At 33.0% G+C, this 72,089-nt stretch overlaps 3 protein-coding genes, 1 long non-coding RNA gene and 3 pseudogenes across 5 annotated transcripts; 3 read left to right on the top strand and 4 right to left on the bottom strand.

The window, feature by feature from the left end:
- The first annotated feature begins 11,688 nt into the window (after positions 1–11,688).
- LOC120139936 lies at positions 11,689–22,491 on the top strand. The gene is made up of 4 exons (XR_005517685.1): positions 11,689–11,699; positions 12,091–12,100; positions 12,985–12,989; positions 22,389–22,491. It is a non-coding gene; the product is annotated as an uncharacterized LOC120139936 (long non-coding RNA).
- Positions 22,492–27,740: 5,249 nt separating this feature from the next.
- LOC120139933 (uncharacterized protein At5g39865-like) lies at positions 27,741–28,945 on the bottom strand. Of its 2 annotated transcripts, none has more exons than XM_039155028.1 (2): positions 28,599–28,945; positions 27,741–28,568 (listed from the first exon to the last, which is right to left on the bottom strand). In XM_039155028.1, the coding sequence occupies exons 1-2, from the start codon at positions 28,904–28,906 to the stop codon at positions 27,860–27,862; spliced, it is 1,017 nt and encodes a 338-aa protein (XP_039010959.1). In that variant the 5' UTR covers positions 28,907–28,945; the 3' UTR covers positions 27,741–27,859. The 2 variants fall into 2 exon arrangements, with proteins under 2 accessions (XP_039010959.1, XP_039010960.1); XM_039155029.1 differs by having other exon boundaries at positions 27,741–28,565; positions 28,596–28,945.
- Positions 28,946–29,666: 721 nt separating this feature from the next.
- Positions 29,667–30,281, bottom strand: LOC120140000. The gene has a single exon (XM_039155076.1). The coding sequence runs from the start codon at positions 30,279–30,281 to the stop codon at positions 29,667–29,669; it is 615 nt and encodes a 204-aa protein (XP_039011007.1).
- A 4,451-nt stretch (positions 30,282–34,732) lies between these two features.
- On the bottom strand, positions 34,733–38,273 carry LOC120139935 (annotated as a pseudogene).
- Positions 38,274–39,894: 1,621 nt separating this feature from the next.
- On the top strand, positions 39,895–41,822 carry LOC120139934 (guanine nucleotide-binding protein subunit beta-like protein). The gene is made up of 2 exons (XM_039155030.1): positions 39,895–40,847; positions 41,475–41,822. The coding sequence occupies exons 1-2, from the start codon at positions 39,969–39,971 to the stop codon at positions 41,574–41,576; spliced, it is 981 nt and encodes a 326-aa protein (XP_039010961.1). The 5' UTR covers positions 39,895–39,968; the 3' UTR covers positions 41,577–41,822.
- Positions 41,823–42,757: 935 nt separating this feature from the next.
- Positions 42,758–45,014, bottom strand: LOC120139926 (annotated as a pseudogene).
- Positions 45,015–65,717: 20,703 nt separating this feature from the next.
- The window catches only part of LOC120140001, an 8,858-nt pseudogene continuing 2,486 nt past the window's right edge, over positions 65,718–72,089 (top strand).

A 72,089-nucleotide genomic window follows, 5' to 3' on the forward strand; every position in this document is an offset into this window, starting at 1 on the left:
CCATTATATATATATTGTTAGGATCTACTAACATAATATAAAACTGTTTAGTTTTATACAAATTTAAGATTGTTGGATGAGTAAAAGTAGATGATTGAGATTGACTCTTTATTTTTTTCAGTGAATATCTCATCATTTCCCACTGTTAATCTCATCCATATATTTTCATTAATCCAACAGTCTTAAATATATATATAAAATTAAAATTTACATTGTGTAACAAGATCATGTCCCGTATATATATATATATATATAAAGCAGCTTTTCATTTTCTCCTTTAGGTCGCTAGTTGATTGATTGGTTTGTTGAGAACTTGTGGTCACCTGAAGATTATATATTGAAACTTTGAAACCGCTTTCTCAAATCAAGCATTTTAACATATATTATATAGTTTAAATGATATTTTTATTTTAAAATATATTTTATGATCATCTTAATATTTATTAAAAAACTTTAGTTCGATTAGTTAATGAAGCAAAAGCCTGACATGAAATGACATCTAAATTCTTCCAATGCAATATAATTTTCTATGCAGGGAATTCGTTCTCAAACAACGCATTTGTGTTTATTAAATGCTAGAAATTACATTACCAGAAAAAGAAAAAGAAGATGATGAATAAAAATAGTTTGGAAATCATACTAGAGTGACATATTTGGCATTTAGCATAAAAGTATTGGTAGTGTCGTGCAATTTGCAGCTTATTAAAATATTATTTAGAATATGTACATATATTAACATAATTTATTAAAGATAAGAAAAATGAGATTTTAAGGTGGACAAGTATATATACATTCACCACTAATGGAGAATGTTGGACGACAGTCCATGATTCATTTTTTTAGAATCGAACAGGGTGTAATTCGTGATCAACCTGGAGAGAAAGATGTTGAATGGAGAACTAGGGAAGATAGACAAACCCCTCCAAAAAGAGAGGATCGTTTATGTATCCAATGTCTTATGTGTCACAAGATGGATAAGATAAGAGAAAATCAATCTATCCTAGATGGTATTATCCGAGTCTTAATGGATCCATTTTATTAGTGTAGTAGCTGCGTAAGGGTGAACTTACTACTTCTGAACTTGTTGGTTTTAAGGTCATTAAATGATTGTAGATGAAAGATGTTGGATGATAGTTTAGGATTTTTTTTAATCAGGTGAAGAGCCACTAATGATTAATATTGAGAAATATGTAGAATGAAAAATCAAGGAAGAAAGAGACCCTTCCGGGGGGAAATCATTTATATCTCATGTTTGTATGTTACATGGTGTATTATAATAAAAGAGAACCAATCATTTCATTATTCGACTTGTGATGAACCAGAAACATGCATGTGCATATAGAAAAAGCTCAAATTGGTTCCATGGTTTCAACACGTTTCAAACACAATCTAGCTAGCTATGTGGTGGAGCCTTTCCTGATTGCATGCCAATTTGAATAAGAATATGATTTAATGTGATTAGGGAGGGACTTTGAGGGGTTGTATTTCTTTAAGGTGACAACTGGTGTAGGATCAATCTTTTTCTTTATTTCATTAAAGTATGATTTTGATCTGTTCAAGCTTCATGTTGATGCCTTGTGAAAATTAATGAAATATAAATGTTTGGTTCGTGCATGACTCAACCAAATTAATTCAAGCAGGTACAACTCGTTTGATGAGATTATTGGCGGGACTTGATGACAATTATTGCAAAAGCATTTACGAAAAAAAGATATAAGGCTTAATTAGTTTATTCATATATTCACCCTTACATTATCACATCCAATAATTCAAAGATCAATTAATCGAGTTTCGGTTTGATTGACATATCTATTATTACGGTATTTAAGAGTGAACAAAATTTGATTTGACTTGAAAAAAATTGAATTTTCAACTAAACTTGACATTACAAAAATTGACTCTATTTGACATGACCCGTAATTTTATAAATTCAACTCAGGAAAAAATTCAAATAAAGTTTGAGTTATAAAGTAGGGTTTGAATAGCTCAAAATTTTAAATAATTAATGGATTTGTTTTCAAGTTTGAGTAGAGTCTTTCAACTTTGCATGATATATGTATATCACGTATGATATATATATATATATATATGGTCAGTGATGGATCGAGGGAGAGCGGTTGAGGGTGCCCCTGAAAATTTCAAATTCTCGTATTTTAGATTTTTTTATTTGTATTTTGTTTTGATAATTTATTTTTGTCTCTCAAAATTTATAAGTTTACCCCTCCTAACTTAGAATCATGCTTTTGTCCCTCTATATGGTTATAGAAAGTCATTTAAATTAGAATCAATTTGTGTATAACATTATAAGTATTTACAATTAAATTTAAACAGAAACTCTAACAAATCAACTTGACTTGATTAAGAAAAATTTCAAATAAAATTTGAGTTACCCATCAACTCAAGTAACTCAAAAGATTTTAATTTGACTCGATTGAATACTCACCCCTAGCATCATCTATAATAATATGAGTTTAAACCTATTTAAATAAACATGTATTATTTTCTGATTTATGATTGAAATAAAATCAGGATATTCTTGTTATATATATAAAAAAATCTTTCACTAATCTCACAATGACTCAAATGCATTGTCTGTCATAGTTTGTATAGCCAAAAATGGAAATTATAATAAAGATTAAAACTTTCCTAGTAAAAATATCTCAAAGACTATTAGGTTAAGTCCTAAGTGACATGAGTTTTTCATTACAAAATTGGGAATTTCAAATGCTAATTGTGTAGACATTAATTAGTATTATTGTGAACACTTCAACTTCATCAAGTGGCAACAATGCTTGGCTGTAACACTTAATTTGGAAAGTGATTTTCTTTATGCCATTTCATTTTCAGTAGTTTCATTAGTAATCAATAGTATATTTAATGAACTAAATATATGCATTACTACACGTTCCATTTGATCTTTCATTACGACGCGCCTAATATTATTAAATTTATTATTAAATTAATTTATACGAAAAGAAAAAAAAAATCAAAATAAGGGTGATGTTCATTTAGATCTAAATCAGAATTAAATGGATACCAAAAAGAATGTACCAATACAATTACTTTGATTGATATGTCATTGCATAACGTTTCTAAGAGAAAAAAATGAGCCATGGTTTCGGACGAGCCACATAATGACGGGCGAAGCAATATTGGAAGAGTAGATGGGCTCACGATAATTTATAACACTCGAACTTTTATTGATACGAAACAAAAAACGTTACAACGACGTTACCCCAATATTACAATACTGTAATACTACAACAGTAGCTGCGACTTGTTTACAAACACAACATCGCTATTCTAAGCTTAGTTGCTAAGCTATTATTCATTCTGACTTTTCTAAGCCTTCATTTTTCTCACTTGTGTTAATATAAACTAAAGCTATCAACACATATATTTATAGGAGTAATAAACCGCCTATTTTTATGCTCTACATTCTTCTAGCCGCCATTGCTTATTTCTTGCCGTCTTGAATTTGTTTTCCGTCGTAGACATCTTTGTTGCTAAGGGTGTAAACGAGCCAAGTCAAGCCTAAAATAATTCGAGAGCTCGACTCGAACTCGAAAGACAATATTGAAGCTCGACTCAAACTCAAAAGGCTCGAACTCAAAAAAAATCGAGAGCACAACTGAAGCTCAAGACTCGAGCTCGATTAAAACTAGATTTTGAGCTCAATTCAAGCTCGAATCAAGCTCAAGTGCTCACCGCGCGACTCCGTAAATTAAACCAATCAGTTTGGGCTTTAATTTATAGGATCACTTGTGGAGCACTTGCTTCTATCTTAAAGATGTGGGATATCAAGACTTCCCTTCAAATTACTATCGCTTTCTGTAATCCAAACGCCACTTTTCTCTCATCAAATTATCATACCGATGGCTCGTACCAAGCAAACTGCCAGGAAATCAACCGCGGCAAAGCTCCACGCAAGCAGCTAGCCACGAAGGCCGCTAGGAAGTCGGTCGACCAGGACTGTAATACCCAAAAATTTAGACGATGACCAAAATGCAAATTTTGAAAGTTTGATGATCAAAGTAGAAAATTTGGAAAAAGTTTAAGGAATTAAGTGGTGATTTTCTCCAAAAGAATTTTATTTCATAAATGGATTTATTTAATGACCAATTATAAATTTGGTAAAGTTTGGTGATCAAAGTATAAACTTTGGAAAGTTTAGGGACCAAAATGTAATTTTGGAAAAATTACAAATGGGTCACGAAAATAAGAAATAAAAAATATTATTTTCACATTTTAAAATGTTGGAAAATAATATTTAATGGTTTAATTTCATGTTTAGTTTGAATTGTTTGATTAAGTGACTGAATTGCTATTTTTGGAAATTGCAAGGGCAAAACGGTAAAGTGGAAAATTAATTTGTTCATCTTTGACTATTAAAAGATGACAAGATTGATATTTAATTGATTTTGAAGATGATAAGGATATGTATCTTGGTTTTATGGTAATTATGAGGTTATATTAAAGGTATATTAGTATTTTCTCAAGTTAATGATTAAATATTATATTAAAAATGATAATCATGATATGAATCTAAAATATCATGCTAAATGTTCATCTTCTCTAGCAACTTCACGTGAGAAAGCTTGAAGGTAAGAAAATATTTTTATTTTCAATTTTGAGCTAATTCCTTTGGAATTGGAGTTATGTCGTGAGATAGGAAAGCGATCTAAGCGAAAAACGCTATCTTTTGGTACCAATATTGCATTCTAATTTTGCTGGATTTCAAAGATACTAAATCTAAGGGTTTGTGTTCATATAAGGGATCATGAAATTGATGATGAATCTTGATGTTTTAGAGGTTGTAGATTCATTTTCAAGTTTGATTGATGGTTATAACATGTTCAATCTTCCTAGAATTAATTCTTCAAAATTCAGCCAAATTATAAGTTGGAGAAATTTGTTTTTTGATGAGAGTTGATGTAACATCCTTAATATCGGGTTAGTGATCAAATTGTAAAGTTTCAGAATTTGGTGACTAGAGTAGAACAATGGATTAGTTCAATTATTTATTTGAAAATAAATCATAAAAGTTGTTAGTAATTATTAGATTAAGTAAAGGGCAAAATGGTCATTTGATAAGGAAGATTTTTATTTTTCCCTTATAAGATTATGAAACCACGTGGGAAGAGGGAAAAGAAGTTCCAGAGTTCTCTTCATCTTTTTTCTTCCTTCATGCGTGAAAACCAAGAGTCAAAGGTGAGTTTTCTAATTATTGGGTTTTTGGTTAAATTTAAGATTGGTTTTTGATTATTATATGATAACTAAGCTTAAGGAAAGCTTAAATTATCTTAAAATCAAAGTATGATGAAGTTATGAGGGATTAAAGATTTGAGGTTCTTAGAAGAAATCTTGGAATAGAGTTCATAACTTCAATTGGAAGTTAAATTTGACTTGTCACCAATCTAATTAAGAGATATGAAGTAATAAAATGGAATTTGGAACATGTTAGAAATTGAGTATGATTCTTGAATTTCATAAGGAAGATAGGATTTTGAGGTTAAAGATGATTTACATGGATATAAGTTGGTTCAAGTAATGGTAGTTGAGTTTAATGACATAATAGGGGATTAAAATAGAAGAATTAAGGAAGAGTTGATGATTTTCGTGCTAAAATGACAGTTCTGGGCTATGTGCATCGATGCACATTCAATGTGTATCGATGCATCAAGGGTAAAGTTCCAGAAATTGTTCAGTGTGTATCGATGCACCCTTAAAAATGGAAACATCGAATGCAATTAATGCATCGATGCATAAGGAGTGCATCGATGCACATGTTAAGGGATGCATCGATACACTGTAGAATGCATCGATGCACTTCAAAGGGAAATTGAAATAGACATTTCTTTTGATCTAAGAAATGATAGATTAGAGTATATCCATGGAATACTGATATGTATCAATGTATAAACATGTAGATATCGAGCACGAACAAGTTACGGGATGACCATCAAGTTAAGATTCGATCGGAAGAAAGTAAATCATAAAAGGGGATTGGAACTTAGTGAGGCCAAGGTGAGTGTATACAAGTTAGTTTATGATATTTAATGGAAATAAGACTTGCGAAGAGTCTATTTCCTATATTAGAATGCATGAATTTATGATCATATGCATATGTTTGATTTGGGTATATGTGATATATATTACAGTATGTGTTAAATGATTTGTGTGAATATATATATTGTGATAAATTATAGGAATTAATATGAATGATCTATATGATTATATGGGAATGTGAAATAGGTTATGTGATAGGTGACCATATATGTTACATTGTATATGTGATCAATTATAGGAATCAATATAATAGATTTATATGACTACATGAGAAAGGTGATGAGTTAAATAAGATTAGACTATAGAGTAATATGAGAATAATATATTAGTGAAGGGAATTGAGTATAAATGATGATACCAAACCATAAGATAAGTATTTACTTATAGGATAATATGATATTATATGAATATATAGTATAACTTTATGAGGAATAATTGGATGTTATATGATTTAGGTATGATAATGATCCACGTGTAAGTAAATTAAGTAATATATATATATATATATATATATATATATATATAATATATATATATATATATGTTTATAAGTATAATAGGTTATGTAATGTAAGTGCATACTAAGAAATAAAGAATAAGATAGATGATACAATATAAATTATATTATGAATTAGTGATGTAGGAATGCGATATAAATATGCAATAAATCTTATGTGTTATGATAAATATGAACATATGAGAATAAGAGATAAAAACTTGGTGATAGAAGTTATATGACCATGAATTATGTAATATGAATAATTTAAGTGATAGGTAACTATGAGTACTGGAGTATGTATCTATGTGATGTGATATATGAGGTTATATGAAATATTTATTATGAGTATATGAGTATATGAAAAAGAATATAGATTCATGTAAGTTAATAGAAATGAGTTGTGTAAACATGCCTGATATGTATGACATGTTATAGGAACACATGAGAAATGTTATATGCTATAGATATATGAATACAAAATGATATGAGAATTTACATGAACTACGTGATTACATGTATATGTAATGAAGGTACGAGTTTATATGAATATGTGATATGTTTACATTAATATGGAAAAAAAAGAGAAGATAAAAGATAATGCCCATGATATGTCATGAGAGCTAGGGGTATAGTTGACATGCCAAGAGTCGAGGGTCTACACGGTCCTTCGGGACATATATGTATTCTCGGAGCATGTATGAGTCTTTTGAGACACATATTTGGTCCTTTGGCATATGTATATGATTCTTAAGGAATTTTCTATGTGGTCCTTAGGGACATCTTATATGGCACTACGGTGCATTTCTACGCGGCACTTCGGTGCAATTCTACGTGGCACTCCGGTGCATTTATACGAGCTGTGGTGACATCATTAGTGCACAACCTCTATAGACTCATATATCTATAGTTCTCACATGTGTACATGGGCTAATAAAGAAGATGATAAAAAGAACCTTGTATGATTATGTGCCTGTTTGTAATCTTTATGGTGAAACGATATAGGTGATATGATGGTGATGTGTATATAGCTTAGTTAAGAAGAATAGGTACAAGAACATACTCTTATATGTTTTGGGTTAGGAAATATATACTTGAATTATATGATATGGGTATTTCTTTGTGAAGCAATATGTATGTACTTGATATCTATATATTATATATTTATGCTTTGATGCATTTATGGGTTATCATGATTACATGAAATGTGCATAGTAGGAATTAGTTATGATATGTTATAGTCAGTTTGTTATGCCTCACTAAGTCATAGACTTAGCGTGTGATTGTTTCACACGTAGGTTACAGAAGCTAGAAGAGAAGCGAAGAAGAGCAAGACAGGTCAACATCTCCCTTACAAAATTTCAGATAAGAAAATAGATGATTTAAATGTGTTTGGTTATTTTGAATACAGTTGGCATGTACTAATTGATTGAGTTAACTATGCTCTGATCGATTGTGGTTATTGTGGTCAATTTATGTAATTAAACCGCTTTGATTTTGAAAGCTTTAAATTTTCTTTGAATTTTGTCAAGAGTCAAAGTTTGAAAAGTCAATGTGACATCTCATACTCGTATTCGGTACGGGTTGAGGGTGTTACAGTTAATTAAGGATTTGATTGTAGAGATGTTAAATGGTTGATTTCTTGTGTTTTATGGGTTTTGAAGAGTTAAGTGATTTTAAAGAATTGGTTGTAAGAATTGATGAAGAACCTAAGAATGAAGTTAAAGAAAACATTTTGGATTTTGAATCTGGCAGTAGGTTTGGAATTCACCAGGAATTATATAAATAATTTGGAGGTTATTTTTAAATATTATGTTCATATATTGATCTAGTTATGTTTAAAATAATCGGGGATCAATTTCAAGGTGTATACAAAGAGATGTGAATTTTTAACCGAGGAAAGGTCAGAAAATTCGGACAGCAGATTCTGCAAAACAGATTCTGTTGATCAACTTTGAAAATTCACCATAAATTGTACAGAACGAATTAGAAGGAGATCTTTATATGGATAGATTTGTATTCGAGTCTAGTGTTCAAAAATAAACGTAATTAAATTCCAGTGTGTATATCAGTAAAGAATACTGATTCTTTAAAGGTAGTGCAAGTTGTCAGAATATGAAAATTTTAGAAAGTTTGGTGATTGTAATTCAAATTTCGAATTTTGGGAGTGTTATTGTAATTATGCCTTTGTGTACTTGGTGATAATAATTTCAATACTGGAATTTTTGTATTGAAATTCTAAGTGATGAAATGGTGAAGGACCATTTTGTGTAAATTGGAAAAGTTGATTCCAATGTTAAAGGAATTATTAAGAGATACGTATTTTGATAGATAATGAGTTTCAAATATATTATGAAGTTATTATGGGATATATTTGTTAGTACAATACTAACATATGTATCATTATGAATTGATGATTTATACAGATTGGGATTGATTTGTAATCGAAGCAAATCATATATAAAAGGGCTTATGGTGGACAATAGTGAGGCTCATATATTTGAAAGACATAAAGTCAAGGTGGGTGCAATACATGCATGAAATTATACATGGATGTTTTATACATCATCAGGAAGACTTGCGATAAGTCGACATTGTTTATATCAGCATGTTATATGTCATTTTTTTAACTTTGACATGACATTGAAATGTCACGGTATGAGATCAAAATGCATTGATTATGAAAAATGATATTTACCATGAAGGTTTTCGGGTATGAACTGTCCAATGTTAATATTGATAATATACTTTGCCATGGATGGATTGAATAAAATAGACTATATGCCCAAGTAAGTCATTGAGGGCAGGGTATAGTTGGCATGCCATAGAGTATAGCAGCTGCATGTTTATAATACACTTCGGTGTATATGGTGGACACGACCTTATGTGTAATACACTTCAGTATATATGGTGGGCACGACTTTATGTATAGCACTACGGTGCAAATAGTACTCGAATACCCAGGATCCTCAGGGTTGTATATTGGGCTATAGGCTGTAACATCCTCAATACCGGGTTAGTGATCAAATTGTAAAGTTTCAGAATTTGATGACTAAAGTAGAAGAATGAAATAATTCAATGATTATTTGTATATATATTGAAGGTTATTTAGTAATTATTAAAGGAAATTAAGGGTTAAATGGTCATTTGATCATTCAAGGAATGATATACACGTGAAAAGGGAGAGAACTCTCCAGAGTGCTCTTCTCCTTTCTTCTTCTTCATACGTGGGAGAGCAAGCCAAAGGTAAGTTTCTTTGTTTGTAAATGAATTGTTGATTTTAAGGTTATGTTTTGATTATTAGATGATAACTAAGCTTAAGGAAAGCTTAAATCATCTTAAAAACAAATGATGGAGGGGTTAAGAGAGATTAAAGATTTGGAGATTTTATATGAAACTTTGGAAAAGAATTGATAAGTAGAATTTGAAGTTAAATTTGACTTGTCAATGGTTAGATTAAGAGATTTGGAGTGATAGAATTTGATTTTGAACATATAGAAAATTTGATATGATTTTTGAATTACATATGGAAGATAGGATTTTGAGGTTTAAGATGAAATAAATGAATATAGATTGGTTTAAGTATGTGTACTAGAGTTAAGAATGGAAAGGAGATGATATATGAAGTGTTTGAGGGAAAATGAAGTAATTTTCGGGTTGAAAATATGATTTCTGGGCAAGGGGAATCGGTACCCATTCAAGGGGAACCGATACCCCTTCAAACGACAGAATTCCAGAATGTCTGGAGGGAATCGATACCCCATAGGGGGGGAACCGATTCCCCCTAAAGGAAAATTGTGAATATGGGTTTAATAAGTTCGTTTAAGTTGCTAGTATCCAATTACAAGGTGTAGGTATCTAATGATTGCCTCAAAATGTACATTTATGTAGATTCAGAGCCTAAACGAGTTCCGGAATCATTGACAAGTAAGATCGATAAAAAGGGAAGATAAGAGATTGGAATGGACTAGTGAGGCCAGGTGAGTGCATATTAATTAGTTTATGGTGCTAAATGGAAACAAGACTTGCGACAAGTCTATTTCCTCTGTTAGAATGCATGAATATATGATTATACGTATATGAATGACATGAATTATATGTATGCATGATTATATGTGTTAACATGCTTTTGAATGTAATGTTATGAGAAGTATGTACTATGTAATGTATATATATGAACATATGTGAAACTGAACTGTGTGACTGCATGAGAAAGATATGAGCCATATGACATGATATATGTGAACATGAGAAAACAAAGTATAAGATATGAACTATGTGATCCTATGAGAATATGAAAAGCTATGTGACTACATGTATATGTGAAAGAAGCTATGAGCTTATATGGCATGTGATATGAAATATATATGTGAAAACAAATATATGTTATGAGATAAGATCTACGTGATTACATGCAACATATGATATTAGATATATGTTTACACATACTTGTGGTATGTGACAGAAAAGAAAAGATATGTGGTTATAAGAGAAAGAATATGAATAAGTAATGTGAACTGTTATAAAGGATAATGCCCATGTTATGTGATATGAGAGCTAGGGGTATAGTTGGCATGCCAAGGGTCGAGGGTTTACCTATGTTCTTCGGGACATATGGACTGTTTACCTATGTTCTTCGGAACATACGGACTGTTTACCTATGTTCTTCGGAACATACGGACTGTTTACCTATGTCCTTCGGGACATATGGACTGATTACCTAGGTTCTTCGGAATCTATGGACTGGTCCTTTGGGACATTGATCGAGCTGTAGTGACAGCATATGTGTGCACAACCTCAATGTACTCACATACCTTAAGTTCTCACTAGTGTACATGGGCTAATAAAGTAATTAAACAAGCATACTGAATGTGATATGTATACGATGGGTTTATAAGTGGTTTGAAATGTGTTACGTGAACCATATGATGAATTATGTGTCTGTATGTATTTACTGTAATTAATCTGATATGATTTTATGATACGAAGAATGCATGGAATTGCTATAACATGATAGAAAAGAACATGCATGTATCGATATATGTTTGAAAGTGTATTATAAGTCGTTATGCCTCACTAAGTCTTCGACTTAGCGTGTGATTGTTTCACGCGTAGGTTTCGAGAAGAGTAAAGAGTGATGCGGAGCAAGACAGGTCAGTTTCCTTACCAAAAGATCAGATCAGAAATGTTTGACAAAGTATGTATTTGTTTATGTATAAAGTGTTGGCATGTAATAAGTCATTAAGTACGAGCACTCTGATAAAGTCTGTATTTGTTTTAAATAAAGTTTTAAATTTCCCGGGATTTTTCTTAAGAGTCAAGGTTTGAAAAGTCAATGTGACACTTCGGACTCGTACCCGGGTCGGATACGGGTTGGGGGTGTTACATTTAATGGTATCAGAGCTAAGGTTTAGCCGATTCTCGGCATAAACCGAAGTCCAAAGTGTCATAAAAGGTGTACATGCCAACATAGATTGAAAAATTTCTGATCTGATAGTGTAAGGAATATGTTGTCTTGCTAATAGAATAAGAATAGTTTAATACAGTAGAAATCCGATCGTGATAATTTCAAAGTAAGTGAAAGGTGATATTCCTGATTGTGATAGCTATTCACTTGCCCTGGCCAGGGATGAAGAGCGGACACCTCAGGAAATGCCTAGTAAGATCAAAAGTTGATTTCAGAAAGCTGAAATCATATCTGAATAATGATAGAAAGTTTTCATCGTTTGAAATCGGAAAACGATATAGAGTTATTATGTGGATAAGATAGAATATGGTGAACGGGTGTCACCATAAGAATGTTAAAAGATCTAAGGACGTGATGAGTACGTATAGAAGAACTTAAGGATAAGTGCATCAGTGACAAGTGTATAGATGTATAAAGTCAGAGTTTATGAATTTGAAACGAAGTGATAGTATTGCGCATAAACAAGAGTATGTTTATGATAAGGGTTTGCAGTTAAGATGAAAAGAGTTAGTATGGGCTAACTAGAGTATGTGATAAAATGTACTGGAATTATAAGATTATAAGATATTGTCAGGATATGAGAACCAAATCCGTAATGGATCTGGATACAGTTGCATATTTGGATCATAGTAATGTGTATAGTAAAGGAAAAGGAAGTAAGAATTTGTATATTTAAGTAAAGCTGAGGATTGATAAGAAGAGTTTGAGAATATGTATATCGATGATCAGATTATAGGCCACAGGAAGTCAGAATGTTGAGTTTGAGTAAAAGAAATTTCAGGATGTATGAGAATAGAGGTGAAATTGATAAGTTGAGTAAGCGAATGTTAAGATAATTTAGATTGGAAAGAATGTATATGATTGGTATAAGAGGGCTTGTGCCCTAGACTGAACCAAAGTTATTATCTAGCTGTCAGAGTAAAGGTGCTAGAGTTATAAGATTGGAGGAAAGATATAGTGGAGTTAATTGATTATGATAATTTGAATATAATTTATATTCTGAGCAGATAGCTATGATGTAGAAACAGAGATAAGTATTTGCATGGAACTTTCAGAAGGAAAATACAAGTATAAGAAATGATAAAGAATGAAGTTATGTATAAGAAATGGGTTATTAGAGTAATGAGGATGCAATGAAGATTGGTACATAAAGATGAGTATAAGTGATAAGACAAGAGTGTGATATGAAAGGAATATATGATTATGTATAAGGAGAAGGAATAAAGAAATGAAAGGGATTGATTTAAAGGATCAGATACGATAAATATGGAAGTACAGAGGACAGTTTTGATATAGAGTAATGAGATGAATGTTACTGTCAACGTGATGATGACATTATATGAAATTTTAGAAAGGTCAAAGGAAAAATGCATAATAGAATGAGAGAAAAGACACAATGGATTGGTATTATTGGTTATTGTTTATATGATACGACAGAAGATGAAGGTATAAACGAAAAATAGTCGAAAAACTAAAGGATTAAAAGTAAATTTCTGATGATGACAAGAAGAATAAGTCAGGGAAGCAACATAAGAACATTAGAAGATATGTCCTATTAAGATGTGCAGTAAAATTCGAGGACGAATTTTCTTATAAGGAGGGGAGATTTGTAACATCCTCAATACCGGGTTAGTGATCAAATTGTAAAGTTTCAGAATTTGATGACTAAAGTAGAAGAATGAAATAATTCAATGATTATTTGTATATATTGAAGGTTATTTAGTAATTATTAAAGGAAATTAAGGGTTAAATGGTCATTTGATCATTCAAGGAATGATATACACGTGAAAAGGGAGAGAACTCTCCAGAGTGCTCTTCTCCTTTCTTCTTCTTCATACGTGGGAGAGCAAGCCAAAGGTAAGTTTCTTTGTTTGTAAATGAATTGTTGATTTTAAGGTTATGTTTTGATTATTAGATGATAACTAAGCTTAAGGAAAGCTTAAATCATCTTAAAACAAATGATGAGGGGTTAAGAGAGATTAAAGATTTGGAGATTTTATATGAAACTTTGGAAAGAATTGATAAGTAGAATTTGAAGTTAAATTTGACTTGTCAATGGTTAGATTAAGAGATTTGGAGTGATAGAATTTGATTTTGAACATATAGAAATTTGATATGATTTTTGAATTACATATGGAAGATAGGATTTTGAGGTTTAAGATGAAATAAATGAATATGATTGGTTTAAGTATGTGTACTAGAGTTAAGAATGGAAAGGAGATGATATATGAAGTGTTTGAGGGAAAATGAAGTAATTTTCGGGTTGAAAATATGATTTCTGGGCAAGGGGAATCGGTACCCATTCAAGGGGAACCGATACCCCTTCAAACGACAGAATTCCAGAATGTCTGGAGGGAATCGATACCCCATAGGGGGGGAACCGATTCCCCCTAAAGGAAAATTGTGAATATGGGTTTAATAAGTTCGTTTAAGTTGCTAGTATCCAATTACAAGGTGTAGGTATCTAATGATTGCCTCAAAATGTACATTTATGTAGATTCAGAGCCTAAACGAGTTCCGGAATCATTGACAAGTAAGATCGATAAAAAGGGAAGATAAGAGATTGGAATGGACTAGTGAGGCCAGGTGAGTGCATATTAATTAGTTTATGGTGCTAAATGGAAACAGACTTGCGACAAGTCTATTTCCTCTGTTAGAATGCATGAATATATGATTATACGTATATGAATGACATGATTATATGTATGCATGATTATATGTGTTAACATGCTTTTGAATGTAATGTTATGAGAAGTATGTACTATGTAATGTATATATGAACATATGTGAAACTGAACTGTGTGACTGCATGAGAAAGATATGAGCCATATGACATGATATGTGAACATGAGAAAACAAAGTATAAGATATGAACTATGTGATCCTATGAGAATATGAAAGAAGCTATGTGACTACATGTATATGTGAAAGAAGCTATGAGCTTATATGGCATGTGATATGAAATATATATGTGAAAACAAATATATGTTATGAGATAAGATCTACGTGATTACATGCAACATATGATATTAGATATATGTTTACACATACTTGTGGTATGTGACAGAAAAGAAAAGATATGTGGTTATAAGAGAAAGAATATGAATAAGTAATGTGAACTGTTATAAAGGATAATGCCCATGTTATGTGATATGAGAGCTAGGGGTATAGTTGGCATGCCAAGGGTCGAGGGTTTACCTATGTTCTTCGGGACATATGGACTGTTTACCTATGTTCTTCGGAACATACGGACTGTTTACCTATGTTCTTCGGAACATACGGACTGTTTACCTATGTCCTTCGGGACATATGGACTGATTACCTAGGTTCTTCGGAATCTATGGACTGGTCCTTTGGGACATTGATCGAGCTGTAGTGACAGCATATGTGTGCACAACCTCAATGTACTCACATACCTTAAGTTCTCACTAGTGTACATGGCTAATAAAGTAATTAAACAAGCATACTGAATGTGATATGTATACGATGGGTTTATAAGTGGTTTGAAATGTGTTACGTGAACCATATGATGAATTATGTGTCTGTATGTATTTACTGTAATTAATCTGATATGATTTATATGATACGAAGAATGCATGGAATTGCTATAACATGATAGAAAAGAACATGCATGTATCGATATATGTTTGAAAGTGTATTATAAGTCGTTATGCCTCACTAAGTCTTCGACTTAGCGTGTGATTGTTTCACGCGTAGGTTTCGAGAAGAGTAAAGAGTGATGCGGAGCAAGACAGGTCAGTTTCCTTACCAAAAGATCAGATCAGAAATGTTTGACAAAGTATGTATTTGTTTATGTATAAAGTGTTGGCATGTAATAAGTCATTAAGTACGAGCACTCTGATAAAGTCTGTATTTTGTTTTAAATAAAGTTTTAAATTTCCCGGGATTTTTCTTAAGAGTCAAGGTTTGAAAAGTCAATGTGACACTTCGGACTCGTACCCGGTCGGATACGGGTTGGGGTGTTACATTTAATGGTATCAGAGCTAAGGTTTAGCCGATTCTCGGCATAAACCGAAGTCCAAAGTGTCATAAAAGGTGTACATGCCAACATAGATTGAAAATTTCTGATCTGATAGTGTAAGGAATATTGTCTTGCTAATAGAATAAGAATAGTTTAATACAGTAGAAATCCGATCGTGATAATTTCAAAGTAAGTGAAAGGTGATATTCCTGATTGTGATAGCTATTCACTTGCCCTGGCCAGGCAGGATGAAGAGCGGACACCTCAGGAAATGCCTAGTAAGATCAAAGTTGATTTCAGAAAGCTGAAATCATATCTGAATAATGATAGAAAGTTTTCATCGTTTGAAATCGGAAAAACGATATAGAGTTATTATGTGGATAAGATAGAATAGGTGAACGGGTGTCACCATAAGAATGTTAAAAAGATCTAAGGACGTGATGAGTACGTATAGAAGAACTTAAGGATAAGTGCATCAGTGACAAGTGTATAAGATGTATAAAGTCAGAGTTTATGAATTTGAAACGAAGTGATAGTATTGCGCATAACAAGAGTATGTTTATGATAAGGGTTTGCAGTTAAGATGAAAAGAGTTAGTATGGGCTAACTAGAGTATGTGATAAAAATGTACTGGAATTATAAGATTATAAGATATTGTCAGGATATGAGAACCAAATCCGTAATGGATCTGGATACAGTTGCATATTTGGATCATAGTAATGTGGTATAGTAAAGGAAAAGGAAGTAAGAATTTGTATATTTAAGTAAAGCTGAGGATTGATAAGAGAGTTTGAGAATATGTATATCGATGATCAGATTATAGGCCACAGGAAGTCAGAATGTTGAGTTTGAGTAAAAGAAATTTCAGGATGTATGAGAATAGAGGTGAAATTGATAAGTTGAGTAAGCGAATGTTAAGATAATTTAGATTGGAAAGAATGTATATGATTGGTATAAGAGGGCTTGTGCCCTAGACTGAACCAAAGTTATTATCTAGCTGTCAGAGTAAAGGTGCTAGAGTTATAAGATTGGAGGAAAGATATAGTGGAGTTAATTGATTATGATATGAATTTGAATATAATTTATATTCTGAGCAGATAGCTATGATGTAGAAACAGAGATAAGTATTTGCATGGAACTTTCAGGAAGGAAAATACAAGTATAAGAAATGATAAAGAATGAAGTTATGTATAAGAAATTGGTTATTAGAGTAATGAGGATGCAATGAAGATTGGTACATAAAGATGAGTATAAGTGATAAGACAAGAGTGTGAATATGAAAGGAAATATATGATTTATGTATAAGGAAGAAGGAATAAAGAAATGAAAGGGATTGATTTAAAGGATCAGATACGATAAATATGGAAGTACAGAGGACAGTTTTGATATAGAGTAATGAGATGAATGTTACTGTCAACGTGATGAGTGACATTATATGAAATTTTAGAAAGGTCAAAGGAAAAATGCATAATAGAATGAGAGAAAAGACAACAATGGATTGGTATTATTGGTTATTGTTTATATGATATACGACAGAAGATGAAGGTATAAACGAAAAATATAGTCGAAAAACTAAAGGATTAAAAAGTAAATTTCTGATGATGACAAGAAAGAATAAGTCAGGGGAAGCAACATAAGAACATTAGAAGATATGTTCCTATTAAGATGTGCAGTGAAAATTCGAGGACGAATTTTCTTATAAGGAGGGGAGATTTGTAACATCCTCAATACCGGGTTAGTGATCAAATTGTAAAGTTTCAGAATTTGATGACTAAAGTAGAAGAATGAAATAATTCAATGATTATTTGTATATATATTGAAGGTTATTTAGTAATTATTAAAGGAAATTAAGGGTTAAATGGTCATTTGATCATTCAAGGAATGATATACACGTGAAAAGGGAGAGAACTCTCCAGAGTGCTCTTCTCCTTTCTTCTTCTTCATACGTGGGGAGAGCAAGCCAAAGGTAAGTTTCTTTGTTTGTAAATGAATTGTTGATTTTAAGGTTATGTTTTGATTATTAGATGATAACTAAGCTTAAGGAAAGCTTAAATCATCTTAAAAACAAATGATGGAGGGGTTAAGAGAGATTAAAGATTTGGAGATTTTATATGAAACTTTGGAAAAGAATTGATAAGTAGAATTTGAAGTTAAATTTGACTTGTCAATGGTTAGATTAAGAGATTTGGAGTGATAGAATTTGATTTTGAACATATAGAAATTTGATATGATTTTTGAATTACATATGGAAGATAGGATTTTGAGGTTTAAGATGAAATAAATGAATATAGATTGGTTTAAGTATGTGTACTAGAGTTAAGAATGGAAAGGAGATGATATATGAAGTGTTTGAGGGAAAATGAAGTAATTTTCGGGTTGAAAATATGATTTCTGGGCAAGGGGAATCGGTACCCATTCAAGGGGAACCGATACCCCTTCAAACGACAGAATTCCAGAATGTCTGGAGGGAATCGATACCCCATAGGGGGGAACCGATTCCCCCTAAAGGAAAATTGTGAATATGGGTTTAATAAGTTCGTTTAAGTTGCTAGTATCCAATTACAAGGTGTAGGTATCTAATGATTGCCTCAAAATGTACATTTATGTAGATTCAGAGCCTAAACGAGTTCCGGAATCATTGACAAGTAAGATCGATAAAAAGGGAAGATAAGAGATTGGAATGGACTAGTGAGGCCAGGTGAGTGCATTAATTAGTTTATGGTGCTAAATGGAAACAAGACTTGCGACAAGTCTATTTCCTCTGTTAGAATGCATGAATATATGATTATACGTATATGAATGACATGAATTATATGTATGCATGATTATATGTGTTAACATGCTTTTGAATGTAATGTTATGAGAAGTATGTACTATGTAATGTATATATATGAACATATGTGAAACTGAACTGTGTGACTGCATGAGAAAGATATGAGCCATATGACATGATATATGTGAACATGAGAAAACAAAGTATAAGATATGAACTATGTGATCCTATGAGAATATGAAAAGAAGCTATGTGACTACATGTATATGTGAAAGAAGCTATGAGCTTATATGGCATGTGATATGAAATATATATGTGAAAACAAATATATGTTATGAGATAAGATCTACGTGATTACATGCAACATATGATATTAGATATATGTTTACACATACTTGTGGTATGTGACAGAAAAGAAAAGATATGTGGTTATAAGAGAAAGAATATGAATAAGTAATGTGAACTGTTATAAAGGATAATGCCCATGTTATGTGATATGAGAGCTAGGGGTATAGTTGGCATGCCAAGGGTCGAGGGTTTACCTATGTTCTTCGGGACATATGGACTGTTTACCTATGTTCTTCGGAACATACGGACTGTTTACCTATGTTCTTCGGAACATACGGACTGTTTACCTATGTCCTTCGGGACATATGGACTGATTACCTAGGTTCTTCGGAATCTATGGACTGGTCCTTTGGGACATTGATCGAGCTGTAGTGACAGCATATGTGTGCACAACCTCAATGTACTCACATACCTTAAGTTCTCACTAGTGTACATGGGCTAATAAAGTAATTAAACAAGCATACTGAATGTGATATGTATACGATGGGTTTATAAGTGGTTTGAAATGTGTTACGTGAACCATATGATGAATTATGTGTCTGTATGTATTTACTGTAATTAATCTGATATGATTTTATATGATACGAAGAATGCATGGAATTGCTATAACATGATAGAAAAGAACATGCATGTATCGATATATGTTTGAAAGTGTATTATAAGTCGTTATGCCTCACTAAGTCTTCGACTTAGCGTGTGATTGTTTCACGCGTAGGTTTCGAGAAGAGTAAAGAGTGATGCGGAGCAAGACAGGTCAGTTTCCTTACCAAAAGATCAGATCAGAAATGTTTGACAAAGTATGTATTTGTTTATGTATAAAGTGTTGGCATGTAATAAGTCATTAAGTACGAGCACTCTGATAAGTCTGTATTTTGTTTAAATAAAGTTTTAAATTTCCCGGGATTTTTCTTAAGAGTCAAGGTTTGAAAAGTCAATGTGACACTTCGGACTCGTACCCGGGTCGGATACGGGTTGGGGGTGTTACATAGGCTATGGTTTATTGCTTAATAAATGGTAAGCATACAAATAAGCTTACAGGCTTTTGGAATAATGGCAAGTATATGGGTAAAATAAGCTTACGAGCTTATAAGATTAAATGGTAAGTATTTTGTATAAAATAAGCTTATGAGCTTATGGAATTTAAATGATAATTATTTTGGTAAAATAAACTTACGAGCTTATGTGATAAAAGATTTTATATTATTTTGATCATGGTAAAATATTGGATATGTTAGTAAAATGATTTTATGGAAATTTGATTTTTGACATTGAAAATCATGTATGAATTGTATTGCACTGTTAAATGTTTTAATTGCCTCACTAAGTATATACTTAGCGTGTGATGATTTTCACACGTAAGTAAAAAGTCAGTAGTAGATTAAAGAGTTCAAAGTGACATCAAGCATCGAGAGGTATATTTCAATATCAGTAAGACATCCTACGATGGAATTTGATTTTAGATAGTGGCATGTAATTTGAAAATGTTCAAATTATTTGTTGAATAAATTTTGGAAATTTTTATAGAGATGAAAGGTTAATTTTTATGAATTTATATGTATTTTCGGAAGTTACTGTAGCATGAACAATAACCACAATTTTAAGCAAAATTTTTCAGAATGTTCATCCCTATTGTTCACTATTTAAGAAAAAAAAACTTTTGAATTAAATTGGTTAGAATGAAACTTAATTTTTATGATATGATATTTTTATAATATCAATTACCATTTTATTTTAATAAATTTTAAATTGTTTTTGAATTGAAAAATAGTTTTTTGAAATACGAGAGACATCGTAATCTGTATAGATATAATTATACGGGTTATGGGTGTTACAATGACGGAGGACAACAGCCGAGCCTGCTAGAAAGGGCCTTACTTGCAATGCTTTGTTTGGTCTTGGGTTGCCAGAACTTGTCGTTATTGCTGGAGTGGCTGCTCTTGTGTTTGGACCTAAAAAGTTGCCTGAAGTTGGCAAGACTATTGGGAAAACTGTCAAGAGTTTTCAGCAGGTTTGTCGATTTCCTCACCTGGGTTTTTGCTCAATATGTAAAATGAACAAGAATTTGAATCCTTTTCTTCCTCTGTTCAAAAATGGTTCCTTTGCTATTGGGTTGTTCTAAAAATGGAAGCTTTGGTGTTTTCACTGAGGAACCTTTAGGGGGGAAATGAAAAGTGAGGAAATTCTTTACTGTTGTTTAACTAGGTGAGCAATTAGAACATTCAGATGGCTTTTTATGGTGTATTGATTGAGATTCAAATTTGAGAGATGATTGAGCTAGGAAATGATAAATTTAATTTGATTGTTTCTTAAACGTCCCATGTTTTGCATTTGAGCGATATTTGGCATTTCTTTGAATCATAACTGAAGGTAGCTCTACAAGCTTGGTTTCCTTGGAATCATTACTGAAATTTCATCTGTAGATCAATAATAATGATTATTGAGTTTGAGTAACTTCAATATTATACCCTTTTGACTACCATTCATGGTACACTCATTGTCTTTGTGGAACTTTATCTGAATAAGTAGGGTTGCTAGTTCTACCGGAAGTGTTCAAGTTGCTAGCAGAAGTTCGTAGCACTGTCAGATTGCTTGTTGTTGGTGAAGTCTTTATTTCAAACACAGATTAATCACATAGCGAGAATGAAATAAACAATAACACTAAAATACATTTGTTCTACTAAAGCAATGTATAATACCAATGGAACTAAAACAGAAAAATTATGTACCTTCTTTCTTGTGTCCTGTAAAAAAAAGACAGTAGGAAATCCAAGTGTAAGACAACTCTGTTTTCTTAGGAGTTTCGTGTTTAAGGTAAAATCACTACGTTATTTCAAACTGACATCATGTAGTTTTCTAGGGACGGGTTATTACTTGATGGTTCCTGTTAGTGAACTTCCTATTCTTATAATGAACTATGTTCTTTTGCAATCCCTTAAGATTTTATTTCTTTTGCAACTATTTTGCAATCTAGAAAGAACAGAGCAATCCGTGGAGAATTCCACAGCCATTGTTGAAGAGAAGAAACCAGATCTTGAGGACTCTAGCTCAAAGGAGAACGTTTGAGTTCGCGCAACCATTATTTAGTCGATAATTTTTCTGAACTCGTTTCTATGTTGTACCGATGAACATCGAACAAATAATTTTGAATGTAGATTGGTTATGTTAGTGATTGTTTAATTAAACGGTTAGACAATCTTTCAATACACTTGTTTCCGGTAATATTTTGACTGTTGAGTTGCTCGTATAATTACAGGAAAAGGGGGATTTGATTCACAATTTACATGAAAAAAAGAGAGGAAAACATTGTTATGAACTTCATATGTTTTCCTTTTGTACAGATTCCATAAGGAAATAAACACAAACACCCCAGGCTGTACATGAAAATATGTTTTTCTTCTTCCTTTTTCAGGTTATGCCTCAGAAAAAAAAATCAAGGATCAATCTTCTCTGTTGCTAAATGAACAAAGAACAAAAAAAAATCTAGATCCAAGCTTCTTCTTTAGATAGCCTCAAGTTAAAAGAGTTTGATCTTTTTCTTCATGAGTTCATGTCATCATGTTGGTGAGTCAGTGCTTGAAAGCAATGACAGTGTCGATAATCATCATTAAAATATGATAAAAATCATGTCTCAATCAGCAAGTTGTGTATATTTATTTTGCATGTTGATATGTTTATGTATAAGTATATGAATGATATATTTATGAGTCACATAACATCATTTTGCATAATTTGTATGCTACCTTCATGTGCATAACTTAACACCTATCACATAATCGGATTAAGAGTTTAGGGTTTAGGGTTTAGTATTTATGGTTTAAGGTTTAGGTTTATAGTTTAGGGTTTAGGGCTCATTGCAATTTAATCGACTTGGTACCGATTTATGAGATAAGTACAATATAATATTTTGATATTAAATGCTCAAACCCTTGATATTTATGATATTTGAACCCAAAACCTCAAAATAATACAACAATTTAAATAATTAGTTATTAAAAATATTATCATTAGAAATATATTTTTAATAAGGGTTTTGTTAAATTGTTTTTTTTTTAATTTTAATAATCTTTTTTCTATAATCGATTTGTCTTGTTTTACTTTATATGGTACATGTTAGTAGTAGGGACTAGGGGTGATCATTTTCTCTCAAATATGATTTGATGCCATTAATTTTGTTAATTAAGATATTAATGTAAGTCTAAATGAGTTTTTTCTTTCTTAATTCTTTATAAAATCGGTTACACTCTATTTTGATATATATTTTTAAATTATTAATATTTAAATTGAATCATATTTTTATTTTATTATATTTTTAAAATTTTATAGAATTTTTAATATATTTTTAAAATTTTATAATTATCAATAATGTATTTTTAATATATTTTTAATAATGTAATTTTAAAAAATCTAAAATTATAATATAATATTTTTTCGAGCTGCTCACGAGCTTTTCGAGTCGAATATCGAGTAGCTCGTTTCGGCTCATTAAGAACTCGAGTCGAGCTTGAGCTCGAGTCGAGTCCATTCGATCCGAGTATTTATCGAGCCTTGATTGAGTCATTCTCGAGTAGCTCGCGATCTGTCTCGTCTCATTTACAGCCCTATTTACTGCAATCTTATCTTAATTGATAAGCACTTGTATTTGCTCCAGCCACGTGGTCCTTGTTCTACCATAAGCCATTTCCCATGTGTTTTTTCTACAAGAATCTTTTCTTTTGTCCCCACCTTTTGTTTGTCACCTTTTTATGATTTTGCTTCCACGTTGACATGCTTAATTGTTAAACATGTAACTACTGCCACCATTCTTTGTAAATAGCACATGTTAATTCAAGTAGCTTATATACAATTCTTGCCGACATATTATTGCAAAGTTAAGTTTGACTTCCAATACTCCCCCTCAAACTTGATTTTCCATTCCAAGCTTTTCTTTGCTTATCATCTCCAATCGATTCTTCATTTCTTGGCAAGCGCACGCTGCTGCGGCTATATATTTTTCTTTACTTTTTCGGCACCTTGTAGAGATTTTTGCAAAATCTCCCACGCTTGTTTTGCGGTTTTCGCATTAGAATTTTTTTCAAAGGTAGATTCGTCTACTCCTTGAAAAATAAAGAACAACGCTCTTTTATCTTTTTTCCAGAATTCCTTCAATACCTTCTTTTCTTCATTGGCCAGGGTTGCTTCTGCTGCTGCATTTTCAGGCTCGGTGTAACCATCCTCGATGGTATCCCAACAATCATGGGAGTCTAGTAATGCCTTTATTTGAATGCTTCAATTGCCATAATTCGTCTTTGTTAATCTCAGGATTTGAGGTTGAATCATGTTGGTCATCTTCTCCACCACGTTAAACTCGAATCAAGCTCTGATACCACTTGTTGGAAGCGTAGATAGGCTCTCGATAATTTATAACACTCTCGAACTTTTATTGATACGAAACAAAAAAAACGTTACAACGACGTTACCCCAATATTACAATAATGCAATACTACAATACTAACTGCGACTTGTTTACAAACACAACATCGCTATTCTAAGCTTTGCTAAGCTTTACCCTCTCTCTAATAGCTTTGTTAAGCTATTATTCATTTTGGCTTTTCCAAGCCTTCGTTTTTCTCACTTGTGTTCATATAAACTAAAGCTATCAACACATATATTTATAGGAGTAATAAACCGCCTATTTTTATGCTCTACGTTCTTCTAGCCGCCATTGCTTCTTTCTTGCAGTCTTGAATTTGTTTGTCGTGGTAGACATCTTTGCTGCAATCTTATATTAATTGATAAGCACTTGTATTTGCTCCCGCCACGTGTTCCTTGTTTTATCATAAGTCATTTCCCATGTGCTTTTTCTACAAGATTCTTTTCTTTTGTCCCCACCTTTTGTTTGTCACAATTTTATGATTTTGCTTCCACGTTGACATGTTTAATTGTTAAGCATGTACCTACTGCCATCATTCTTTGTAAATAACACATGCTAATTCAAGGAGCTTCTATACAATTCTTGTCATATAAAAAATGTTCACATGTATGGCCCATGAGCATTTATGTATATGGTAATCGCGTATGATGATCGATTATTTGAATATGTGTCATTGTTTAATTTGGCTGCTTCAATAAGATCAGACAACAATTTAATATATATTATTGGTGGGAATTGTTACTGATGCATTCTTATTATCTAAGTATAATTGCTTTATTGAAATCAGTCAACCACATCTTAAGTTACGTTAGTGAAGATTATTACCGATGCATAAATAAGACTAGATTCCCTCTTCTATTATAGATACATAATTGCTTACATGACACCAAGTGCTAGTATTGTTTATGTATATATGTTTAATAAATGAATAGAATATTACCTAAGGCTAAGTGAACTCGGGTATCGGTTAATATTATTGTAATTGTGAGAATAAAACCTAGAGCTAAAGGCCCCACTGTCAAATGTGATCCTATGGTGTAGATTGTGGATAATTGTTAATTTGCATTTTACCTTATTTAACAATGTTCTACGCCTAGACTTATTATATTCTGCATGCTTATTTTAGTGGATTTCACGAAATATAGCAGAGTAAAAGTGTATCATTAAGTTTTTAAATTCAATGTTCAAATGTTTTTGTCTGCAGATTAATTTATTGAGTTAGTTCAAGGAGCACCGTCGCAACATGACTTCTAATATTTTCACTTTAGAGTATTATATTTGATTACTTTAGAGAGTATGTGTATTTATAAGATGTTTATTTGTATTTTAGTCTGTACCTCTATTGGTATTTCGATTTATTTGTTCTTATATTAAATTATTACGGAACTTCGATTATGTATAAATATTTTATCACTAGTATGAATGTCGTTATTTTATTACATCATATTTATTATATGATTGAATATCATAAATGAGAAGATTTTTAAAATTATTAGTCATCTCAATGGCCTAACACGACACACTAAATCCATCATGTAATGAATCAAGTTTGTGGTGTTACATTTAACGTCCTCAGTCTCAGAAATGATTGAGCAAATCATTGATACAATCTAACATCCTCGCGAAGGTGTAGATCTAGATCATCACCTCAAATTTTTAGAATTTATGTTCGGAGTTGCTTTTTTATTTTTGTTCAATTCTTGTTTCTCAACAATGGATAAAGGAGGACAGTTGTAAGCATCATTTTTTTTTCGGGTGCAAGGCTTAGAATATTTAATCAAACCCAGACTCAACTCCCAAATCGGGTCGAACCAAATCTGGGTCTAAGATCGATCAACCTTTTCCCACTAGATCATTTTTTACCATCGACTACGCATAACTATGCATCCGTACCCCATGCCATCATCGATACCAACAACCGAGCAGCACCAGACATAATCCATCGCTTCATTTTCATCAACTTATGGTATTAGTTTCTTTAATCTGATGTGATTATAAGTTAAAAAAGCCACTTCTTTACATTCTACTTTCTTTCTCCATCTATTATGAGTTTCTAGTACGTGTAAAATTATATATTTTTTTTATCTAAATCTTATGGCACTTGCATTAACCATATTTTTTTAATCTAAACCAGACAGTATGCTTATTAGTAGCTATTCTGTAACAACTAGCGGCATCTTTTCTACCTAGTAAATTTGTTTCCAGGAACCCACAACTATATGCTAAGCTTTCACAGTACGATAAAGTGACAAACTCCGGCAAAGTCGATAGATTACCGATTGAGAACATGCTACCTACTAGCCTTCCAAATACCAGATATTTACGATTGTCCTCCATTACTCACCTTTATGTAAGGTCAGTAGCAGAACAACCTAGTTCATGAATGTAGAATCAAAGCTCATCACGTTATCGACACAATAACATAACAGCCTATTTCGTGAAGCTTCTACACTGCCAGAAGCTAGATAACTAAAAAATCCTCAGCACAAGCTCCATTCAGCTAATCTGTAAAATAACTCTAGTCCTAAAAAGAAATTAAGAGCTTGAGATTCAACCATAACGTTAGCTTCAAGCGCGGAATTGCGATATCAACATGATTTTAAGTTATTAATCCACAATAGTATTAGAATATTTCCCATGGCAATATGACATATAATCCTGTTAAATATCTTCAACAGACTCTTGGTGTGAACAGCATGCTAAGCTTTCAAAGATCGATAAAGTGACAAATTCCAGCCAAGTAGATAGATTACCGATCAATAACATGCTATCCACTAGCCTTCCAAATACCAGACATTTGCAATTGTCCTCCATTACTTGCCTTTATGTAAGGCCAGTAACAGAACAACCTAGTCAATGATATGTACAATCGAAGCTCAATCACGTTATTGACACAATAACATAACAGCCTGTTTTGTGAAGCTCCTACACTGCCAGAAGCTAGATGCCTAAGAACTCAGCAGAAGCTCCATTCAGCTAATCTGTAAAACAACTCGAGTCTTAAAAAGAACTTAAGAGCTTGAGATTCAACCCTAATGTTAGCTTCAAGTGCGGAATTGCGATATCAACAACATTTGAAGTCATTAATCCTGTTAAATATCTTCAACAGACTCTTGATGTGAACTTCTTCCAAAGTATAATGAACACAGCATAGTTACTAAAATTGGCATTGCAAAAACTACTGCATATAAAGCAAAACAAAGATTTTATCAAAGGAAATAGCAGCAAATAAGGTAAACCATTTAAAGCATGAAATCAAGCTCTTCAACATTGATAATTATTAAATATACCAGAAGTGATCACCCCACAGTTTATCAGCTACAAACGGGGCAATGCACGAGACCATTCTCGTTACACTCAGTACACCTGACCACCACCGTCCTCTGCCCCTCCACGGCCATCTTGCAGCTGCCATTGCACCGAAAACACGGCAAAAATCTCACATCTCCACAGCCATGGCAAACCTCCCCTGCTCTTTTCTTCGGCAAGCCTTCAAGCAATTCACCAAACCAACCTTCATCAATGATCCTCATAACTTCCTCTGCTCCCCCAATGTAAAACCCTTTAATAAAAACTCGGGGCGGCGTCATTTTGCTCGTCAACTCTTTCTCTTTTCCTTTCATTAATTCCCTGAACTCTTCTCTGAACCCTTGGTCCATAGAAATGTCCCGTTCGCAAATCACAATCCCGAAACTTTGAATTGCTGATCTAACCGCATTACAGTCTTCGTATGTTTTACGGATTCCCCTCAACGTCGTCGTATAAATCACAACTCTGTTTCCCCCGTTAGGCGGGCACATTTGCTCGAACTTGTCAATGAGTAACGGTTCCAAGGCGCTGTCATTTCCGGATTCGAATTTCTTTTGCAGGGAAGAACGGGAGAAGGTGGTGCTTTTGCTTAAATTAGGATCAGCGTTTTCTTTTGGGGAAAATGGGGTGTTTGGGAAACTGAAGGTGTCGGCCTGGAATTTATCCATTAGCGAAGCCCGTGAAACCGGCGGTTTCGAAAGACTTTCTCTTTTGCTAAAATTAGGGTTAAAATTTTCCCTGTTGAGAAACGGGGAGAGGCGGAAGCTATCTGCATCGAGGCTGGATATGAGTTCCCGGGAGTTACGGATCTCGGGTCGGGAAGGGACGGGTCTAGGTTCTGACCAAAGTGACTTGGACTCACTGAAGTTGGATCCGAGGGTGAAAGGAGGCGGTGGGGTGGGCGGCGTAGTAGTGGATTGAGGCGGCGGATCCAGGTTGAGTAACCCATACGTTGTGGAAGTAAGGGATACAATGTGCTGACCCAGTGCTGTGCTGCCGAGTTGAGTGAACTCGTCCTCCTGGTTCAGCAAATTCGAGGAAACACAACCCATTTCCCACAGAAACTAAAGATGTTTGTTTTTTAGAATGGGAATTTGAAGAACTGTTTAAGTGAAATAAACAAAGGTAGGGGAAGAAGACACTGAAAGAGAAGATTTTCAAATTCTTGGGGGGAGAACTGAAAGAATCCTTCCAGGAAATTTGGGTTCTTTTTATGGGCTAAACCCTAAACCTCAAAGCCCATAAATAAATGAAAAGAAATATGGACTTCAGTCAAATTCACATTTTACTCAAACCTCAAACTCAAATACTTCTAATCCAATTACACCTTATACAATCCAAATCAAAACCAAATGCCTCTGTATCTTGTCAATTAGGATCGTAAGTTATTCTAATTTTATTCCATTAAACTTCAGTCAACACTCTAATCAATTCTTAAAATAAGTTTTCATATATTCTAAATTCATATTTTAATTCGAGTTTAAACTTCAATCGAATTAAATATGATAATATTTTAAGTTTAATTTTTTAAAAATTTAAATCAAACTTGATACTTTTAAATTTTTAATTTTTCGAATTGAATTATACTCGGATTTAAACTTTAAAATAGAATTCTACTATACTTGAACTCGAGCCTCGTTTACTGTCATACTGCCGATAAACTGAGAAAACTGAACATTTAACAAAGGAAAAGGATAAAAAAATTTACGAAATTACAAGCTCAAATCCTCGTACTACTATTTCATGGTTTACAGGGTTTAATGTTAAAAAAAAGAGAGAGAGGGGGGGGGGAAACAACAAGAGCTTATGGTTCTAGATGTCTAACAAGAAGCCATCTTTGTTTGAAGAAGCATTCCTACTGCTGGACAGACTCCATTGATCCGAAAATCCAACAGATCCCTCGATCCTATTCCCACACTTGGCCACAGTTCTAACACTCTCGATCAATTCTTGAGTACGAGCTTCTTGTGACAAAATCTCCAACAGCTGCTCTGGTGTGATCACTAGCTTCACTTTCCAAAAACCACTGTTGCTGTTGTTGTTGTTGTGCCTAGACAAAACATCAGTATGAGACCTCTTCAAAGTCCCCTGATAATCGCACGACATCCTGTACGGAGCAACAGCCGATGCTGCCGGGATACTGTTCGACCTCACATGGCCTTCTCGCACAATCTGACCACTGTTACCCGAACCCTGTTTGGTGTTGAGCGGAAGTAAGTAGTAGGATTCGCCGGGGAGGAGTTCTTCGTGGTGAAAAAGTGGTTTCCAGAAGAGATCTTGGGTTCGGAAAATGGCGTGGCCGGGGAACTCATCTGTGATGGTTCCGGCTATTATCGGAGGTGAAAACTCCATAACGCCGCCGTTTGAAGTTATGACTTTGATCACTCCATCAGCTTCTCCCAAGCCTCCGAACAAGCAGTTGCCCATGTTTTTATGAATCGTCGTCCATGAAATCGTGAATGGAGGAGTGTATTAAAGGGAGGGAAAGAAGAAAATAATATATCGTCGGTGGGGTTCTTCTTTAAAGCTTCCTCAAATCCAACCGCTCATAATACAAATCCCAAAACTAAAGGATAAAGAAAAGGAAAGAAATGTGACCATTATCATTACTAATCCACGCCAGATATGCTCATTGTTAAATTAGTTATCCAACTATTCATACACAAAGGTTTTTTATATCTAAACTATTTTATAATAAAAATTAATTTATCAAATTTAAATTAAGATAAATCTACAAAATAATTTTACTAAAATTTATCATGAAAAACTATTAAAGATGTTGTCAATTTTTCTTCTATAATTTTCTTTGTTATTTTCTCAAGAACTAAATAAAAAACTTGTTTTCTTTTCAAACAAAAATATTGTAAGGGCACAAAAATTATTCATGAACGAACTTGAATAATAATCATTTGTGAGGTCCTTAAATTTTAAGAACCTTTAACGTATTATAGATCATACTTATACATGAACAAGCTTGATCACTCTATACTATTAAAAAAATTAAACACTAAAATAATATGGGTAAACCGTAGAAAGCCCTTGGAGCCCATATATACGGAGAATCCTAGAGATTTACAGGGGTAACTCGTCGTCCCTTTGGGTCACTTAAATACAATAGCTTCTTATGTAACTTTTATTAGAAAAATGATGGATGTTTATATTGTATAATTTTTTTTATAATTTATTAATTTCCCTAATTTATTTAACATAAATTTTTAATTTCTTCTTTAAATATCAACATGGATAGAGATCTTACATATGAATGGAACCATTTACGGTAAAGCAGAAAAGCCACAGTCGATGACCAAACTTCTTTATCACTTTCTCTTTACAAAAATTTCGTCAATCAACTTCACAGCTTAGGAATTCTCAAAATGAAAGGGGAAAAAAAAGCCTTCACAGCTTTGGAAATTAAAGTTATATATGAAAGAGACAGAATCACTCCAATCTATAGGGTTCTTTATGACATGATAAACTTTAAACAGCCTAGAAGAAAATAGCAAATGTTTGGTATAAAAATATTGATGTAAAAAAATTAATTCGTATATGAGTTTTAAAATAATTTGTCGTTGTTGAGGAGAAGAAACGGATTGTAGTAACTATAGGCGGTTTTTTTTTAGATAGAGAGTTATAGTTGGTGGTTCATGGTGAAATTATTGAGGATCAACGCCGTATGTTTTAAAAGATTTGAAAAGGATAAAAGAAGGCTCGAGACATCGAGATCATGAGGGAGACAGGGGGAGAGGGTAGGAAGAGAGAGAGAGAGGTCCCTTAATCAGCCTTGATTGGTCATTTATATATTAACCTTTAACGTTGATGTCAGGTCTAAGATGGCTATCCATATACTAATACTCATAATAGATATTTCTGTCAGATAACATATTTGACTCTGACAGATCATGTGAACTTGCTAGATGTGACATCAAGAGTCTGTTAATTGTTTAGAGGATGTGGAATTTTGGAGACTTCAAGGAGCTCCAAAGGATATCCAAGGCTCGATAAGCGGAGGAATGACGGCGAGAGTGGAATTCTAGGGAGATCCGAATAAGGTATAACACTTGTCCCCCTTGATCAAAGGAATATCATAAAGTGACTTGACCTAAGACTTGTAGAAGAAGACATTTATCGTATTAAAGGAGTCATTTATTGGGAATCAATGTGGTGCTCGTATGTTTACATATATAGTGAAGGATTCTCGATGATCTGATGAGATAATGAGGGCGCTAAAACGGAGGTATCTTCGGGTTAAGTAGGGGATGTCGACATAGTTGAAGAGCTAATGTAGAAAACAGCAACACCACGATGCTCGGTAATGAATAAGTTCACATAACCTTAGCAGAGGCATCTTGATTCTGTTTAGTCGGTTATGAGAGATATATAGAAAAAAAATCCCCTTTAGCTAGAGTGCAGCAGAGGCGGCTCAATGCTCTCGGTCAATGTGGAGATAATTTAATGCCCTTGTAGGTATATTGTAGGATATGCTGAAGAGATCTCAAAGCTTTTGGAGAAATACTACAGAGAGTGAACAGAGGCATCTCGATGTTATGGTTGCATAAGAGAGGAAATTGACATCCTTGAAGTGCTCAAATTGTTGATGGAACAAAGATATCTCCACGCTAATCATGTTACGGATGACCTTGACGTTCCTTTATAAATTTGTCTAAGTCCACAGCCTTGATAGTTGGTCGTAGTATTATCTTCATTTTTGCAGAAATTAAGCATATAGTTTGGAGATTGGGCGACTTGTGTCCACCCCTGTGTATATATATATATATATATATATGATAAGAAAGCGACCTCTTTAACACCCCTTCAAATATGGGGAGACCCTAATAGCAGAGAAAAAGAGTGCCAAAACCTTTATTAATAAACCTTAGAACAGTACATCAGATCAACCACTAAAGGATATGAGGCACACAGCCCCTGTACAACATTGAAAAACAAAGCAAAATAGATTCTAATGCAACACCAGCTGCCCCTTAAACGAACACATCTCCTCACCCAATGCCTTGTTTCGCTAAAGAATCTGTCAGCATATTGTTAACTCTAGGGATATGGCAAAGCTTAGGCCATCCCTCATCTCTACTCTACAACATCTCTATTTCTACTCTAAAGATGAAACAATAATTCATCTTCAGCACTATTTCTACATTACCACCAACTTTACTTTATTCACAATATTTAACTATTATAATATTGATTTTTCAAATATAAAATAAAACATATACATTTCTAATAAATATCAAGTTAAAAAATATAAATAAAACATTCATAAATAACATTGCGAAAATAAAAATAAATAAGAAAATTACAATTCATAATAATAATGCAAAAAAACATAAGTTACATAATTATATATTATAATTCTCTGAATTAGAATATTCATTCCACAAATGCTCAATTAGTGCATTTCATAGAGCAAAATGAGCATTTGCATCTTTGATTTGTCTAATTTCAATGTATTTTTTAACTATCTTGTAATTTAATCTACTTGAATTTATTATATTATATTTAATTTTTTATTTTATTGTGTAGAAATTACATTAAAAAAACATAAAAGATAGAATAAGAGAAAATAATGTAACAAAGAAAAGGAAAAGAAAAAGAAAATAACAAAAGAAAGTAAAAAAACAACAAAATCCAAAAATCAGAAAAATAACAATATATATATATATATAATATGTCGCGTAGGTACAGTGCAACGCCAATCCAACATTAAAGTGACGATGGACTGGAGTTGAAATTCATCTCTAAAGTGGAGATTGCACCACTCCAGCGATGCGTTGGAGTTGGTCTAACATTACGTGAATCAACAGTTCTCGCTAATTCATCCACTAAAGATCTAAAGCAAACCGGACAATTAACTGGATTCAAGACCCAACTAACCGCCACCTTACTATGACTTTCCAAATAAAACGATAAGAAGCAGCAAAGGAAGAATTTAAGCAGAAATCCACCCCTGTATATCACACGGAGGATTCTCAACGCTTTGTTGGGAAATCTCTATTAAATCAGAGTAACCTTCGAGCATGTATGCCTTCACTGTGGAGTATTCTCTATGCTTCGTTGAGAAAACTCGATTAAATCGGGCGAAATAATCTCCTTGGCACGTATGCCTTCCCCGCAGAGGATTCTCAAAGCTTTGTTGTCATTTTGGGTTTTGCAGAAATCTATTATGGGGATGACACTCCTAACTCAATTTATTTTATTCATAAATGCTAAGATTCAAAACCCGAGACTTTACTTAAGGAATCTAGTGTCTCATCCACTAGAATCAACTGATTATTGGTAATCAATAGCAATACTTAATAATGAATATCAAGATTCTTTTCAACTACTAAAATTTTGGATTTGTTTTGAGATTTTGAGTTAATTATCGATATCAAGGAATTCAGTATCGATATATATCTGCTAATTTTCTTCATAGACTAATTTAAGCACGTTTTTACTCGTTAATTGTTTGAGAAATGTGTAAGTTTAAGGATAAGCATGAATGAGTTCTTTAGCATGTTTCATGTATTTGAATGTTTCCACTTTGATTTTAATCATTAACAAGTTAACATAAGTTTCAATGACAGTCGCTCTGATAACTAAATGATTTCAAATTTGGGTTAGACCATCTCAACTAAATTTAGAGTACATAAGTTCGATTAGAGTCACTCTGATGACTAATAATTCCGAATTCGAGTTAGACCATCTTGACTGAATCCGGATTCCACAAGTTTTTTTTCAGAACTTGGATATAAGTCCAAATTAGTGAGTAATAATGCATAAATATCATTTCAAAGCCTCAAAGTTCCATCCAACTCTATATGCCGTAAGTTGGAAGGATAAACAAAAGATGACTCTAGGATTTAAAATGATCCCAAGCGTAGTATAGGACAATCTATATCATATATAAACTGGCAGACCCATTCACATGGGAAACCTCTTTACATGTGTGTGTGTGTATGGATTCTAAAAATATATATTTAACCTGGTATTAAAATCAGTCCAGTCCAAGACGATTCAGTGCATGGGAAGGCGGGGAGCATGTGGCCGAACTGGGGTCTTTGATGGGCTTACCCTGATCATACACAAGAACAGAGATTGACTTAGAACACAATCAAAATAGTTACTTAATCGATCTTGGGAGGCAATTACGGCCATGAAAGAAAAGAAGAAGGAAACATCATTTTGAGAAATGATGGAAAAATCAGGAATCTCAACTTATAGGCAATGATCCCAGAACCACACCGCTACAATTGAGAGCAGCAATTGCACTTTCAGCCTGCAAATAATAAGAGAAGATTACATATTCATTTTGTTCATGAACAGTGAAGCAAACCAATCTCGAAATGATTTAAAAGGAGCTACATATTATTCGCCAACTATAACCTCATTTCAAAAACTTGGAAAACATCTCCAATAAGCCAACGTAGGGTTCACTGAACAAGAAAGGGCAGACAACCAAGATAAAATTCACAATATCACTTGGCATCCCAATCCAAACCACTTGATAATTCCTTTTGTAGTGACAAACAGATACCCTTTGCTGATCAAAAAGCATTCCTTTGCTTAACATACAAGTTACAGTAATTCGCAAATAGCTATGATACAACAAAAGATTTTACAGTTTAACAAGCAAAACTGCAATTGCTATGCAAATGCCTACCGCACTAGAGTACAACTAAATCCTAATATTAAAGGTTACGTGGTTTTAAATGCAAACCGAATATCAACTAGCAAAAGGAAGATTCACATCTGCCAAAAACTTTTGATTGATTAGATCAGTAATGCTTCGTGCTAACAATGTTCTCTTAGCAAATTAGAAAGTCAGGTACTCCCAGACACCCTGCCCAGTAGTAAAATATAGCAGTTCTAATTTCCTACTTGAGAATAGTAGCTTACTAATCCTATAATGGTTGGTGAATTGCTCATTATATTTCACAAAAACATTTGGGTTTATATTTCACAAAAACATTTGGGATAAGGCTCTTGGCAACATGCTAACAGATTAAATTTTAGGTTGGAAAGGATCAGAAACCCCAATATTTAGAGCTAACACAAACTTCATCCTCACTGTCTAGCCTAAATCTTGAAGAGCTAAAAGTAAGGTCATGTAAAGACCTACAAAGCCCTCATTTATCTCATCAAACTTTCAGAAACCAGAGAAAACTTGTTCAGGCATGTTCAAAAAAATTGCATGAATGAAGGCGAAGAAACAATTACCATTACAAACTCAACAAAAGCAATGTGAGTTGAATGCTGATAGTCCCCCAGCAACCTCAGGCGGTAAACCTACATTTGACAAGATATTCATTTAAATGCGTCCCCACATAGGTTTTGATGTAATAAATAGAAGAAACAGAACAATGTGTTTCATGGAATAACAAACCTCCCCACAAACTGTTTCAAAAAAGAGTTTAACATCAGCTTGAGTAATCTGCACAGAGTAAAATCACACAATAATTGTAAAGGGACCCTTTATTGATGATCAGGATTATTATTCATAGTCAGCATTCCAAAATAGAAAGAGCTCCTCACCTTCTTGTCGATGTTTGTACAGTAGATAGTTCTCGCACACATTTGCGTTCATCTTCATTTAGGAATCGAAAAAACAAATTACAAATATTAAAAAAAAACTGAATAGGTGAGCAGAATGAATTATGGATCAAAGACTCAAGTTATCAACAAGTTCCAGTACAATAAATTGCAGCTATGAGCCTTACCCTTGGCAAAAATGTTGGGTTGACAGGTGCTATAGCTGTTTTTGAAGGTAGCACCCTAACTGGGTAGAATCCAAGTATGGTACCTGCCAGATTCAGAGCAGCTCGTGCACCTTCTGAACAGCCGAACCACCATGCAGTAAAGCACATAAGTATCAAGCTTTACATTTATATTTTCAATCCCCTAAATTGTGCATCAAATAACTATCTGAACATCACCTTCATCATTGAACTCAATAAAGGCAAAACGAAGTACAGAATTTGGATCACCACAAATGCGGCAGTAAACCACCTTCATAAGAAACAATATTCATTGAGATACATCGCCTTGATAAAAACTGTTAAGACAAGCAAAGAACACCATATCACCTGCCCATAACTCACAAATAAACCCGCAAGATGCTCTTCAGTGACCTACATCCCAATAAGCAAAAGACTGCATGAATCCAAATAACAAAGAGCAGAGATTGTAGAACTAATTGCAGCATCCTAACAAGATCAGAATGCTGACTACACATACCTGATGGTCAATATCAGACACATAAACAGTTCTACGGATGATCTCATCTCTCTGGGCCATACTTGTCCTGTTGTTCAATCTCCTTTTACCTTGATTGAAAATTTTCTTCTGAGAAAAAAAAACAAAATCAATGAACAAATCCATGAGATTAGATGATGCTCTCTTCTATAATTGAGATGATGTTTGATAGGAATTTGCTAATATTTGAAAAATGAACTTCGAAATTTCATACAGCTTAAAATGTACATGAACAGAAACCTCCACTAAACCAGAGAAGCACGCCAAAATTTCTTATGCAGACACACTCAAGCTTCAACGAGTCGATAGAAAACAGAAGCTAAAAGTACATCATATCTAAAAAAAATTCTTTTTAACCCCAAACAAACCGACTTTATTCACTTTGTTATCTACTATTTTTTGTCTCTCCAAGATGACTAATGTTCGTAATTTAACAGTAAAAAAGCAACCAATCAATAAATGGGTTGTCGATGGCATACCCGCCTACCAGCACCATTGTCATTTGCCTGGCCGTTCCTTGAGATGTAATTGTTGTTAGTGAAAAACCCTCCATTGAGTCCATGATTTGCAACTGAATGAGGAACGAACTCTTCAGCCATGGGATTAAGCTTTGAGAAAAGCTATTGCAACTCTCTCATCTCTCTCTTGAAGCTATCCGCAGCTTCATCCCCAGCACCACTATTGCTCCTCTTTAAATCCCCACCGTTGGATCGATGATGGGAACCACCGATCTTGTTGTATATCCCGTGATCGTTCTGATGTAAGCTCGGATCAATTATTGACCGAACATGGTTTTGCTTTGACTGATCCTGATCGTTTGATGCCACTGCTGTTGCAGCCGCATCTTGATTAGAAGCTTTCTCAACTACTGCCATGGCCTGATGATTATTCCTTAAAAAAATCTTCTCTTTTATCAACTGATCAACAGAAGGACATGAAATTTATAAATCCAAACATCAAAAAATAAAAACAAAACGATGATATTTAAAAAAAAAGAATTTTGAAATATTGGAATATAAAAATGATAGAGTTGTCTCGGAAACTAAGCTAAGCCTACATTAATCTCCATTGATGATGGACAAAACTACAAACTCACCTCGAGATCACTACGGAGAAAACAAATGGAAATAAACAGCAGCAGAAAACAAAGTAAAGCGGTCAAAAAAGAGGCAAGATTTTCCAGTTCTTACGGTTTCCGTAATTTTTTTCCCGCTTCTTTTCCTTCTTTTAGGGGTTCTACAGTGAGAGAAAAGAAATCCCGAGAAGATCTGCTTCACATCGTACTTAATAAGTAACAAACAATAAGAACGGATTCACATTGTAATTTTCCCCTTAACATCAGAGGAGAATAGAAATTTTCCCATCCGAAATCATTATCAAAAAATATATATCAAAATTAATAGACTGACCAAATCAGCTTAACTAATAAGATTATACAGCAATCACATTTGATTAGTTAGTTAAATTGTTCATATTTATTTTATAATGTTTCTTTTTAAGTCAAGAATTTATATTTATTGAGATCCATCTCCTTCCTTTCTCTAAAAACGATGATTTAGTACATGTAATAATTGTAGATGAGTTGATGAAAGCTAATGGTCGGAAAATTAAAATTGAATGAAACATAAAAGATAAAAATTTAATTTTTATTCGGTGACTAAAATCTAATGGATTGAAAATAATCATCCTGTAGTTTACGTAAACCCTAAGGTGTCGTTTGGTTCGCATGAATCCCTTGGAATTAGGGAAAATTGGAATCCAATTCCACCACTTTCCCATGTTTAGTTCAAGTTTTCCAAGGGGATTAGAATCCCTCATGGCTTCAACTTTCCATCAAATGAGGAAAATTGAATTTCATCAATTTTATGATGGAATTCAATTCTCTTATTGGAGGGAATTGAAATTTAACCATAATACCCTCATCAATCTTTTGATAACTTATTCATATATTGAATAAAAATATTTTTTTATTATTTCAGGTCGGGTCGAGTTTTTAATTCATATATTCGGGTCGGGTCGGATCGGGTGAAACTTTATTTTGGTCGGATCAGGTCGGTTTTTTTAAGTGTGATATTCAGGTCGGGTGAAACTTTATTTTGGTCGGGTCGGGTCAATTTTTTTAAGTGTGATATTTAGGTTGAGTTCGGATTTAGAGTGAAAAATACTCGACCCAAAAATATATATATATTACCTTATATTTTTAGGAATAATTACAATAATACCTCTCTCTATATTTGTTCCAATTAAGTCACAGTTTTTATTGAATAAAAATAATTTTTTATTATTTCGGGTCGAGTTTCTAATTCATATATTCGGATCGGGTCTTGGATGGAGGTTCCCTTGTTCTAGGGTCAAGTCGAGTGGACAAAAAACTCGACCTATGATCATCCCTAATTGAGATGATTTTAACTTATGATGTTTATTAGCATGATTTTTATAATTTATTAAATTGAATAATCAATCAAAAAATTAATTTTTTTTAAAATTTTTATAATATATTGCTACATGTAATTTATAAAACAAACTAAAATTAAGCAAAAAAAAAATAAGAAGGACAATCATGTCATTTTATATTACTGAAATCAAATTCATCTGACATGTCTGCGAATCAAACAGAATATAGAATTGAATTCCAATTCAATTTCCATTCAACCAAACAAAATATGTAATTGAATTTCAATTCCTAACAGATTCTAATTCGTTCACAGATTCCAATTCCCTCTAAATATTCCAACTAACCAAACGCTACCTAATTCCCTACATACCATAACTATATATACTTGTCATACCCCTTTATCCTTTAGAACTCTCTAGTCTCTCATTTTGAAAACCCTAATAGCCGCCATCGCCTCCCAAACGCCTTGGAAAATGGCCGGTGAAGGATTAGTTCTCCGTGGCACCATGCGCGCCCATACGGACATGGTGACCGCCATTGCCACTCCCATCGATAACTCCGACATGATCGTCACCTCCTCACGCGACAAATCCATCATCCTTTGGCACATAACAAAGGACGAAAAGAACTACGGCGTCGCCCGTCGTCGTCTCACTGGTCACTCTCACTTCGTACAAGACGTTGTACTCTCTTCCGATTCTCAATTCGCTCTCTCCGGTTCCTGGGATGGTGAGCTTCGTCTCTGGGACTTAACTGCCGGAACCTCCACTCGTCGCTTCGTCGGCCACACCAAAGATGTTCTTTCTGTTGCATTTTCCATTGACAATCGTCAGATTGTTTCGGCTTCTCGCGATCGTACTATCAAGCTTTGGAATACGCTTGGAGAGTGCAAATACACAATTCAAGAAGGCGACGCTCATACCGATTGGGTAAGCTGCGTTCGTTTCAGCCCAAGTACTCTCCAACCCACCATTGTTTCAGCTTCGTGGGACAAAACGGTTAAAGTTTGGAACTTGACTAACTGTAAGCTTCGTAACACATTGGCCGGTCACTCCGGTTATGTGAATACGGTGGCGGTTTCTCCTGATGGGTCTTTATGTGCCAGTGGAGGAAAAGATGGAGTGATTCTATTGTGGGATTTGGCTGAAGGGAAGAAGCTTTACAGTCTTGAAGCGGGTTCGATCATTCACTCGCTTTGCTTTAGTCCTAATAGGTATTGGCTCTGCGCTGCCACCGAGCAGAGTATCAAGATCTGGGATTTGGAGAGCAAAAGCATTGTGGAGGACTTGAAGGTTGATCTTAAGACTGAGGCTGAGAAGTCTGACGTCTCTGACACCGGAAACAAGAAGAAGGTAATAAAGCTTTCTTATCCTTCCTCCTCTATTTTCAGCTAATTTCCCCATATCGTTTTTTTGGGATTAATATAATTGTTTAGCAATTGGAAAGCCATATTTTTTGTGGGAAATTTTAGATGCAGCTAGATTTACTGTAAATAAAAAAAAATAGAGAATCTGATTTGCCTTTTAATTATATGATGGTTTGGGTGCTTGGTCAATACCATTCTGCCATGAATTTGTGACAAGCAGTTTAGTTACCTGGTACCATATTGTTTTTATTTCTCAAGTACATAACTAGTTGGCTTAATCTTGTTTGTGAATTGTGAATCTGTCATTGATACATATATCAACATCTACTTGTTAAAATCATAAATTATTCATACGAAGTCTAGTGTTTCAAAACATGCTATGCTATAATAATGCTCGAAGCTTGGCATGGTAGAATTTGTACTTAGGATCTCTGCTTTGGCCTCAGGTTGTGATGTACAACTTTGAAAAAAATGATTTGTATAATTCTGGGTTCAGTTGTGCAGAATTTGTTTAATGGTTGGTTAATTGGCATTTTCAGTTAGGATAACGATGGAAATAATCTCGTTGTGTTGTAAAGAAACAAATGAAGTGTTAATGTGGTGAATATTGCAGGTGATATACTGCACTAGCTTGAACTGGAGTGCGGATGGAAGCACCTTGTTTAGTGGCTACACTGATGGTGTAATCAGAGTTTGGGGAATTGGTCGTTACTAGCTTGAAGTGTTAAGGCGCGAAGCTTTTGTTTCGATGTTGGAAGGATATTGAGGTGTTGGTCTGGTTCACTGTTAAGTCTGAATTAATTGGAGTATGTTCATCCCAGCTTTGGTTCTTCCCTTTTATATCCGAATTGAATCCCTGATAGAAAATTTGAAGGGATGCTTTTCATCTGCTTGTTTCTCATCAATCGTATTGTCATTCTCTACTATTTCTAGTGTTACATCTTACTCTTTTGTTTCCTTCTTCTGCTGAGCTCTCGTCCCCCTTTTTTTCACATGTTTCATTTGGTGAGTAAGCCTCTAAATTTCGTAGGAATTAAAACTATAATTAGATCTATCATTGACCTCTACAACGGCGATGATTTACCACCTTAGATTGTTATTTGGATGGTGTAAATGGTTCATTGGCTGGTGGTCTTAAATGGCGTTTGTTGTTAATACTAATATCCATGGTTTCATTGGCTGGCTCAAAGCTCAAAACCTTTGATTCAATTTTTCTTTAACTTGCAAGTTCTTGAAAAATAAAGGAAGAAAAATGATAGTTCACTAACGATATGCACTTACAATTAAACGAAGACTGCAATTGTACCTTGCAAGCTCAAAACCACATATTGCAAATATTCAACTATAAAACAACTAGTGCTTTCAAACTTCATGTTAATACCATGAAGAAAAAATATGAAGGGAAATTATCTGATACATAGAACTATATATGTATACCCAACATATAGCAAGTGGAGCTGTGGAGGAGATTGGCCGACAAAAATCGTTACAAACAACAAATAGAGCAATAAATTTGGCATTGATACCATGTTAGGCATTCACACCAATTGGGAATAGATCCAAGGTGTAAAGCAATAAAAATCTCAAACATAACCATAGTAAGATAACACCAAATATCAAATTTAAGGAGAAATTAAAACGAGTAAAACGGTACCACATTACATATATTATAAAAGCATAAGGTATTTCCGTATTTTAAAGTTCAAAAACTTCCAGCATTCGGTGTCTCATAATTGAGATATTTCAAGTGGAAGGTTAAAAAGCAATTTAAATCAATACAATGGACATTAAATCAAAAAATAAAACAGAGATTATTTTATTCACATAATTTAGAACAAATAGTAATGAATCTTAACAAGCAACTAAAGCTCTTTATCCATACCTGTTGAGAAAGCACATTCAATTTCGGCTTTCACAGGAAGTCAAAGATTGAATATTAACACTAAAAGGATGCATCAATACAAAACCACCCAACATGCTTGAACACGTTCAGTTAATGCCAGCCCATTTCTTAAATGCCTGATCATGCTCAAGCCTCTTACCTTGAGCCTCAATTCTAGCTTTTGATGCTTTTAAGTTCCTATAAAGATTCTTATGGACTTTTTTATATTCATTCTTGTACACCCATTTGTCAATATACATGTTACACTTGTTCATATAACCAATGACCTCCATCACTCTTTCAAAGTATCCACCTCGAAGAAAGTTGAGTAGCAAAAACTCATACAAATCACAACTCATGGTTAAGTTCCTACTCTCCATGATCCTCTTCATGTCACCCCATAAAATGGTAATATCACGGTACATTTCTAGAGAAGAATAACCACATACCAGATGCATGAAAGTATGTTCAGTGGGTTGGATTTTCATCTTTTGCATTCTTATTTATATATTCAGAGCATCCCCCATCATTTTAGCCTTGGAAAAGAAGTAAATAGAAGAGTTCAATTCAAAAGTTATAGGAGATATTGCTTTCTCCGAGTCACTTACTTCGTGAACAAGACATTCAGATAGAGTTGGTTGACAAAGCGAATAATATGCTTCCTTTATGCAAAGAGAACTTCTACCTACACTTGCTGCCACATTTTTTGATATAACACTATTGTTGACCACATTCATGACAAAACCAGCCTTCCTTATTTGTTTTAGCAGTACATTCCCCTCCCCACACATATTTCTTTCATTATAAGCCGTCAGGAGTGCCTCATATGCACTAGAACCTAAGGGATTCCCAGAAGATTCCATGTCATCCAAAATGTCATGAGCAATCTCCATCCAGCCTAATGAAATGCATGCATCTATCACCTCAGATAACAAGCCTGACTGGCCCGATGAATCTAACTCCTCTTTTAAGCCAAGTAAAAACTTTGACAGCTCATTGATCTTTCCATGCCTTTTATAGCCATTAATGAGCTTGGACAGAGCCCTATTAGAAGGAAGAAGTTTCTTATCCCTACAAAAAACAAGATCTGATTTACCTTCAGCTTTCAGGGCAGAATCCTTTTGCATCAGCTCGGGCATAATTTGTATCATTAGTCCATTCCTGAGATTCTGAGATCCAATTGGAACAAAACAAGGCTTCTGGTAATCCTTCCCAGAATCTTTCATGGGATGGGATTCCAAAAATCTATTCATTCCCAACAGAAGCTCAGCAGCAGAATCGATGTCATGAAACTTAAAATGCAAGTTTAACAAGCATTCAAAGAACAGCCTATAGAGAGAAACAAAAGCCACAGGTAAAGTTGCATGATCTTTAAATTTCTTCAACTCATCCCTTTGGCCATTCATTTCATGGATTTGAGCAATGGTAATGATTGAGTGTGCATCAGCAACAACCCCAGTTTGGGACATCAATTCTATAATTTGTTGACCTCTCAACGATGCTGCAAATCTAACACAAGAATCAAGCACGAGATTAAAGATCGTTGTACCAGGTTTCAGCAAATTTGCACAATGACTTTTCCCTGAACAAAACCTTGTATGATAGTCACAAATCTGGACCAACAGATTGGATGCTATACATGCTCCAACCTCAGTCTTCACCATATGCAGAAATAGCAAATGCAATACGTTCATCGGAGGTATTATCCCTTTTTCCAGAATCAGTCTAAGAATCATGGACAGAGGAACGGGCAGCTATGCTCTTGCTAAAGAAAGAACTAGCTTAATCAACATGTCAGGTCGAAGATGATTCGATTTCTCTTTCAGGACCATCATACCCAAATCACAAGCTCTCATTAGCCAATGAGAGCTGGACGAGTAGGATAGTTGAGTGATGAACCTACTAACAAGCAAATGGCTAGGAAAACCGTACGACCTTTTAAAATCATTGAAAGTTTCCCATGCTTCATCCAGTTTGAGATCCGTCAAAGCATTTTCAAGCTTTGTTAACAAAACTGCATGAGAAGAACCTTCCCAACTTAACCTTTCCACGCGTGTAGCAGAGCAAAAGAATCGAGGTCTGCATATAAAGCCAGATCCTTCAAACCCACCAAAAATTTTGCTAAGGAAAAACTCGGTATCATGATTTGATTTCAAGCCAACAAGGAATCCAGTAGACCTGTAACTAATGAAATAAGGAATCACAAATATTTTCCTTGTCAATTTTGTTGACATTTTGAGATAAATGGTAATAACAAACAACCTGCACCAAATCCAGGTTAATTTTCATTTATTAACACATAAGAAGCATAATAAAGGCCCAAAATACCACCAACAAAATAAAGGTTTGTTTATGGATACCAAAATATATATATGCCTGCTTTATAAGATTCAAACTATTCAAAAACAAAAGGAAGCAAGAAGTTGACATCAAAAGGTAGCCAGCGTGATTGACGGCGAGGGCGACTTGATCTCGTCGCTTGGAGAGCACATCCGAGGAGATAGATTCAAAGTTAGTCTTTTGAAGTAAAAAGCTCGTCGATCGGAGTAGGTAGAACGGCGGCGGCGGCCGAATTTCGCCCGATGGAATAGAGAGAAGAGAGAATGGCGCAAATTGGGAAAAAATTGAGCCCTAGGGTTTTTATTTCAAAATGGAAAGAGGTAAAAAAAAATCCGTTCCCTATTTGAATCGGTGCCCAGGTACAACTAGCATAAAGAACTAAAGCGACACAGGTAGGACTATAAACGAGTCATCTTGATTATTATTGAGTTTAATTTAAAAATTCATAAGTTTAAAATTATCAATTTTAATTAAAATTCAAAATTCAAAATAAAAAATAAAAAATTTAAAATTCAAATTTATTTTAAAGTTCATGAGTTTACAACTTTTAAACTACACTCAAAATCAAAATTTGAAATAAAACTCGAGTTTGAAAAACTTGAACTTCTTAGACTTATCTCAATTGAAGCTCAAATTCGAACTGGAATTGAATCTTAAATACATGAAACATTATATTGTATTTTAAAAAAAATAAATTTTTTAAAATTTTAATATATTAATTTTTTGAGTTGCTCTCGAGTTTTTTTGAGTTAAATATCAAGTAGTTTATTTTAACTATTTAAGAATTCGAGTCGAGTTTATTCAATTTGAAAATTAACTAAGTTTTGATCGAATTGATTTCATAAATCACGATCTGTCTCGTCTTACAATTCTAGATAGAAGACGCAGTTTTGAATTTTATCATACTCATCATCGAATTGATTTCAAATAACTCACGATCTTTAAATTCTTTTAGATCTTCAAAATAAACTCAATTTTAAATCCAAATTCATTTTGGTCCCTGATTTTATTGATTTTGTCACCAAAATTTGATCAATTCAATCCTTTAAACTACAAATTTTCATTCAATTAAGTCTCCTAATTTCTAAATATTTACAATTTAGTCCTCTAACTTTGATTCTTTATAATTAAACCCTTTACACTTAAATTTTATTTTCTAACCCATAATTGGGGGTGTGATAATTCCTCTCCTATTAAAAGAATTTAATTTGATAAGAAAAGACGTGGATATGGACTTGTCATAGTTTCCTCATGTTCCCAAATAGCTTCTTTAGGGATAGTGTAGTTCACGGGATGCAAAATTATATTTGGAAATAAAATTATCATAATGCTACATTATTTAACATATTGTTAGGAATATTGTATTATCTTGTTTGATTTGTTTGACATGAATATAAGATTACAATGTTTGATTGAAGAAATATAACATTTAAAAAATGTATCTTTTATCAAATTATCCTTGAGATGTATTTTCTATTTTAACAATTTGAATTTTCAATATTAAAATCAAATAATTTACATAAAAATTCATAGAAAATATAAATTTATATTATTTTTAGTATATATATATTAATAAAATATGTACACAAATAACTTAATATATATTTTTTATAACTTGTTTTATTTTTTTATTGTAAAAATATAGAAACATACTTACACTAGAATAATTATGTGTTTATTTTTAGGTACCAAGATATTGAGAGATGTACATACTTACACGCTGCAAGTATGCATTAATTGTTACACTATTTTATTTAATTCATTCTACATGTATTCATTGTACATTGAAATATCATATCAAATTATTTAACAAAATTAATAGAAAACATAAAAAAATACAATATAGAAACCTTTTATGAAAATTAATCTTAAAAAATATATGTAATAAAACACATACTAAAAATAGAACTTGAATCAAATGTAAACATAATAAATAATCAAAATAAAATAAAATTTTGAAATATTTTATTTTAATTTTTATGCATATGCATCATATTATTTTATAATAAGTATTGAAAATATCTAAAACTATTAATAAATAAATAAAATAAATTTATATTCGTGTAATTATATACAAAAGGAATGATCATTTTGAAATAATTATATTATTCCAGGGGTATTATTATCCTAAGGGGAGAAAATTGTCTAATACCTAAAAAAAGAGATAATGATTTTCCCAGGAAATAGACCAAAAAATTATTATTTCAGTGAATACTTCATTACCTCATGGGATTACTCTTAGACCAAATGTAAGTATGTAATTTTGAAAAAAAATGTCATTCTTTCGGATAATGATTTTTTCCGTAAACCAAACACTCAAAACTATGGTCGCGTCAAAATATTTTCACCAAGAGAATTTGTTTACGTCTAAATGATTCCATTTTTCTTTCAAGACCATCATAACCAAATTATAAGCTTTCAATAGCCGATGGAGGCTAGACGAGTAGGATAGTACAATGATGAACCTACTAACAAGCAAATGATTGGAAAAATTATACGATCATTTTAATTGCTAGTAAAATTCGGGTGGTGTGGGCGAAGAGTCGGAACTAGTAATTTTTGGATGAAATAGAGATAATAAGTTGAAGAAGATGATAAACGGTCGAGAAGGTTTTGATCCCTTCTTTAACCTTTCATGGGAGTTTATATATTGTCCCTTGGTGCATTTTTCTAACAGAGCGCAAGTAAATATTAGAAAACACATAAGTATTTTTCAAACGATAAAATAAATCGTCAATCCCCGAAAGCGAATATTTATTCTAAATAGTCAACTTATTTAGCTAATAGCAACCCGAAGAAGAGATCCATCTTGGAAGATGCAGATGTGCTCTTCGTTGGTTGATCAAATCATTGATATTCTAAAGTTGATATTTATTCTCAATTGTCAGTTTGATCAACTGATAATAATCAAGTCAAAGTCTTATAGGTTTTTCCTTAACGAACGAAATCGGAGTCCCAAGACGATATATCAAGTCGTATAAAGCATTGGTCGACCAATTCTCTAAAGTTGAGCTATAATTTCTTTCTATCTAATCTGTATCATTTGGCAGTAAGAAATCGAGACCAGTGTAATCTCATATTGCAATTCAAGCCTACAATTCTATTTGCCTATTATGAGTAGTTATCCCGACAACTCATTAGTAAACACAAAAATTTTCATGATTTTAAGCATTGAAATGCTTATTGTTTCACTCACCATTTACAATTATCATTTAAACAATTACAAAACCAAACCCCAAACCACATGTTGGGCTTCTCACATAATAAAATACCAGACTAAAGAAAGCTCTCTCAAGAAGTTGTAGGGCTGGTGGGTTTCGGGCTTTGTTGAGAATGAAAGTGTGCTGTTGAGCACAGCTAATAAGGGATAGCCATTGCCCATTGGTGGGAATAACAAATGCAGTTTGATGGAGATAGGTCACCATTCAACAGTTGCTGCTGGAAACTTACCTTACCTGCCCTTAATTGTACAGCCAGCATAATAATATATTATTTTTGTAGATCCCATTTTGTTATTTTAGATACGAATCAAATGATTTTAGTGATTAAAAAGATAACCGGTATCCATAAAGGTCTCGGATTCGATCATGACATCTACAGAAATATTTGAATTTTGATTACTAAATAAAGTTAAAAATATTTCGAATAAATACTATATTATAATCATTTTATACTAATAAAAAATTGCTACTTCTGGGGTTATACAATACAAGTCGGCGTCTTTTTGGTTCCATATCTTAAGGCGCAATATCGATGACCTTGTCTGTCGGCTGAAACAAACTAGATAAGATTCCACCCAGCAAGGGTGGAGTTCAACCATATCTAATACATCCATTTCTATTTATCTTATATTTTGTTTTTTCCCCCTCTTGTTTGAGTACATCAGTTAATAATAAACTAATTTTATTTCATAATTTTTTAATTACTCACATTATTTAACTTAGAACGATGAAAATGAAAATATATTATTTTTATATTTATTTTTTAATTTAAAATTCAGATTTAAATTATTTCTTTTTTATATTATGAAACATGCAAAACTCATGTAATAATTAAGTTTTTTCTTATAATATTATCCTTTATAATTCTTTTTGAAAATATTCGTTATGCTTCCACCATTTTATATGTGAAACAGCGGAATTAGCACTTTAATGAATTTACACGTATCGTAGAACGTAAAGAGACACGTGGGAAATGTGACGGAGGAAAAAAAGGAGCATCAACCATATTTCCGCACAAAAGCATTTCCAATTGTTTTGAGATATATCATAATTTAGATCTTATATATCTTAATGACATGTGTATTTGCATGAATCCGGTTTCAGGTTTAAGCATGTCGTTTGTAGGGACGCTTAAACGTTTATTATCAAATAATTTAAATTTTTTTAAATAAATATTAATTTATAATCATCACATTGTGATAAAAATGACATGTATATTGAATTTCTCACCATAAAGGATAAACTACATGTTTAAGTATCTTAACTATCACTTTTATTCCATTTTAGTCATTTAATTTTTTTGAATAGTCTCGAGTTAATACAAGATAATATTTATTTATTAACGACACGCACAAATACACTACAATGGTTACTGTTTGAACTCATGATCTCTAAAGAAAACAATACTCTCGTTAACAACTTATACCACTTGACTAATTTATTTTTATAAAACTTTATCTATGTCATTTTACATTGTTTTTCATACGATAACTTCTTATTTGTGTGCAACATTTCAACGTACTTATTAATTTTGTTTTAGTTAAGTTGCATCATTACATGATTTCTTCAATCTATTAAGATTCTCAATTGTAAATAAAGATGAAATTTATTGAGGGATGTTAGTGGTAAAAGAGAATATTGTTATTATTAAAGAATCTAGGTTTAAACAACTACGTCTATAATGTGTGTTGTTAATGATCGAACAAATACTATTTTATAATCACAAAATATATAAAAAAATATTAAAGTTAATCGTTTAATGTGTGATTCGCACTAGAATTGATATGGATAATCACCATGAGGGAAAAGGTAGAATATATATCCAGAGTGACGATTCTATGGAGGATTTTTTTGTCCTCTCGGTTCTCAAGGTTTTACTTTGATTAATCCGAACCAATCCAAGTGCACATTTGGCTTTGGTGAGTGAGTCTCCCAGTCGGAATTTTTTAATACACAAAGGCTCAAACTCAAATTCTACTTAAATGATATAAAACTACTTATCACTTGAACCAACTCCGTTCGTAATTCTAAAGAGGAAATTAAGGGTTCCAATTCTCTCTTCTTTTCTTCATTGTAGATATTTTTGTATGCGAGAGCTGATCTTTGATAGGTCTTGATTCTTTATTATCCTATTTGCTAAGGGCAAGTGGTAGAATGGCGAATCTATTTAGTAAAACTATATGTGAATAAATTGACAAGAGATGAACAATAGTAATACACTGAAATTTGTTTTATTGAATTAGAGTGATTATAAAATAGTATACGTTTAAAAGATTCTCAATTAATTGATAATGAATGTTTAATTATTTCTACAAACGACATTTTTCGAACATAAAACCTCTAAAAATAACAACTATCCATTTAATTATCGAAGTTATTTGACTCGTGTAATATAACGGAACTTAAATAATATTGTAAAAGTGACGAATTAAACATGTATTGGGTGAACATATTTCTTACAGGAACCATGCACCTTCCTTTCACTAATTGGTGGTGCGTGCCATGTTCAGGCACTGGAATCCTTATTTGGAGATCCCCTTTGCCCAAGGTGCTTCGCCACTATTAGATTCTTCGACAGGCTTTTGGTGGATTGTCTCTAGGGTGATGTAGGTCCACATGGTTGTATTTGAGTGAAGAGTGGGGATGGGTATGAGATTCATAGTCGATTATTTCAATTTAATTTTTTTTCAAAGATATGATTTAGAATTCGATCGAGTTCAAATTTAAAATAATTTCTTTTATATTTACATGATCTGAAATAATAACATAATTATTCCTTATAAATATTTAAAGATAGTTATAATAATATTCTTTTATGTATATATAATATTTTGTTATAATGTCAAATTTCACTTTTAATATTTAATAAAATAATTACTTTAGTCACATTTTTTAATCACTTTGACTCATTTGGAGCAAAATGTCCTTTAGTTTTATGAAAACTATTAATTGATAATAATCAATGCTTGTTGTTGATGTGGCAAGTTTTATGTGTCCAAATGCCATATCATCACAAAAGTAAACGTGATGTAACATCCCAAATCAGAGTTAGTGACTAAAAAGTAATTTTTAGAAACTTTGTGCTCAATTTTGAAACAAGTTAAAAGTTTAAGGACTTAAATAGAAAATTTCAGTGTTATATTAAATGGTAATTGTGGAAATTTTGAAGGGTATAATAGTAATTTCATAAGAAATATTTTTATTTCTCCTTTATATAGGAGATGACACTTGGAAAGGGAGGAAAAAAAATAGAAAAGTCTGGAACCTTTGGTTCAATCTTCTTCTTCTTCTTCTCTTCCCGTAAGCTCCATAGCAAAGGTAAGTTTAATATCAACTGGTTAATTCTTGAGTTTTAAGCTTAGTTTTGATTCTTGGGGTGATAAGAAAGACTATTTAGAGATTAAAGCATGTTGAAACTTCAAAATGGATGAGTTATGAAGGATTAAATATGAAGAGTTTTTAAGTGAATTATTAAAATAGAGGGAGTTAGTATATTTTGAAGTTGAATTTGACTTGTCAATGATTGAATTAAGAGATATGAGGTGTTAGAAGTGGATTTAGAACATGTTGAAAAATTGAGTTTAATTTTTAAATCCCAGCGGTGGATAGGATTTTGAGGTTTAAGATGTGATAAATGGGTATTAATTGGTTTAAGTAAGAGTATGTAAGTTAAGGATATGAAATGGGTTGAATTATGGCACAATTGAACTAAGTTGAGTGATTTTCGTGCAAAAAAAAAAATTGGAATACTGGGCTAGTTCATCGGTACACATTCAACCTGTACCGATGCATCAAAGGTAAATTTCCAGAAATTGTTCAGTGTGTATCGATGCACAGGAAGTGCATCGATGCACCCCTTAAAAATGGAAACATCGAATGCAATTAGTGCATCGATGCATGGGTAGTGCATCGATGCACATGTTAAAGGATGCATCGATACACTGTAGAATGTACCGATGCACTTTAAAGGAAAATGGAATAAATCGTTATTTTAGTTTATGAAATGATAGATTAAAGTATATCAAATGGGATACTGATAGTATAAATACATGATTGTGTAGATATCGATCGAGAGCAAGTTCCGTAATGATTGAAAGGTTAGAATTGATCAAGAAGAGAAAGCAAGCCATAGGAGTAATTGATAGCAAGTGAGGCACAGGTGAGTGCATCTTATTGCATAGAATTATATGGAAATTAACTTGCGATAAGTATATTTCCGATAGTATAGTACATGAACTATGTGATTAATATGAAATGTATGTATACTTGATTGTATGAGTGTATATATGCTATGTGAATATATGGTTATGGAATAAAGTATGTAATAATAAAATGTTATTTGAGTTACTTAACAATAAGTCATAAGATTACAGGCATATGTAACATAAGTTATAAGATAAGAAAATATGTGCTTACATGTATTTGTGGATTTATATATACATATGAATAAAATATGATATATGTTTATGTAAAACCATGCAAAGTGATATGAGAAGTAAACTACTTGATTATGTGATCATATGAGAATGAGATAAAGAGTTATGAGATATATGAAAGAGAAAGTATATGTGATACGTGAAAGTGAATCATATGATTATACGTATATGGATGACATGAATTGTATGCATGCATGATTATATGTGTTAACATGTTTTTGTATGTAATGATATAAGAAGTATGTGCTATGTGATGTATATATATATGAACATATGTGAAACTGAACTATGTGATTGCATGAGAAATATATGAGCCATATGACATGATATATGTGAACATGAGAAAACAACGTATAAGATAGGAGTTATGTGATCCTATGAGAATATAAAAAGAAGCTATATGACTACATGTGTATGTGAAAGAAGCTATGAGCTTATATGACATGTGATATGAAAGTGTATATATGAAGTGATATGAATATAATGCGCATGTTATATGATATGAGAGCTAGGGCTATAGTTGGCATGCCAAGAGTCGAGGGTTACCTATGTCTTTCGAGACATATGGATAGTGTTACCTATGTCCTTCGGGACATATGGACAGGATTACCTATGTTCTAAGAAACATATGGACAGTTTACTTAGGTTCTTTGGGACCTATGGACAGTTGCCGAGGTTCTTTATGACCTCTGGATAGGTCCTTCGGGACATTTATACGAGCTGTGGTGACAACATAGTGCACAACCTCAATAGACTAACATATCTATAGTTCTCACATATGTACATGGGTTAACAAAGAGATAACAATAAATATATCTTACATGTAAAGTATATGCTTTTGTGATATGAATTGTATTATATGATATATGAGATGATGTGTATATTGCTTGATTAAATGAATCATATGTGGCTTAAAAGAATGAATATAGGAGTATATGATTATAAGACATAAAAATAAAAATATGGATAGTGGAATAAAGTTAGTGATAGAAATAGTGTGAGATAAGTATATGTGTATATTACATTGTATGTAATGTTATATTGTTTTGGTATGACATCATGAGATGATGTGTTCCTGCATGGTTAAATAATTAGAGTTCCTTTATAAATGTAATGCCTCACTAAGTCATAGACTTAGCGTGTGATTGTTTCACACGTAGGTTACAGAAGCGAGAAGAGAAGCGAAGATGAGCAAGACAAGTCAGCTACTCATTTACGAAGTTCAGATCAGAAAAGAATTTATGAATTATATGTATTTGGTTTTATTTAGTTGGCATGTACTAAAAGAGTTGTATTAAATATGCTCTGATAGGTTATGAAATACAAATCATTTTTATTTTATGTAAAATAACGAATTTTATTTAATGAAAATTAGATTTTCATGATTTTATACAAAAGACAAGTTTTGAAAAGTCAATGTGACACCTCGGACTCGGATCTGGGTCGGATACGGGTTGAGGGTGTTACACGTGACATGTGCCACATCATCATTTATGTACACATGACATGTGCAACATCATTATTTGTGTACATGTGACATGTACCATGTCATCACTTTGACATGTGAGACTTATCACGTTAGTAAAAAAAACATTGATATTAATCAACTATTGTTTTCGATCCAACAAATGATAATTTTACCTCAAAATGAAAATTTAGAGATAATGTTCTCTAAAAAGATATTAAAGTAATTATTCAGTCAAATGTTAGGGGTATTTTTTTGTTAAGACGCTTATTTTTTCAATTAGATATATATTTTATTGAATAAAAAATGTGTACGTGTGTATACAATTAAAGTGTAGATTTTCACCTTAAAAATTTGGCCGAGTTTCGAATCTAGTCGACTCATGTATATCTAATGAAGAGCATATGTCCTTAGGTATAATGATATATTTATTCAAATTTATTATTTTTTTTTCTTTGTTTTATTATTATATATCTTTGGTTTTTTTTAATTTTAATAACTCTACTTTTATGACATGTTTGTCTATGTCTTTTGACACATTTTCGATTATTTGATTGTTGCTTTCATTTATCATTTTTCTCAGGGTTAAATTTAACATCATCACGACTGATCAAGATGACACTTATTTGTTATCATGTTGATCATCCCTGCTTTGGACCCTCCTATTGGATTTGGATACACGATATGTGTTCTTGAATAGTTTTCTCACGTCGTTCGATTCTGATTTGTTATTTGTCGGTGTTCTTTCAATAGCTTGATAGTCTTTTAGGGTTCGTTATTCGATGCAGTTAGATCTGTTCGTATCTACATTTTATTCGAGTTTATTTGGTTAGAGTTTTTAATCTTTTTCTTATATGATCAATGTGTGATCTTAAGTGACTAATTTTTTGTGTTAATGATTATAAGAAAATGTATTTATTATGTGTTTAGTTTACTATTATAATTGTAAATTTTCATTATAATTGTAAATTTTCATTATAATTTGATTTTTTTTTACTTTTCATAAAACTAAGAACTTTTATCTTATAAAAATAAATAATAATAAAATATTATTGGACACATATATGTATTCTTTTAAATTATATGCTTATTTTTCACATTATTCAAAAAAATGTTATAAGTGCACATAAACATCATCAAAAATAATTTTTTATTCTAAACAAATATTATTTTATAATCACCTTAAATTATTAAATTTAACAATTTATTTTTATAAATATATCGTATCTCATTATTTAAAATTATATTTTGTCTCAAAAGATAAAATACAATAAATATTATATTACATTCCATAAAGAAACAATATTTGAATATAAAATATTTTGCATGAATCAAGCAATCTCAGTTGTTAAAAGACTTATTATAATTTTTTGAAGTCTCAACTCTTATATTCAAACATCGTATACCTAGAGAATGAAAATTAATTATTAGAAGGTTAATAGTCTTTAAATAAATGTTATCTTATATTGACATAAATTTTATAAAATATATAAAAATTATTTTTTATTACATAATAGTTAAATCAATGATGTTTACCAAACTATCGCCCGTACCACGAATAATTACTTGTCAGGCACCCTTACTCCTAATATTACCGATCTAGCATGTAACATCCCAAATTACGGGTTAGTGACTAATTTGTAAAATTTTAGAATTTGGGGATAAAAAAGAATAGTTGAATAGTTCAATGATTTATGTGGAGATATTTCCTGAAAGTTATTAGTAATTATCCAAGGAATTAAAGGGCAAAATGGTCATTTGACAAGAAAGATATTTTTCTCCCCTTATATGAATGAATCACGTGGGGGAAGAGTTATCTTCTTCTTCTTCTTCATTTCTTCTTCTTCACCGTGAACCCCCAAAGGAAAAGGTGAGTTTCTTTGTTAACTGATTAATTGTTGATTTTATGGTTAGGTTTTGACCATTAGATGATAATTAAGCTTAAGGAAAGCTTAATTTGTCTTAAAATCAAAAGATTAAGAAGTTATGAATGATTAAAGAAAATGAGTTTTTAAGAGAATTTCTGGAAAATAATTGATAAGTTGAATTTGAAACTAAATTTGACTTGTCATCAACTTAATTAAGAGATATGAAGTGATTGAATTGAATTTAGAGTATATTGAAAATTGGATATGATTATTGATTCCATATTGAGGTTTAAGATGAGATAAATTGATATAAATTAGTGTAAGTATGTATATTTGAGTTAAGAATATGAAAGGGAATGAAACATGAAGAATTGAAGAGTGAATTTTCATGCATGAACAGTGATTTATGGGCAAAAATTTACTGATTATGCAGAGGGTACAAATACCCTATGGGGGGTATCGATACCCCCTAAAGGAAAAATGGAATTTTGGTTCATTAAACTAGCTTAAGTTATTAACATCAAGTTTAAGGTTTAGGCTTCTGATAATACGTGCCTATGTCATATGAATATGTAACATGAGTTGCACGATAATAAGCTAAGTGATACATGTTATATGATGTGATATAGATGTTACACATACATGTGGTATATGACTGAAGAAAAGAAATATGAGATTATAAGAGCAATGATATGAATGCATGAATAAAGGAAGCATAGTGATAGTGCCCATGTTATGTGATATGAGAGCTAGGGGTATAGTTGGCATGCCAAGAGTCGAGGGTTTACCTATGTTCTTCGGGACATATGGATTGTTTACCTATGTTCTTCGGGACATATGGACTGTTTACCTATGTTCTTCGGGACATATGGACAGATTACCTAGATTCTTCAGGATCTATGGACTGGTCATTCGAGACATTTATACGAACGGTGGTGACAACATAATTGTGTACAACCTCAATGTACTCACATACCTTAAGTTATCAAAAGTATATATGGGCTAATACATAGACTTTAAAGAGAGTAAATAAATCAATTGATATGATACGATGTGTGTTCCATGATGTGTATAAAAATGTTTAGTATATGTTTATATGATAAAAAGAATTAGTGACATGTGTACATGGGTTAATAAGAGATAATAACAAATACACTATATGTGATATGCATATTTGGTAATATGAAATATGTTATAGAAATTACACGATGATATGTTTATTCCTTGGTGTAGTGATATATGTGTTATATGTTGAGTATATGGTAAGAAAAAGGGATTAATGATAGTATTTGCAGATGTATGCCCTTTGTTTATATGAAATATTATATGGTTCTATTATATTTTTTATATGTCTCACTAAGTCATCGACTTAGCGTGTGATTGTTTCACACGTAGGTTTGGAAAGCGATAAGAGAAGTAAAGAGGAACAAGACATGTCATTTCTCCTTACCGAAGATCAGATCAGAAATGTAGATCGAATTACATGTATTTTGTTAGAAAGAATTTAGTTGGCATGTAATAAAAAGGATTTGTATTAGATACGCTCTGATCGAGTTTTGGAATGTTTTAAACGTATATTTATGTAAATGATAAAAGTATAATGATGAACGTTTTAAATTTTATAAGTTTTATACATGTTTTGCTGAGGTACTGTAGCAGGGTATCAGTTCCTTTTAGCAGAGTATCGGTTCCCTGTAAGCAATATGGAAAATTTTTAAAATTCGGTACTATTCACGATATTGTTCATTACTGTTCACGGTATTGCTCATTACTGTTTACGGTTCTGTTCATACAATATAGTACTGTTCATAAATACGTTTTGACTTGAATTTTTATACTAAAACATAATTTAATAGAATATTGTGGTATTTTCTTAAAATGAGTTCAAATGTTTTGATATTTTGTAAGAATATCATTTTTAAAAGTTAATGTGACATCTCAGACTCGTATCCGGGTCGGGTACGGGTTGGGGTATTACATAACACCCTTTCTGACACGGTGGTAATATAGAACATATCGTCATCCGTGCCTTCGATGGGTTCTGTTTGAGCTGGCGCCACGTAAGGAAAGACGTGGATCATCATCCGCGCCTTTGTGAGGTTCTATCTGAGATGGTGCCACATAAGGAAAGGCATTGATCATCATCTGCGCCTTCGCGGGGTTTCTGACACGTACGGAAGGTGCAAATCATGATCTGCGCCTTTCATTCAATACCCCAACTGTCCGTCTCCCACATTATGGGAGCACATCTCCCTCCTCCCCTCTTTCTATAAATACCACACCCAAACACAACCTTCAAACCACACTCAAATCTCAAATTCTCTCATTCTTCATAGCATTAATCTTTCTATTAAGAAGGTAAAATATTTTTATTGTATTATAGTTAATCAATAATTTATTATTTTATTCAATATTATTATACTAATTTTTTATTACTTTTTGCAGTTATAAAATGGAAGATGGTTTGCTTCATTTAGATGGAAATCATATCTCGAGGCATTTTGCCGATACGATAATAATTTTAAATTCTGTTGTAATTTTAATTATTTTGAATGTTTTATTTATTTAATTTTTTAGTATTAGTTTATATTTTAATTTGTATAATATTTATTAAATTATGAGAGAGACTATATATTAGATCCATTCATTCATAACCTTAAGTTAGAGATACCTACTTGTGTATGACCATATTTAGTCGAGGCTGGGTTCAGTTACGTAACGAAATATAAAGAGCACTGTAACCTTGAATCCAACCTTATTTCTTCATTGGTTGAGAGGTGGAGACCAGAGATACACACATTCCATCTTCCGTGTGGAGAGTGTACAATTACGCCAGAGGATGTTTCCATACATTTTAGGCTTCCAGTAGATAAGGATATGATTTTTGGGGTGGCTGATGGTGACTGACATTCCTTGTACGAGAAGTATCTCGGAGGTGTCCCGCCTAATTTCAATGGTGGTCGAATACCGTTAAATTGGTTGGATACAAATTTTAAATATTTGAGACGCGACGCCTTCAAGAAACAAGTTAAAATGTATGTACAAGCTCGCATATTACAACTCATAGAAGGGATCATGATGTTCGATAAATTGCGCAACCAAGTTCATTGTATGTGGTTGCGTCACCTCACAGATTTTCATCATGTTGGCACACTCAGTTGGGGCTCGATAGTTTTGACATTTTTGTATAGGGAAATGTGTCAAGTATTGACTACCGAAAAAATGCTATTGACAGATGTGTCATTTTTATCTAGTCTTGGACATGGTATCAAATACCCTTTTATGTCCAGTGGTAAAAAACTCGTTGGTTTTCCCGCTATTATTGAGGTAATTTCAATACTGATTTCATATATAAATAATTTTGTTGAGTATATAATGAAAATTATTTCATTGAATAGGTGGTCAAGGGCAAGAAAAGATCATCGAGAGTTACCGGATGAATTGGAAGAAAATAGGCTACTTATTGATCAGAAGGCTGGTACAGAGTTATGTATTTAAATATTATTATCTACTTTTAATTATCGTTATATAATTAGAATATTATTTTGATAAGAATTATGTATATTTGTTTTAGTTTCAATGGGCTCCTTATTCTACTGAAGTAGTAAAGATTTGTATCCCACATCACTTGAGAGGCATACTAGATGTCTGGATGGTGGTGGTCCATCTGATATGTTATAACATTGTCGAGTGACATCCTACTGATTACGTGCTCCACCAATTTGGTTTGTACATTCTATTCTGGAAGCACCTAAGAATATTGATGATATGCATATCATCGATAGATGGGGCAAAAAAAGAAGTCGATTGGCTTCTGAAACACATTGAGTGGGTAATGTTATGGGATGACCGATGTGGGCACATTCCTCTTTAACAAGCTAGTAGTTGAATGTCTTCCCCTTGAACTTGAAGGCATCTCAACATTGAGGTCAAAAAAGCTCGCATTTGAATACCTCCCCCTGGAACTTGAAGACATCGTGTCAAATGGGTACTGCACAGATTGCTGCGTTGAGGGAAACTCCATATTCAAGTCAAAGAATTTGGCAGATGAATGCCTTTCCCTTGAACTAGAAGCGATGTTGCTATACAGATTATTTGTGGAGCCACCTCAGTACAGATCGTAACAAGCTGTTGATGAATGTCTCCCCATTGAACTTGATGGGATCACACTATGATGTAGATTTCCCATTAACGAGTTAAAATTATTACACATTACTTGAGTTGGGCTGTCAACTTGATCAACTTGTTGAGCCAGCCCATAGTGGAAGCATAATAACATAAAACGAACATCACATACTTCAACAAATATAATATACATCTGTGTATCGGCGTCTTAATGTTGATTATGAGAATCAACCATCATAGCAACATCGTCATTTTTGGAGAGTACGATTGTTGTATAAGTTAATGGAAATTGTAACAGCCCAAGTATCGGGTTAGTGACCAAATTGTAAGAACTTTTAAACTCAGTGGTTGAATTAGAATAAAGTGATAAGTTTGGTGATTTATGGATGAATTTTTGTTGGGTATTATAGCAAATATGGAATTATAACAAGGGTAAAATGGTAAATTACAGGGAATGATATTTAAATGGTTTTGGATTAGATATATGAAGTAAAAGGGAAGAAGAGTTGGTAACTCGTCCTGCTCTCTTCTTCTTCAACGTGGGCTTCATCTTAAAGGTAAGAATCTGAATTGTGTGGAATTACTTTGACTTTTTGGGTTGGTAATGGAAGTTTGGATGTTATATATGTTAAAGGAAAGCTTATATAGCATTAAAACAACAAGATGGGTATTTTAAAGATGGATTTGTAAAATGGATTTTAAATGAATTTTTGTTATGAATGAGTTTTTGAAGTTTGAATAAGATTCTTGACTTGTCAATAGTCTAATTTAAAGATTAGGAGTGTTAGAATGGGTTAATAACATGTTTGAATGTTAGGTACGATTTCAAGATTCAAGTGTTTACATGAGAATTTGGGATGTTTGAGAGATATAAATATGTACAAGTTGGTTTGAATGTATAAGGTGAGTTTATAAACTCAAAGTATGTGTTAAGAGAGTTTTGGGTGGATTTTAAGTGATTTTCAAGTTGAAAATGACTATTTTGGGCCTAGTGTATCGGTACCCTTAGGAGAGGTACCGCTACCTCATGAATTGAACATGTGTATTTGTATGAGTGTGTATCGGTATACTGAGAAGTGTATCGATACCCTCAAAACATCGAATGTCATTTGTGTATCGGTACACTGAGGAGTGTATCGACAACCTCAAAACATCGAGTGTTTTTTATGTATCGGTATACTGAGGAGTGTATCGATACCCCTAAGTATGAAATGAAATATAGGGTTTCTTGTATATCAAGTTATTATGATTCGATATAATTGAGATAAAATCGATATTGATTCTAGATTATTTGTGTAGTGATCGAACGTAATTGAATTCCAGTCAGCTTGATATTTTCGAGTATCAATTCAAAGAGAAGATTAGACCTTAGTGAGGCAGAGATGAGTGCAACTTCTCTTTTTGTAATAGAATTGAGGAAGGCTTGCGATAATCCAACCTCAGTGTTTTCGATCGAAAACTTTATATTTATTTTATGTTCTATTTCAATGTTTTATGCAATTTACATTGTCACAAACTATGTTTTATGACTATGTGTTATGAACCTTGATAAGTGAATATGAACTTCGAATAAGTGAATGTGAATATACTATATGACAGAGAAGCTATGTGAATAAGAAACACTTTGAATAAGGATTGAACTTAATTATGTGATTAAAAGCCCAATGTATATGTATGAGGAGTAGAGGTATAGTTGGCATGCCAAGAGTCGAGGGTCTATGTGGTCTTTCGAGACAATTATGTGGTCCTCTGGGACAAATATGTGGCACTTCAGTGCAACCCTATGTGATACTTCGATGCAACCTATGTGGTCCTTTGGGACAATTACGTGGCACTTCAGTGCAAATTACGAGCTGTGGTAACAATATTAGTGCACAACCTCATAGTACTCAAATACCTAGATTTCTCAATAGTATACTTTGGGTAATTGGACCGAGGATATACAAAGTATAATTAATCATAAGTATACATTTGATATGGAATTCAAGGAAGCTCTTTGCAAAACATTTTTTTTAATAAAACAAATAATATTCCTGTTAATAAGTTAGCACTATTGTATTACCTCACTAAGTCATCGACTTAGCGTGTGTTCTCTCACGTGTAGGTTTGAAGAAGGTTGACGATTGATCTGGGGTTGAGGATAGCATATTTTTGAAGATCAAATCAGTACAAATTAAATGTAGGTTGTTGTTTATTTTCTAAACTGTTGGCATGCATTATATGTTTAATTTGAAATGCTCTAGTCGATTTTGTAAACCTATATATTTTGTATTTTGTAAACTTTTACCTTTGAGGTTATTTATGTAAATTATTAAGATATTTTGTGAAATGATTTCAGATTTAGATTGGTATTATTTTCTTTATGTTGATTTTAACAATAATTTTCAAAATTATGCATATTAGTGATTTTCGTATGTTTGAAAAGTCAAATGTGGCACATCGGATTCGTATCTGAGTCGAGTACATGTCAGGGGTGTTACATTTAATGGTATCAGAGCTATGGTTTAAGTGATTTTAAGTTCGAAATGAAGTTGTTTTTTATTTCAAAAAAGTACATGCCAATTTTTAATAAAGTTTTCTGATCTGATAGGGGAATCAATATGTTATCTTCACTAATATCTTTAGAAATTCAATCTTAATAGATGTCGAACTGTGAAGGCTCGCGAAGTAATGTGGGAAATAGGATGGAGGAGAGTAGTAACTCCCCTACCCCTAGTAGGCAGAGCGAGGAGCATGCACAACCTGAAGTGCATGTTCAAGATCAAGGGACATTCTTTCAGACATTGGATGATATCCTGACGCGTTTCCAACCGTCTGTATCTTCAGCCCCTAAGATGAATGTTCCTAAAGAGCCGAGAAGTTTAGGAGTGTTGAAATTTAGGGGAGAAGCGTAAGAATGTCCAGTTGCCACTGATATGTGGCTTAATTATTTGAAAGTGATGCTTGAGAATCTCTATTGTTCCGAAATGGAGAAATTAGATGGTGCAGTTTCACTTTTAAAGGGCCAAGCTAGGATATGGTGGTCTAATGTGATGATGAGGGTGTCAAAAACGTATGTGACGTGGTCATTATTTCTTGAAGAGTTTAAGAATAAGTATATCGGGGATCAGTTCATTCGGCAGATGAAGCAGGAATTTATGAACCTAAAGCAAGGAAAGCACACAGTATATGAGTTTGAGTGCGAATTCAACAAATTAAGCCGATTTACTGCCGAGTTAGTTCCTACTGAGAAGGACTCTTGTGACTGGTTTGTAGAGGGTTTAAGACCCAGATTGAAAGAATTATTTTTCGCACTTAACATCTCTTCCTTCCAGAGGTTGTGAACCGAGCTAAATCCCTGGAGCGAGCTCAAAATGAAAGGTTTGCGGAGCAACAAATGCAATTAAATAAAAGATCTGGTGCATCGTCCGGTTCTTCGCAATCGATGAAGAGTAGAGGTTCAAGTTCTCGACCTCATACTAGGATCAAATCCGGGAAGAGCAAGACAAGTTTATTCGGTCGAATCCGGAGTGGATAAGTTGAAATAATGTCAGCATTGTGAGAAGAACCATAGTGGAGTGTGTAGACGGGTCTTCGGAGCTTGTTTTAAATGTGGGGAGTCAGGGCATTTTATTTGAGACTGCCCAATGATGACTGGAGAGCCTTCTCAGTTAGAGAGATCTATGGTTGCACCAGTGAGAGGAAGAGGTAGAGGAAGAGGAAGAAATCAATATGAGTCTACTGCTCAACCTGAAGTGCGTTCTACCGCTGGGGTTTACAATTTGAAGACTAGTGAGGATTATTATGACCCGAAAATCATTGCAGGTACTTTTCAGATAGCCGATAAATCTGCTTTGGTTTTGATTAACTTGGGATCAAATTATTCTTATGTCAATAGTAAATTGGTTAAAGAATTAAGTATTTTGTTAGAGCCTATTCGTAGTAAGATAATTGTAACAAATCCATTAGGAAACAGTGCTCGAGTGAGACAAGTTTATAAAGGGTGTCCCATAAGGATTCAGGGAATGAATTCCTGCTAATCTAATGGAATTACTCTTTGATGACTATAAGGTTATTCTGGTGATGGATTGGCTTTATCATTATTATGCCAATTTGGATTGTCGACTTAAACGGGTGCAGTTAACAAGTCTTGAAGGAGTGGGAGTTGGTGTGATTAGTGAAAGAATCCATCCTTTAAATAATGTTATATCAGTAATGTTGGCTTAGAAGTTAATGCGGTAATGATGTCAGGCGTACATTGCTAATGTAATCGATACAAGAGCTACAAAAAGTAAGCTTGAAGATATTCCGACAATCAGAGAATTTCCAGACGTGTTTCCGGATGATTTTCCAGGGTTACCTCCGGATAGGGAGGTTGAGTTTTAAATTGAAGTGATGTCAGGATCAACTCCTATTTCGATGGCTCCTTATAGGATGGCTTGAGAGAGTTGAAAGAGTTAAAAGCTCAAATGCAGGAGCTTTTGGATAAAGGGTTTATTAGACCTAGTGTGTCTTCTTGGGGTGCTCTAGTGTTATTCGTAAAGAAGAAAGATGGTTCGATGCGCCTCTGTATAGATTATCGTCAGTTGAACTAGGTGACAATAAAGAACAAATATCCTCTTCCAAGGATAGACGATCTATTTGATCAACTCAAGGGAGCGGCTATATTTTCAAAGATCGATTTTTGCTCAGGGAATCATCAGCTAAGAATTCAAGAAAACGATGTTCCTAAAACGACGTTTAGAACTCGGTATGATCATTATGAATTTGTTGTAATACCATTCGGGTTAACAAATGCACCTGCAGTGTTTATGGACTTGATGAATAGAGTTTTTCAACTGTATCTTGATCAGTTCGTGGTCGTCTTTATTGATGACATATTAGTGTATTCTAAGTCGAAGGAGGAGCATGATGTTCAGCTCCGTGTAGTTCTTCAAACGGTGCGAGATAAGAAGCTTTACGTGAAGCTTTCAAAGTGTGAGTTTTGGTTATCTGAAGTAGCATTCCTTGGACACGTGGTTTTGGTAGAGGGTAGACCCACAAAACGTTATAGCTTTGTTAGAGTAAGAGATTTCGAAAAATGTGTCAGAAGTTTGAAGTTTCTTTGGTCTTGCAGGTTATTATCAAAAGTTTGTCAAAAACCTTTCGATGATATCTATTCCTTTAACCAAATCATTAAGAAATAAGGTACATTTCGAATGGACTCCTGATTGCCAGAAGAGATTTGAAATATTGAAGAAAGTTCTAACTAAAGCTCTGGTGTTGGTGCAATTGGAATCAAACAAGGATTTTATAATTTTCAGCGACGCTTCCCATAATGGGTTGGGATGTGTCCTAATGCAAGATGGGAAAGTAGTTGCCTATGCTTCTAGATAGCTAAAGCCTCACGAAAAGAATTATCCGACACATGATTTGGAGTTAGCAGCTGTGGTTTTTTCATTAAAAAATTGGAGGCACTATTTGTATGGCGAACGTTGATACATCTTCATCGGAGCTTGAAGTATTTGTTGACCCAAAAGGAGTTAAATTTAAGGCAAAGAATGTGGATGAAGTTAATGAAAGATTATGACGCGATTATTGATTACTATCCCATAAAAACTAACGGTGTAGCAGATGCTCTCAGTCGGAAGACTTTTACTGCTTTGCGTAGTTTGAATGTTCTGTTGATGTTAAAAGAAAATGGTGCATTGATGGCTGAATTAAGATTAAATCCATTATTGATAGATCGGATCAAGGAGTTACAAAAGAAAGATGATAAATGTTTGGCTTGGTTTAATCAAGTGGAGAATAGGGGACTTGAGGACTTTGAGGTTAAGTCAAATGAGTGTTTATATTTCAAAAACCAAGTGTGTGTCCCTAATGACTGTGAGCTGAAGAGAGATATTTTATATGAAGCACATATAGTCCCTTAACGATGCACCCAGGAGGGAACAAGATGTATCAAGATTTGAAATAACGTTATTGGTGGCTGGTATGAAGAAAAGATATTACAGAATTTGTAGCATAGTGTTTAAATTGTCAAAAGTGAAAGTTGAGCATCAGGTGCCTTCCGGTTGTTACAACCCATCTCAATTCGTAGTGGAAATAAGAAAACATTACGATAGACTTCGAAACAGTTTTGCCTTTATTTTCAGGTAAAAAGGATTCAATTTGGGTAATTATGGATCGTCTTACCAAGACAGCGCATTTAATCCATGTACGAATGTATTTATCTATGGAGAAACATGCGGAATTATATATCAAAGAGATAGTGCGACTTCATGACATTCCAATTTTGATAGTTTCTGATAGAGATCCCAGATTCACTTCGAGATTCTGGAAGTCTTTGCAATGAGCTTTGGGTACTCGATTGAATTTCAGCACCGCATTCTATCCTCAGACTGATGGTCAATCAGAGCGAACAATTCAAATTTTGGAAGATATGTTGAGAGAGTGTGTGTTTGTTTTGCTGGATCGTGGGAAAAATATTTCGCTTGTGGAATATGCCTATAATAAAAGCTACCAATCCAGCATAAAATGGCACCGTATGAAGCGTTATATAGAAGAAAGTATAGAACACCACTCAACTGGTATGAATTAAAGGATAGAGAAGTTCATGGTCCGGATTTGATCAAAGAAGTGGAAGAAAAAGTTCAAGTGATTTGGCATAATTTGAAAGTTGCATCGGATAGACAAAAGTCATACGCTGATTTGAAAAGAAAAGATATTGAATTTCAAGTAGGTGATAAGGTGTTTTGAAAGTTTCACCTTGGAAGAAAGTTCTTCGATTTGGACGCAAAGAAAATCTGAGTCTAGGTTTATTGGACCTTACAAAAATGATGAAAAGAGTCGGACATGTAGCTTATTAGTTAGCGTTGCCGCCAGAGATGGAAAGATTCACAATGTCTTCCATGTATCGATGCTTCGGCGGTATTGCTGATCCTGCTCATATCATAACTCCAGATGAAATAGAAGTTTCAATCTAATTTGGCTTATGAGGAAGAACCAGTTCAGATTCTAGCTTTCGAGAGCAAGCAGTTTGCGGAATAAAACGATCCCATTAGTGAAGGTTCTTTGAAGAAACCATAAAGTAGAAGCTACGTGAGAGCTTGAGGAAGATATGAGGGAACAATATCCCACCTTTTTCACAATGAAATTCAAGGACGAATTTCTTAAGGGGAGATTTGTAACAACCAAGTATCGGTAAGTGACAAATTGTAAGAACTTCTAAACTCAGTGGTTGAATTAGAATAAAGTGATAAGTTTGGTGATTTATGGATGAATTTTGTGGGTATTATAGTAAATATGGAATTATAACAAGGGTAAAATGGTAAATTACAGGGAAGGATATTTTAATGGTTTTGGATTGGAATATATGAAGTAAAGGGAAGAAGGGTTGGTAACTTATCATGCTCTTCTTCTTCAACGTGGGCTTTATCTTAAAGGTAAGAATCTGAATTTTATGAAATTACTTTGTTTTTTGGGTTGGTAATGGAAGTTGGATGTTTATATAAGTTAAAGGAGAGCTTATATAGCATTAAAACAACAAAATGAGTATTTTAGATGATGGATAAAATGGGTTTTTAAATGAATTTTTGTTATGGATGAGTTTTTGAAGTTTGAATAGATTATAGATTTTTCATAGTCTATTGAAAGATTACGAGTGTTAGAATGAGAATAACATGTTTGAATTTTGGGTCTGATTTGAAGATTCAAGTGTTTAAATGAGAATTGAGATGTTTGAGTTATAATGTGTACAAGTTGGTTTGAAGGTAAAAGGGTGAGTTTATAAACTCAAAGTATGTGTTAAAAGAGTTTTGGGTGTATTTTAAGTGATTTTGAGTGAAAATGGCTATTTGGGATAGTGTATCGTACCCTAAGGAGAGGTACCAATACCTCATGAGTTGAACATGCGTATTTGTATGAGTGTGTATCGTACACTAAGGAGTGTATCGATACTGTAACACCCTCAACCCGTACCCGACCAGGATACGAGTCCGAGGTGTCATATTGACTTTTCAAACTTTGACTATTGACGAAAAATCAAGGAAATTTAAAACTTTCATTAAAATAACATTGTTACTTTACACAAGTTAACCAAAACAAGACAAAACTGATCAGAGCATTTGTAACAGACACTTTTCTTACATGCCAACCATATACACGACAAAAGACATACTTTATTCGTTACTTCTGATCTGATCTTCTAGCAGTGCTGCTGTTCTTGCAACCCTATTTCACTCTTCTTAATTCTTGGTACCTACGTGTAAATCACTTACACGCTAAGTCATAGACTTAGTGAGACATATAAATATAACAATAATGCATTCAGTATGAATATGAACATGCAATCTATCCATTCAATCATGTCGTATACAATTCAATGTAAACAAATAATATAACATAACTATAACAATATAATTACCTTTGATAACCTTTATAGGTTGAGAACTCAAGGTATTCGAGTACATTGAGGTTGTGCATATCACCACAGCTCGTATGGGTCCCACTAGGGGCTATGAAATTTTATCCCGAAGGACCTATGTATTGTATTTGTCCCGAAGGACTAGTCCTTAAGAACCATATACATATTCCAGTGGATCAAATCTGTCTCAAAAGACATGTAAATGTTCCAAAGGATACATATGTGTCCCGAAGGACCACGTAGAACCCCTCGACTCTTGGCATGCCAACTATAACCTATAGCTCTCATATCGTATATCATGGGCATTATTCTATTTCATATGTTCATGTATTCATGTCATTTCTCTTGTGATCATATAACTCATATCACTTACCATGTCACATGTGCATTTAAATCTATTCACATATATCATTTATCAAATCATATGAACAATATACTTTATGCATGTATCATAATAATTATCATGTATGCATGTTCATAACTATTGTGATATGAAAATCAGCATAGGAATTAAACTTATCACAAGTCTTATTCCGTTGTACCATACTTCTAATATGTACTCACCTTAGCCTTTTGACTCGATTCTAATCTTTCAATTGTTCTGGAATAGATTACACTCTAAACTAGTAATTTGATACTTATCAGTGATATACAAACTATTAATTCTTAGGCTAAAAGAAAGCTATTTCCATCTCTTATTGAAGGTATGCATCGATGCACTACACCATGTATCGATGCATCCCTTGACGGGTGCATCGATGCACTACTCATGCATCGGTGCATAAATCCTATTCGATGTTTGTATTTTAATCAGGTGCATCGATGCACTCCTTGCATCGATGCATTAATGGCATTCGATGTTCATTAATTTAAATGAGTGCATCGATGCATCCTTATGCATCGATGCACCTTCAACAAATTCTGGGATTTTCTCCTGATGCATCGGTACACTTTGAATGTGCACCGATGTACTGCCCAGAATTGATATCTTGAACCCGAAAACTCATCCATTTCAGTTTAAATCTTTCATGTTTTATCCCCTTTTATATTCTTAACTCCAGTACACATACTTAAACCATATATACTCATTATTTCATCTTAAACCTCAGAATCCTATCCTCCTTGTGAATTCCAAGAATCATACAACTTTGCAACATGATTTAATTCAACTTCTAACCCTTACATATCTTAACTAGATTGATTACAAGTCAAATTTAACTTTCAATTTATATATGAACTCTATTCCAAAATTTCATTCAGAACCTCTAATCTTTAATCTCTTTTAACTCCATCATCCTTTGATTTTAAGATAATCTAAGCTTTACTTAAGCTTATTATCATCTAATAATCAAAACCCAATCTTAAATTTAACAAGAAACTCAATAATCAGAAAACTTACATTTGTTTTGCTTTACACGTACAAGGAAGAAGAAAAAAAGAGAACTCTGGAAGCCTGTGGTGTTCTCTCCTTTTCAACCCACGTGTACTCATATATCCTTTCTTTAACTAATTTCCTTGCAAATGACTCTTTTGCCCTTCCATTCCTTCTTCTTTTTAATTCAATCCAAACAATCATTTATAATATATCTTTATACTATTCATTCATTTTATTTTAATCACCAAAATATGAAACTTTCCAATTTAGTCACTAACCCGGTATTGAGGATGTTACAGATACCCTCAAAACATCGAATGCCATTGTGTATCGTACACTGAGGAGTGTATCGATACCCAAGTATGAAATGAAATATAGGGTTTCTTGTATATCAAGTTATTATGATTCAATATAATTGATAAAATCGATATTGATTCTAGATTGTTTGTGTAGTGATCGAACGTAATTGAATTCCAGTCAGCTTGGTATTTTCGAGTATCAATTCAAAGAGATTGGGATTAGACCTTAGTGAGGCAAAGGTGGTACAACTTCTCTTTTCGTAATAGAATTGAGGAAGGCTTGTGATAACCAACCTCAGTTTCGATCGAAAACTTATATTTATTTTATGTTCTATTTCAATGTTTTATGCAATTTACATTGTTACAAACTATGTTTTATGACTATGTGTTATGAACCTTGATAAGTGAATATGAACTTCGAATCAGTGAATGTGAATATACTCTATGATAAAGAATATGTAAATAAGAAACACTTTGAATAAGGATTGAACTAATTATCTGATTAAAAACCCAATGTATATGTATGAGGAGTAGAGGTATAGTTGGATGCCAAGAGTCGAGGATCTATGTGGTCCTTCGGGATAATTATGTGGTCCTCCGGGATAAATATGTGGCACTTCAGTGCAACCCTATGCGGCACTTTGGTGCAATCTATGTGGTCATTCGGGACAATTATGTGGCACTTCAGTGCAAATTACGAGCTGTGGTGACAATATAGTGCACAACCTCATGTACTCAAATACCTAGATTTTTAATAATATACTTTGGGCAATTGGAATGAGGATATACAAAGTATAATTAATCATAAGTATACCTTTGATATGAATTCAAGGAAGCTCTTTGCAAAACATTTTTTTAATAAAACAAATAATTCATGTTAATAAGTTAGCACTATTGTATTGCCTCACTAAGTCATCGACTTAGTGTGTGTTCTCTCACGCGTAGGTTTGAAGAAGGCTAACGGTTGATCTGGGTTAGGGATAACATATGTTTTAGTTATCTCCTCAAGAATGATGTTTCTTTTGAAGGATATTCTGACAGAATGATTTGATGCGAATACGTTACCGGTTTCATCTTCTCGAATTTCTCTATCATAGTAAACAATAGCTGAAATACATGTCATTTTGAGAGTTTTAAAGACCGAGAGTCTATATCTGCAAAAAAAATAGTTGAAGTACGCCTAATTAATAAATAATATGAATTAAAATATAAACTAATCCAAATAAATTTAAAAAATTTCAAATAATTTAATAACATAATTTCATATTGTTACTGTATCAGCAAAATGTCTCGAGGTATTATCTCGCTTTTCAATTTTACAACCGCAAAAAATTATACAAAATAATTAATACAATAAATTTTTTCAAATAATTAAATATAAATATAAGATAATAAAAAATAAGTTTACTTTATAAAAACAATAACAAAATCTACTTAGTTTGATAGAATAAATTGATAGAAACGAGAATAAATAAGTAATTTTGGTTTGGTGATGTTTGCATTGAGAGAGTTCTTATTTATAGGGGAGAGGAAGGGTTTAAAAGCCGAGCTTTTAGGCTAGGGTAATTATGGAGTATCAATAAGTCAACGTACATAATGAAAGGCGCGGATCAAGAAACCACGTGAAGGCACAGATCGTCATCTGCGTCTTTCCTTACGTGACCTCAGCTCGGATAAAACTCCTTGAAGGCTCATATCGTTATTCGCGCTTTTCCTTACGTGGCGCCAACTAGCTCGGGCAGAACCCCTAACAATTAATTATGATGGTACGGGTGAGATTTCGGTAAAAACATCTAAATAAATAAAATTGATTGAATACTTTTCAATATTGTAT

This window comes from Hibiscus syriacus, unplaced genomic scaffold (assembly GCF_006381635.1).
Source record: "Hibiscus syriacus cultivar Baekdansim isolate YM2019G1 unplaced genomic scaffold, ASM638163v2 tig00110777_pilon, whole genome shotgun sequence".
Taxonomy (NCBI): Eukaryota; Viridiplantae; Streptophyta; class Magnoliopsida; order Malvales; family Malvaceae; genus Hibiscus; species Hibiscus syriacus.

Coding starts and splice junctions, on each gene's coding strand:
- LOC120139933 (XM_039155028.1), bottom strand. CDS start 28,906: ATGGGTTGTGTTTCCTCGAATTTGCTGAACCAGGAGGACGAGTTCACT. Junction 28,569..28,598: donor TTCCGCCTCTCCCCGTTTCT/CAACAGGGAAAA, acceptor CCCTAATTTTAG/CAAAAGAGAAAGTCTTTCGA.
- LOC120140000 (XM_039155076.1), bottom strand. CDS start 30,281: ATGGGCAACTGCTTGTTCGGAGGCTTGGGAGAAGCTGATGGAGTGATC.
- LOC120139934 (XM_039155030.1), top strand. CDS start 39,969: ATGGCCGGTGAAGGATTAGTTCTCCGTGGCACCATGCGCGCCCATACG. Junction 40,848..41,474: donor ACACCGGAAACAAGAAGAAG/GTAATAAAGCTT, acceptor TGAATATTGCAG/GTGATATACTGCACTAGCTT.